We start from the raw sequence: 60,948 nt of genomic DNA on the forward strand, positions 1-60,948 counted from the left end.
AAGTGATCAGTAACTTTGTGGATCAAATTAATGAGTGATATTGTAGTATAACAGTTGGCAGTGTTAAACAGCGTGTTTTGTCATTGACTGGAAAGAAACTGATGTAAGTGGCCAAACTTGATGAACTGAGAAGTGCGATCAGGCATTCACCTCTGGCAAGAGCTCCTCTTACCCAGCCGTCAGCACCTCGGACAGCTCAGCTACAATTACGTGGGTCTCTAAAGAATCCTAACTAAACACGGAGGCATTTTTACATTATCTTTTCTCCGCTTCATTATTTAAACAAGAGCCTCTTGTTCATACAGAAGCCTTTGCTCATTTAAACCTCCCTCTCGGATTATCTGCCTCACTGTCTGCAATTCCCCAGCAAAACGGCCAGCTCCAACCCAAGCTTCAGAAATGCCAATTTTAATTAAAAGTGCAATTTTCAAATCCACCCAAAGCTCAGATGGGATATGGCACACTTGCCACCCTGTGATCTGTCTAGCTTCTTTGTTGATTAAAATGGGTGCTGCTTTAAGTGCTTTGTCAAATCTTCACAAAAACGAGGAGAAACTGACATTTACACCTTTATACCAGCAAGAAAGTGATATATTAGATTCACCCCTATTGCCACAAGAGCTTGCTTTTGGCTTAAGGGCAGCAGGAGGCCAACAGGTCCCTGGTGATAGCTCTGTTTCGATGCTTCAGCCTTTCGGGCTCTCTCTCCAGCATCTGAGAGTGGGGAGGGGAAGAGTTACTATATTATACCATTTTCTCACTGACGTCTCCACCTTTTCTTCCCAGACAGTGCTCCTTGTGCAGGGACTTTGAGCTTTTAGGGTAATGGTTCTCTAACTTTAGTGACTACAAGAAAAATGTTTTTAAAACTCTCTTAGCAGATTCTTTGGATCTTCTAGAGATTCTGATTCAATAGGTTTGGTGTATGGCCCCAGAATCTGAATTTTAATGGAGCACTACATGATTCTGATAAAGGAAGATCATACTCTGAGAAAATTTGTTCTAGCAATTTCCAGAATTTTTACCACAAAGCTCTAAGCTATAGAGTTGGTCAGGGATGAAACCTTGTACAAGGAATGTGGAAATGTGACCCTGTCCAGCTCTGACACTTGCATTCTGTTGTCAGGCAACTCATTTCCTCCCTGTGTTACCATTTCTCTATCTTTAAAAATGAAGGATCATGTGATACACAACAGTTTAATACTCTTAAATGCAAAGATCTTCTGCGAGTCAATAATAAAAAGAGCAACCACTGGATACAAAGATGGATAAGTGATATGAACAAGCATTTCTTGCAGAAGAAAATTAAAATGATGAACAAACATTTGAGGAGACGATTGACCTTAATAATGACCAAGTAAGAGCAAATTAAAGTAACAAAAAGGAGTTTTTTGGTAGTGTTTCTTTGTTTTGATTTTTTTTTCTTCTTTTGCTTATTTGGTTATCGTATTGGGGGAGGAAAAACGCTGTGAATTGATAAAAGCCAGCCTTGGAAAGGGAGTGGATCAAAAACAAAAATTCCCCTACATCATATTTTGGTGAAAGTGTAAATGCTACAACATTTAGAGAAAGTAATCTGTCAGGATTCATTAAAATTTAAAAGTGCATTTTTGCACTCAGGAATTTGGCTTTGAGAATCTATCCTACAGAAAACATATATGAGGACTTATGGATCTAAGCAATGTATATTTATTATATTAAACATTATTGTTAGTGGCAAACATAAAAAATTACCTAAAAGTCTACCAACAAGGGACTGATTAAGTAAATTATGCTATATCCAAACTGAGAAATATTCCGCAGTTACTGATAAAAAATCTATAAGATCTGGAAGGGCTGGTCTTGAATGATGTCCATAATATATTGTAATGTGAAATGTCAAGTTACAGAGTAATGATATAATATGACCCCATTTTTTGAAAAAGAAAAAGAAGAAAGCCCCAGACTGTGTTTGTATATACGTGTACTGGTGTAAATTTGGCATGACATGTGGAAAAAAAATACCAGGCTATTCATATTAATTTCCCCATAGGATGAGATGATAAGGCGTTAGGGAAATCATAATACTTTCTTTATTCACTTCCATATTGTATGACTTGTCCCAAATGAATGTTTTACTCTTATAAGTGAATTATTATAAAGTTGACATTAGACTTAATCAAGAGCCAAAAAGTATTAAGGACTGGACTCAAGGGATCACATAGATCCTTCCTAGCTCCGACCACTTTAGGATGCCCATCTCCTTCCTCCACCCTGCATTAAGATCACCTTATGTCAAGGATTCAGAGTTACCCAGAACCACACCAGATCCTCACAGTGATGGCCATTCTACTGTGTCCACATTAAAGCCCATGTAGGAGAGATCGAGGACCCTGAAGTTGGATTTCGTGACCAGATTGCCCCTCCAAATCCTAGACCACCCTGGGAACTTACAGGTGAAAAGACAAAGCAATGTCCTGTGCCTCCTCATGTTCTCACAGCGTACCACCTGGCTCTTTTCAAACCTGTGAAACTCACACCCAAGCCCAACTGGGATTCTCTGGAAACTGAGCCATGCCATACTTCATTGAGATGGTTTAAGGAGACTCCCAAGGATGCCCGGTCCCAGGAAGCCCTGCTACCATCATTGTAAGGGTTGCCTATGGCTACACACACACACACACACACACACACAGAGCAGAATGTTGGCTCCAGCCCCTGAGAGCCACCTCCAGCCCTTCTATCAGCATGTCAGGCTTCTCATGGATGTAACAAAAGTAGAGACCCAGGGACTGAGGCTACAGTGATGCTTTCTCTTTTTTTAAAAAATTATGTAATATACCACACATGTGGAAAATTTTATGACATAAAATTTGTACAGTTATTTAATAATTCTAAAGCAAACACCTCTGTAACCACCACTCAAATCAAGAAATAGAACATTGCCTGAAACTCCCCACGTAATGCTTTGAATCACGTCCTCATCTTCTCTGTAGAATAAATCACTATTTCACCTGCTATAGTCAATCATTTCCTTGCTTTCTTTTATAGCTTTACCACCTTTGTATGCATCCCCAAATAACGTTTTCATTTTCTCTACATTTTATTTAATATGAACGGACTCCTGCTGCATGTATTCTTTTGTGTCAATATAAGAAAGACTTATCTGTATTGCTATGTGTAGCTATAGTGCATTCATTTTCTCTGCTGTATAGTATGCTGCTGTCTGATTACACTGCAACTAATCTTTCTACTGTTGATGGGTATTTGGGTTTGTTTCTAGTTGGTTACTACAAACCATGCTGCCATGATCATTGTCTGTGTGTCTCCTAAAATCACGTACAAAATGTCTCTAGAAAGAAATGGAATTGCTGAGTCACAGGGCTTGCGTACCTCCTGCTTTGGTTGATACTGCCCAGCTGTTTTCTAAAATGTACCAATTTACACTCCCTCCAGCAGTGACCAAGAATTCTGAGTACTCCACCTCCTTGCCAAAAATTGATGGATACTCCTCCTCTTCTCAGACGCTTTGAACCTGTTGATCTTTTTATCCTAGAGCATTCTCTTGCCCTGTTTTCTTATTATCTTGCTAATTCTAGGTGGTCATTAAGGACTCTTCCTCCTGGCAACCCTCCCTGACCCCTTATATCTGGGTTATGTGCCCCCTACATCTGCTCATAGCCTGCTGCATTGTCCCCTTCATAATATGCATCACACTGTATTGTAATTTCCTCTTCACTTGCCTCTCTTACCCTCTCCCCACATACATACCAGACTGAGGGATCCCTGAAGGCAGGGGTGTATTTTGATCTAATGCAGTGCATGGCACAGAGTAGGTGCTCAATATATGACTAATAAACAAACAAGTTGAATCCATTTCTCCCCTCCACTCATAGCTCCCTTCAACTATTGGGAAGCCAGGGTGCATGTGAAGGCTTTTCAGAGAATTGTTGCCAAAACAATAAATAATAACTCTGTGGAAATTAATTGTCAGACCTGGCTCTTTCATTAGTGGCTCATCAAAGGACTGTGAGCCCCCAGGGGGACTCTTAAAACTAAGTAACTGATCAGCATGGAAGGAAGGGGATCCTCTGTTCAATGCACACCGCACCACTACTAACAAGAACACACAAACAGATACACCTCCTGCGAATTGCTGGGCCTGGCCATTTAACACAGTTATTACCAACTCCCACTTAGTGAATTATGAGCAAGAGCCTTGAGAGAGCTTTCAAAGATCTTCAAATGGATGTTTAAAAGCCTGCGGTTGCTCAGACAGGCTCAGCTAATGGCATTTATTACTTGGAGGATAGGGTATTTACATAAAGCTGGATTTTTATTATAATGGTCAGATGGTTCCTGAGAGGGAGGGGGGAAGAGAGAAAGGAGGGGGAAGAGTCAAACGTTCTACTTCAATTTGATTTGAACAGATGTTGTCAGACCCAGGGAAGGAGTTGAGAAGGGTGACCCGGGGGGCAGGCGGGACCAGGTACAGAGAATGGTACTCGGTTCCCCAAGAACAAGAGAGTCAGCACCATGGACAGCTCATGGCATCTGCAATTAACGTGTCGGTACATACGCTCTCAGTTCTATTTTTTTTATGTTTAACTTTTTTAAATTATTTTTTTCAGTCACAGTTGACATTCAGTATTATTTTATATTACTTTATAGTTTCAGGTATACAGCATAGTAGTTAGACATTTATATAATTTATGTAGTGATCCCCCTTATTAGTCTAGTACCCACCTGGCACTATACATAGTTGTTGCAGTATTATTGATTATATTCTCTGTGCTGTGCTTTACACCCTGTGACAGTTTTGTAACTACCAATTTGTATTTCTTAATCCCTCCCCCTTAATCCCAGCCTCCCAACCACCCTCCCCTCTAGCAACCATCAGCTTGCTTTCTGTATCTATGAATCTGTTTCTGTTTTGTTTGTTCACTTATTTTGTTCTTTAGATTCCACATATTAGTGAGATCATATGATATTTGTCATTCTCAGTCTGACTTATTTCACTTAGCATAATACCCTCTAGGTCCATCCATGTTGTTGCAAGACAGTTCTCATTCTTATTAGGGTCCTTCAATTGATGATACAGAGGAGATCCCTCATTTATCCCGGCTATAGCCCGGAGTGGGGATAATCCAGGGTATCACTGTCTCCTGGTCTCCTCAGTGGTTCTGGAGATAGCCTATGACTCCTTCTCTGCATGACAAGATGAAGATGAATTGAAGTCAGCTGTTGCTGGCTTCAAGGAGTTTGTTTAGTTGTCTATTGCCACATAATAAACAATCCCCAAAACTTAGAGGCATGAAAGTATTATTCATTGGATTCTGATTGGGTGATTCTTCAACTGGCCTTGCCTGGGTAACTCATGCAGCTGTAATCAGCTAGTGGATCCCCTGGGACTGGAGGGCCAGGCAGTGAGTATGAATGTAATGGAGGAGGTGATCTCAGGGATGGGACTGGAAGCTGTGCCTTCTGAGTGGGCAGCAATGAGGAGAACATGTGAGGAAGAAGTAGCAGGAAGGGATCAAATGTATAAACCAACTGGGGGCCGTTTGGGAGCCATGGAGATTGGCAAGTGGTTCTGAATGACCTTAGGAAGGAGAATTATTTCAAATGACTGGGGAGGTGAGTAGGGCATTGGATACCATGGAGGGGACTTGGCTATTATTCTGTAGATTTTCAGGAGATCTAGAGTGATAAATATTATTTAAAATAATACTTACTACATACCAGGCACATTACTGAGAGTTGGAGATGCAGCATTATCTCATTTAATCCTTGCTATTATCACCATTTCATACTTGAAGAAGTTGAGGCTCACCCAGGGTCACATGGCTGGTAAGTGGTGGGGATGTTCTTCAGAACCCAGGTAGTCTGGCTTCAGAATCGGTTATTTTAGTTACTATATTCCATAGTCCTCTGGGAGGTCTTTGAGTTGGGAGTTGGACAGGTAATGAGAAATGAGCAGGATTACATTTTCATTCAGAAAAAAAGGAGGGAGATGTAGAAATACTGGAAAATATTGAATTAAATAAAGCTCTATCTGTCCCCAACACCCAGAATGGCGCCAGACATATAGTAGATACTCAATAAAAGTGCACTGAATTAATTAACTGCTATTGGAAAGCTTCAAGGCTTTCATATCCCCAAATTATTTCACCATTGAATAATCCTTCGCCATGCCTTTTTCTCCTATTGATCCTTAAGGAACAGTAAGGCTCTGTGGAACACAATTGAGAAATTCAGCCTTAGAGGGCATGAAAATTAAACCAAACTTTTCTTGTGTACCTACTATGTTTCAGATACTAGTCTTCATTCATCCACTCACTCATGCCTTCAGGAAACATGAACTAAGAGCTTGCCTTTCATCAGGTCCTCTGCAAAGTACTGAGAACAAAGATAAGAAGACATGGCCCATGCCCTCAGGAGGTGCCCAGTCAGAGGGCATTTTCTCATTTTGCATAGGATTTAATTTTATGTAATTCTTGACAGTCTTGTGAGGTTTTTACCTCACAAGAGAGCTGAGGCTCAGAGAAGTGAAATGACTTTCCTAAGGTCTCAGCAGAGCCGGGGGAAAGCTGCTGGCCTCCTGCATGATGGACTCCCAGCCCCCACTGGGGGAGGCAAGAGAAGCCGTGGGTGGTCTGGAGGATACCAGCCCATCCAGACACTAACGTCCTGGACAATCTGGAGCCAGGGCTACAGTGTCCCTTCAGACAGATAAACTGAGGTTGTCACGGTTTCCTCCTGATGTGGGGACAACATGCTCCTCAGTGGTTTGACCACGCAGGAGAATTCCGAGGTAGAGAAGCAGCAGACCCAGGCTGTGATGAGGGCCTCCGGGGTCATCCAGGGGGTGTGTCCTTCCCACAGAATGCCAGTCCTTAGCCAACACACAAGTTCTCTTGCTGTGGGGGCAGGTGAGGTGGTGGGGAGTTCCTCCCATCATCCAAGGGTCCCACTGCCTACGGTCACATAGCACACACATATACAACTAAGCACACATATGGAGACACATGTACAATCATGTACATAGAGCCTAGACCACACATATGCACACATATGCGTCTCCATAATAGGGCACAAAAATGTGTGCACACACATAGGTTTGCACACACATGCACAATCACATACCTGATAGCCATCCCTCTCTCTGGGGCACTCCATGCTGAAGTCCCTCCCTGGAGGGAGGGAAGAGGAGGGAACTGGAGGGAGATAAGGGAAGATGCCAAGGCAGAGTGGGCCCATAGGTGTTGGTGACTTACTATCCCTAGACATGGCAGCTCTGCCCAGGCTGTCTGCTTTAGAAGGCCTCTCCCTTCAGCTACAGGTTGTCCATTGCACCACTGGTTGTGAGACCCCAGCAGACCTGTCCTCTTGGAGATTCCAGCTCTCATAACAAAGTAATCACTTTGACAGGTAGAGGAACTTAAAAGAGGTCCCCCGAGGACCAGGGTTACTTATGCAACCCTAATTTAACATCCCTGAAATAAGTTGAATTAACGCCACAATTCTAAGAGTCAGAATTGTCACATCACTTATTTCCTTAAATCAAATGTGATCAGTTTCAAATCCCCATCCAGCTGGGAAAGAAAGAAATGCAACCAGTCATAATTGAGCTTCCTCTCCCTCACCTCCTCCTCTGCCAGTTGAGTTGAAGTTACAAGGGTTTACTAAGAGCAAGTCATTTGGAGAGAATCCTCTCATTTTCCACTTCCACTGGTCGCTGTTGAAACGCTCATTGTCCAGCTCACATAGTCCTTGAAGATGGATGGTTCTGAGGCCTGAATGCCACGCATGGACACACACAGGGACCCTTGCTGGGTCTGAAAACCCTGATGCCCTTTGTGCAGACAGACTTTCAGGTGGCCGTCCATATCCAGAGTTCTAGAAGTGGGTATGCAGATTGTCACATACACACACTCCCTGAATGAGACTCTTATAATGATGTCCTGGAAAACAGTCAGTTACAAGGAAGGCAACCATTGAAATATGTCTTCCTTTATCACCCCGATTCTCCAACAAAACAGATTGACTACTGCACGCTTAATTCAAATGAAATGCACGTTCTTGGTGCTATAAAAATGACTTTATCACAGTCAAGAAGAGAACGATTAAAAGAAATGAATATATGGGTGATTGAATACAGGAAGTCCAATGACAGCGGATGGAGGACTCGGATTGCTATCTCCGTTCATTCTCGGCTGGGTTTATGATGTGCCCACGGGCTGCCTCATCACTGAGCAAAGGCAGGATGGCCAAAGAGTAAGGGCTGCTCCAGTCACGCCTGGCAGCCATCACCTGGCACAAAGAATGCTTGGCTAGGCTGGCCGGACCCCCTGCTGTGGTCAACGCTGAGGAAGCACAAAACCTGGGACCTGGAGTCAGCCTGCCTGGATTTGGGTGCCAGCTCTCCCACAGAATAGTTGTGCGGCTTTAGATAAGCTGGTTCACCTCACTATGCCTCACTTTCTCCTTCTGGAAAATAGGGGTGATGATAACAGTGGGGTTTCACTGCGTTGGGTGTGAAGATTAAATGTTGTAATTTACATGAAGTGGAAAGATGGTCCCAGTGGCGGCTGGGACCGGCTGACATGGTACCAGTGTGTCCTCTCATTCAGAGCTGTGCTGCCTTTCTGGGCCCTTGGGAAGGGGTCATCTTAGCTGGGAGGAAACTTTGGCCCTTTGTGTTCTAGAAAGATTCCTCTGGTTTTGGGGGCAAAGGCTGTAAGGATGCCTTTGGCCCTTTTGCACAAGCCATGACTTCCACCTACTGTGCTATGACGTGGTAATACTGTAGCCTCTGCATCCGACTTCTTGGGTTCAGATCTTGGCCCTGCCACTTATTAGCTTTGTGAATTGGGGCACATTATTCCACCTCTCTAAGCCCCCATTTCTTCATCTGTGTTATGGGGCCACCAACAATCCTTACTTCATAGGGTAGAGGTAAGGACTAAATGCGATAACATTGCAGCAGGCGGCACAGCTGTGGGGTGAAGTAGGAGCTCAATAAACACAGGCTGCTATTTGCTATTCGTCTATGATCCTGATGTTATCTCGTGGCACCGCGTCTCACATTCCGACTCTAGATTTTATCTGCTATGTCTTGAAGCGACCATCCATTCGTTCATGTAGTCACACAAGCAGCTGCCATTCAGGGCTGGGCCCAGGATGTAGTGATAAACCTGCAAGGTCTGGTTCCTACACTGCCTCATTCCTTCCTTCCTTCATTTATGCCTTCGCTCAACAAATACCAACCCAGGCAATGCTGCTCCAGATCCTGGGGATACCGCAGAGAACAGAACAAAGACCCTATTCTCAAGGAGCTCAGTTTAGTGGGGCAGACAGACAAGAAACCAATGGACAAGTCCAAATACAACTTCAGGTGAACATTACTCTGAAGAAACAGTGGGCAGGGGGAGGGCACGGAAAGCGATCGGGAAGGTTCTGTGGAATCCAGAACGCCCTGCTTCGTCCTGGCTTCTCAGGTGTGGTCACCTCAGTTACAGTCCCAAGGTGCCCTCAACTCCTCCCCTCCCCCACCGGACTGGCCACTAGTTCTGTAGATTTCCCTTCCTAAATAGCTCGTTAAGTCTTCTCCGCTCTGTCCCTCAGGCCCACCCCTCCCAGGTCACAACATCTTCTCCCTCCTACACAGCAGCAGGGCCTTCTCCCTGGCCCTGTGGCCTCATCTCCCCACCCCTCCAGCCCCCAAAACCAGAGGGATCTTTCTAGAACACAAATGTGATCAAGACCCCCTACCCACCTCCACCCCCAGTCTCCCAGCAGATAGATCCCTGCTGCTCTCAGATAAGGCCCCAGGTCCTTTGCCTGGAAGTCAAGGGCCCCCGGAGACTGAACCCCACCCATCCCAGCTCAGGGCCTTCTGGGCTCCCCTCCTGCAGGAGGCCTTCCGGGATCCCACAGGCTGGGTTTGGGGGTCCTGCTCTGGGTTTGGTTCCCAGAGTGCCTGAGAACACCTCCAGGATCTTACAAATACGGATTCAGTCTTCGCTGAATGAAGGAACCCACGGAGCAGGCGAGCACAGGGCGGGAGTTGGGAGAACCGGGTCCCGGGTCTTGGCGGAGGACTAAACTGAACTCAAAACCCCCTTCCCGCCGCCCCCCAGGGCAGGAAAAGGAGCTGGACGGGGGTCTCGTGGCCCACGACCACAGGCAGCCCAGAGCGCAGCGTTGGCCGGGGCGCCTGAGAGTCGCGAGAACAAAGAGCAGGGACCGAGCGTTGGCCCGGGGGAGCAGGATCCCCGCCACCCCCTGCCCAGGTCCCGGGTCCTCCGCAGCTGCAGAGCGCCTGGCGACTGCGCGGGGAGGGCTCTCGCAGCAGACCTGGGGGCCGATGGAGGGAGGGTCCCGAGAGGGGTTTCCAGTAGAGGAGGGGGGTTTGGGGGCAAGGCCTGGGCAAGCAGTCGGGGGTGCCCGCCCCCCACCGCGCCAGAGGCTGCAATGAATGCGGGTGATGAAGCGGGCGGCCCTCGCGTCCTTCATTTCCAGCTGCGTCGCGCTCGCTCCGCGGTAATCAGCGGACAAGTAACAGTCCCGCTTTGCATTTGCGGGCCGGCGCGGAGCAGAAAATTGTCTATTGCGGAGAAAATGAGAGCACCGGCGGCTGAACAATGGCAGGAAGGGTCGAGGACGCCGCCTGCAGGGCGGTCCTGAGCGTCCCCTCCCTGTCCGCACTTGGAGAGGTGGGGAGCAGAGAGGCAGAGGAGCTAAGGAACCCGTGATCGGAGAAGGGGGCGCAGCCTGGGGTCCCCAAAGGCCCCAGGGTCAGGTCAGCCCGGATCCAACTTCTTGTATTTCCAGACATACAGTGTCCCATCTGGGTACCGGGATTGGGCCATCCTTTCAGACTCCCAGGGTTGAATGAAACCCGGACTCTTCACCACGGTCCACAAGACCCTGTGTGATAGGGCCCTGTCATTGCTGCCGCCCACTCCAGACCACCGTGTCCCTTAACGTGTCCCACACATTCAGTCACCTCTTTTTTATTCCTGGGACCAGCCAATTGCTTTCCTGTCCCTAGGTCTTTGCACCTGGCAATTCCTCAGCCTGGAAAGCTGTTGACCTATTCTTTGCATGACTTGTTCCTTTCATCTCAGCTTAAACATCACCTCCTTTGAGAAGCCCTCCCTGACTATCCTATCAGAAGTGGAATTTCACCCCCAACCCCCCACCCCCTGTTAATCTCTGTATTACCCTGTTCATTTCCTTCTCTTTCAAGGCAGGTATCAAAAATTTGTATTTATTTGTTTGTTTATTTATAGCTTCATGAGAACAGGAACTGCCTATTTCTTGCTCACTACGCCTTTCTCAAGTTCCCAGCTGAGTGCCTGGCATGTCTTAGGTTCTCCTCCTCCCTCTCCCCTATCTCCCTCCTCTTTTTCCTTCCTCCTCCACCTCCTCCCCCCAAATCCAGCCTCAGGTTCTGCAAAGCTGGCCCTGTAGGGCTGCGCTGTCCAATCAAGTGGAAACCAAGGACAAGAAAGCCCTTTGTCCCTGGCCCCTGTGACGGTGACTGGCCTAAGAGCATCTCACTAATCATCACTGCAGAAACGCCCACCTAAACGCAGTTTAGAAGCCACACAGCAAATAAAGATGACTAATAAGTAATAAGAACAAACACGTAGGACTTACTGTGTCTCAGCACCATTCTAGGCACCCTATATATATTTTGTACCTCACAACAACCTTAAAGGAAATGCGTTGTTATTTTCATCCTCTTTTTGCAGAGTGGGAAACTGAAGAACAGACAGGTTAAGTAACTGGCCCGATATTACCCTGTGAGGAGTCACAGAATTGGATTTGAACCCAGGCAGCTGGGTTTCAGCATCAGTCCCCTTAACCACTACTATGCTGTGACTATGATGAGAAAGCTGAATCTCTTTAGGCAAGGTCTTGTTTACCGTCTGTTCTCGTGATTACAAATCATCTAGCTGTCCTTAGCAAGGAAAGGTACATTTAAGGATTGACACATGGGACAAGAAGAGCCCTGAGCTCAGTCAAGAGGACCTGAGTGCTAGCCCTGCTCACATCACCGACTTACATATTCTTGCCATACCTGAGTCTTCAAACACAACAACAACACCAACGTCACAACAACACAACAACACAACAACACAACAGAGCTCACGTTGTGGCAGAAACTGTGCCAGGCATTTTCATGCATCACAATCAGACTTTGAGGTTGGGATCATCACCCTAACTCAGGCGGATGGTGAAACTGACACTCAGGTATGTGATCAGCCTTCTTGGGACAGTGGGCAGAGGGTGTCCCTGGCTGGGGAGGAAGGCCAGAGCAGCTTGCTGAGCAGGGAAGGGGAGGGAGGAGCCGGGCCTAGCTTGGTCTCTTTCCAACTGTGACTAGTTAAAAGGCAATTACGATGCTAATTTGCAGGCCTAATGGCCGCAACTCTGAGTGAGAGGGAGCTGAAAGGTGCTGTCAGCCCAGAGCTGTCAGCCAGGGCCCTGCAGCGACAGTTCCCTTGAGATCCCTGGACCATGGCTGCAGGTCGAGGCAGAGGCACTACTCCTTGTCCCCAAAATGTAACAGCCCCTGGTTCCGGACAAGACTCAGCTCTGCCAGGTCCTTCCTCAATGTCCCTCAGAGTATAGCAGGACTTCAGACCAGCAGTCAGGAGGGGGCTGCAGACGCCAGGGGCAACGAAAACACTCAAGAAAATTTCACATTTTTCCCTCTCTCCCTCCCTGGAACAATAACAAAAATAACAATACTAACAAAAACAAAATGTGTTTTTCTATTGGAGGCCGGCTGCCTGTGGCTCATAAGCCCTATGGTTTTGGACAACGTATTTTACTTCTTGTGCTTCAGTCTCCTCATCTGTAAATTGGGGATGAAAACAATAGTACCCACCTCATAGAGCTGTTATCAAGTTTAAATGTCACAGTGCTCGTATATCCCTTAGCATGATACTGGAGTGGCCAGGTACTGGAATGGCAGTGACACTGGGAAGGGTGTCACACTGAGTAAGATCCACAAGGTCCTGGCCTTGTGGTGGAGAAAGAGACCGTTAAACAGTGATTAGAGAACAGCCTGAGAGGTGCTGTAATGGAGAAGGTGGAGGAGCCTGTAGGCTCATAGTGATGGGGGCGGCATATTCCAGAAGGGGGTGGGGTGGGGTGAGGGTGAGGAGGGGCAAGCAGAGAGGGCTTCCTGGAAGAAGTGACCCAGGAAGGCCAGGAGTGAGAATGAGTTATTCAGACAAAGACTGGGGTGAAGGAGTTGGGGGTGCTTCCGGGGGATTTCTTCCCTATCACTGTCCTATCAGTGAACCCACGGTCCTCATCAGAGCCCTCACCAGTCATCAGATGGCATGAAATTGACCATCTCTCTCAGCAATCACGGCTCAGGGACTGAACTATAGGAGTAGCTTGATGTGACAGTTGTACACAACACAAGCACACGAATAAGGACATTACCCATGACTGTCATTGGGACTGATGCTGTCATACATGGCAAAAGTATCCTCAAGTGGGCGAGAGCGAGAAGGACAGACGTTAGAATCTGGTGCTGCCAAAAAAGACTAAGGAAATTGCCACCTCCCGCGAGCTCCTGTCAAGGGGTCTCCACGACAGGGGAAGACTTTGGAGCCCCAAGGGGGAGTCCTAGACTAGCCGACCCCTGGCACGCCTCCGTGTCTGTTACACATTGGACCCTCCACAGCACCTTCCTTCTGCTCCCCCTAACCCAGTGCTTCTCAAATTTGAGTCTGCAGCAGAATCACTGAAGGGCTCGTTAAAAGGCTCTGCCCTCTCCCCCCAGTTTCTGGTTCAGTAGGTTTGGGGTAAGCGCCCAGAATCTGCATTTCTAACATGTCCCCAGGTTGCTGATGCTGCTGGTCTGAGGACCACACTTTGAGAACCCCGTTCTCTAGCCTCGTCTCCCCCCATTCCATCCCACGCCCTCTACACACCGCACCTTTGCCCCACCCCACGCCTGTTGCACGTGATCGGGATTCACACACACAAAGAAACAGGTGGTTGCGATGCGTGGCAAGAGCCAAGGAAGTCTGACCCACGCACACAGAATGAGACAATGGAATTTTGAACTGAATTGACTAGGAGACATGAACAAAAACTAAAACAAAACTAACGCTAAAAAGAACCCCTCTGCAGCTGCCCTACTGGTTTATGCAGAGGTCTGTGACTTCAGGTCTCAAAATATGAATGTGTGCCTCAAGTCCTCTCTGCTCTAGCCCCCTTTCATGAAGCCTGACTGAACAACCTGCTTTTCTTCCTCACTCCACCTCCAAGCAAACCCAGGAGAGTTAGGCACAGAGGCCAGCAGACAGTGTGAGCTCAAGAGGCACATGTATGATACATGTGCCAGGCGGGGACTCAGCTCCCGCTCCCCGCACAAGAACACAGGATATGGTGAGGCCAAAAAGGAACAACAACTCAGCCATAGATGGGGGAGTCACATACCACAATATTCTCGCTGGCAGCTGGGTTGGAGACACAGAAAGCAGGAGCCACACGATCCGCAATCCGCAGTCCGCTTCTCTGCCAAACAACCAATCCCACAGCCCAAACACGGCAGTTATATCAGTGGCTAATGGCTAACCGGTAACAGCTGATGGCCAGCTAGTCACAGCTGATGGCCGTCAACTACCTGAGCCAGCACCTTTCCACGTGAGCCTGGAAACTGTTCTCTGGGACTCTGTCCCCACAACATGTGCCAATATTCTCCCCACCGTACCCACTGCAGGCATCACTAACCAAGCACAGCTCTCTTTACGCTGGAGCTCAGACTTATTAGCCTCAGAATCTTTCCCATCAGGGCCAGGCAGCCATTTCTAAATAAGCAGAATTGGTACCTGAATTCAAAACTATGTGGTCTGGGCAAGAGCTGAGGTTACCTTCCTCACTTCGTCTCTCCCCATTTAGTTACAAATTGCTTATATTTCATTATCTGCTCCTGTCTCTGAGCTCTTGATTCCATTCTTCTGCCTCTGTGCCATCTCCTGATACCCCCAAAACCTCAGTACTTTATCCTTCAGCTCTGCTGAGTGGCATGTTGCCTTGGAGCTTAGCACAAGGCCTAGCATACCTTAGATACTTAAACCATTGTTTATAGATATCTGAGAGCTTATGAATAAAAAAGTAAGCTCTCCTGGTGTCTTGGTTATTATGGCAGAACAAGCTACTCCACGACTTACAAGCTTAAAGTGAGAATAGTTTTATTCGCTGTGATTCCCTAGCTCAAGGATTTGGTCGGGTTCGGCTGGCTGACTCTTCCGCTTACATGGCATCATATGGCTTTCTCACATGGCTGGCTTCGGGAGGGCCTTTCGACGTGGCTGCCTGGGCTTCTTCAATCATGGTGGTTGGGTTCCAAGAAGGAGCATTTCAAGCGGCAAAGGCAGAAGCTGCTGATCCAAGTTGCACAGTTATACAGTATCACCATTGTCACATTCTACTGGTCAAACAGGTCACAGAACCAGCCCTGATTTAAGAGGAAGGGAAATAAACTAGACCTCTCCAAGAGAGGAGCAGCAAAGAATTTGCAGCCATCTTTAACCCACCAAAGCTGGGGAGTTTAGGCTTATGGCCCCCAGCAGGTGCGCAATAAATACTTCTTAATGAATGAATAAATCAAACCCATTGCCAGGACTGTCTGGGGCTCCCCAAGTTCACACCATGTCCCCCAAATCCCAAGCCTACCCAGCATTCCCCTGTACAAACCCAGACCTACTTCCTGACCCAGCTCCACACTGCAGCTGTGTGGTGATTGAATTCCTACATCAGCCCCCGCCCGACATGCAGGAGGCAAGAAGGAGGTGCAGGCCTGAAGAGTGAGGAGCCCCCACCCCCCAGGTCTATGAATGGTGGTTTTCTACAAAGGAGCCACACCGGGGGGCAGGGAGTCTGGGCTTCCCCCGGCCCATTTCCATCTAACTGATGTGGAGTTGCAGAAAATGCTGATTTTTTCTTTCTTTTTTTTTTTTGAGCACTGGAGACAGAGAGCAATCTGTGTTGCTATGCAACCAGCGCCTGTGCCCAGCTGATAACACCAGAGGAATTAACTATCCTTGTCCTGCTCAGGCTCTGGAGGAGGGGGCTGACGCTGCTTCCCAGCCCCATGGCCTCGGGGTCCCCAGCTGCATCTCTGGCCGAGTTATGGATGGGGGAGTCTGGAGCCAGGCCCCCGCCCCTCTCCTGCGCCACAAAGAGCAACCAAGGGAGAGTCCCTCGCCTCCTGCCCAGGGGGACACCTCGTGGAGTATGAGGACAGGGCCGCCTGATGGTCTCTTGGACTCCTCTATCTCTATCTTCTTTGATCTACTAATGAGCTGAGAATTAAAGACAAACCTGAGCTCGGAGGGAGGCTTTAAGGAGTAAAGGCTGGCAAGGGGCTGGCCCAGACAGAGGACGAGATGGGCAGAATGAGGCCAGCTCCTGGGGCAACAAAGAAACACACATCCAGCCCTGGCCAGCACTGCCAGTACAACAAGCCCCCAAGGCTCCGGGAGAAGCGGCCGGGTGAGGGTAGATGCCCTGGTGGACGGGGGAGAAGGGTGTGTGCAGGGAAGGCAGGACCTTAGCATCTTTGGAACGAAGGCTGCAGACTCCCATATCGAGAGTCTGAAGAGCTATGAGCAGCCCGTCGGGAACTCAGGAGGTGCTCAGGGAGAAACTCAGAGAGACACACTTAATGGGTTCGTCTCCCCACTAGTGTGACTCTTTCAGTGCAAGGAACGTGTCACATAAGGGTTTCAGAGTCAGACCAGGGTTCAAATCCAGCTGTGTGACCTTGGGCCAGTCCCTTCGCCTTCCTGAATATCAGTCTTCTCAGCCCCCCAATATAGAATAATAATATCTCTCCTATGGATTTGTCATAAGGATGAAAGCAATCATGTATTAAGTGGAACCATGTGGTGAACTGCCGTTTCTGTGGCGAAAGCTGGTCGCATATTGCCTCTTGTATTTGGTTCAACCTACAATGTAAAGCCCTGAGCAGTATCCTAGTCATAAAATGCACTCAAGATATAGCAACAGCTATGCATGGCTTTTGTTGTACTGGTGCAGTGTGCATGTTCAGTGAATGGACGAATGAAGAAAACCAGGATGGGGCCGAACAGGGGCTAAGTTGCAGGTGGTTGGTCCATGGGCCCAGAAGACGATGGTATGGGAGGTGATGGGGGCTCCTCCCCTGAGCCAAGACAGCCAATGACCTCGGGAAGCCAAGGTCATAGCCCCTGCCTGTCTGTTCCTCCTCTCCCTTCCTCCTCTATCCCTCCCCCCCATATATCTGCCCTCTGTGTTTATTTCACTCCCTTGCTCCATTTACTGAGCAAAAGTCTTGTTTTCAGGTTCCCATGGTTACCATTTACTTGCACACTAACTCTGTGCCAGGCTCCAATCTGAGCACTTTGCAGGCATTAATTCATTTACTCCTAACAACCATCTAACTTGAACCTTATTTTCAACCCTTTGAGCTAGGGTTTGATCATTTTATTTTATGGAGGTATAGTTTACGTACGATAAAATCTACCCATTTTCGGTGTATGAACTGTACACCGAACTGAAGAGTTTAGACAAATGTATACTTCCACACAGCCACTAGCCAATCAGGACACAACATTTTCATCACCTCAGAAGCCCCTTTGCAGCCAATGCCTCCGCTGAGCCCTCCCCGCAAATCCTCCCCAAGTCCCAGAGGCTACAGACGTGCTTTCTGTCATTACAGATGTTTTGACTTTTCTAGCATTTCACATAAATGGAATCATACAGCCTGCTTCTCTTGCTTATTGTTAATTTCTTTCTTTTAATTGCTGAGTGGTGATTACGGACAGAATTATGTCCTCCCCCCACAAAATATTCATAGGTTTAACCCCCACGGTGACTGTATTCGGAGACAGGGTCTTTAAGGAGGTAATTAAGTTTAAATTAGGTCATAAAGGTGGACCCCTAACCCAGTAAGACTTACATCCTTGTGAGAAGAGGAAGAGACCCACAGGAGAAAGACCACAGGAGGACACGGCAAGAAGGCGTCTGCCTGCAAGACAACGAGAGACCTTATGAGAAGCCAAATCTGCTGATGTCTTGATCTTAGACTTCCAGCCTCCAGAACCGTGAGAAAATTCCTGTTGTTTAAGCCCCTCAGGCTGTGGTGTTTTGTTATGGCAGCCCGAGCTGATAAATACAGTAGTATTCCATCAGGGGAGCACAAGTTGTTCCTCCACTGGCGGGAGCAGTTTTATAGATCATGAAACTGACACTTTGGAGACACACAACAACTTGCCTGAGGTCCCACAGATCAACTAATAGTTAGATCCAAGTCTGTGGGACTGTGGAACCTGTGCTCCAGCTGAGTGGAGCGGAAAAAAAGGAACACAAAACTGGTGCGAGCAGAGGGGAGCTGGTGCCCTGGGAGGCTCCCGGGAAGCCTCCTGGTTTTTCCCTCAGACACCAGGTTGCTCTGACCTTCAGCAGGAGCTCTGGAGGAGTGGCCAGTGCCTCATAGATTGAGGAGGACTGGGGACAGGAGAGGAGATCCATAGAGGGAGACTGTCCAGTGACAGACCCCGGTGAGGACTCAGCAGAGCAGGCAGAGGACTGGCCCTGACTCACTGAGCCTCATTCTGCTTGTCAGCAAAATGGGCATGATAATTTTCTTTGCTGATCTCACTGAGGGGAAAATGGAAAGAGAGTGAGAGGAATCAAGCGCCTCATCCTGCCACACCAATGAGGTTGGAGGGGAGAGCGATTGCCCCCACTTCACAGAGGAGAAACATGAGGCTCAGGGAGAGAAGGGACCCCGGGGTCGGGCCCAGACCTCCAAAAAGCACCCCAGCTGCAGGCTGAGACACTGCCTTGTGGTCTGGGCTCTGAGAAGGGCTTCTGGGCCTTTAATGCCATAGAACAGAGATTCTGTGACCAATGCCTGCCTGCCCTGTAGGCTGTAAACTCCCGGAGGCCGGGATTGTGTCCAGTTTTGCTCATCATCATAGCTCCAGCATCTAGCGGAGTTTCTGACACATTGAGGACACCGACCAATATTTTTCAAACAAATGAATGAATGAATGAATGAATGATAGCCATGCCTTTCAAACAGGTATGTGAGCAGCTTGGCAGGGTACCAGAGAGTGCCAGAGGCCACGGGTGCCCCTTCTTGGAATGTGCATTTTATTCAGGCTATGGGGGAGCCAAGTAACAATTAGCATTATTGTTTTGGTATTTTTTTTATTGTGGTAAAATGAATAGAATAGTATGGTGGTTTCTTTAAAAATTGAACATGGAATAACCGTATGAGTCAGCAATGCCACTTCTGGGTGCATACCCTAAAGAATTGAAAGCAGAAACTCGAACAGATACTGTACATCAATCCTCACAGCAGTATGACTCACAGTAGCCCAAAGGTGAAAATAACCAAATGTCCATCCACAGATGAATGGATACAAAAATGAGGCATATCCAGTACAGTGGAATATTACCCAGCCTTAAAAAGGAAGGAAGTGCTGACACATGCTGCAACATGATAAATCTTGAAGACATTATACTAAGTGAAATAGGAACTATACTGTATGGTTCTACTTATATGAAGTACTTAGAGTAGTCAAATTCATAGAGACAAAAAATAGCATAGTGGTTACTACAGGCTGGGGCAGGAGGGGAACAGGGCGTTGTTTAATGGGTATAAGCTTCTATTTGGGAAGATAAAAAAGTTCTGGAGATGGAGGGTGATGTTTGCATAGTAACGTGAATGCACTTAATGCTCCCAAACTGGACACTTAGAAATGGTTCAAATGGTCAAATTTTATGTTATGCGTGTATTTGTAATTGTGGTAAAATATACGCAGAGGGTGCCAAAAAAATGTATACACATTTTAAGAAAGAAAAAAAAACGGTATTAAAATTGTAATACTCAACATATATGGAAAACAAAAGATGAATACCAGTCATGTGCATACATTTTTTTGGCACCCTCCGGTATAATTCCATAGCATTGAAATCATTCCCGTGGGTGATCAAGGTCACCCCTCTGTCTCAGTGGGGTGGGCCTGATGGTCACGGCCATGCTGGTGAGTCCCATTGGGATCTCCAGGTACCAGTGTCCAGGCTGCAGGTTGGATGGAGAAGACATGGGAGGGAGGAGACGGGGACACGTCAGGGGACGTGTCCAGTTAGGTGATTTTCCCGGTAACCCACCAAATCAGCCAGCCTAATGCTTTATTTCCTTCACCAAATATCTCTTGAGTGTGCACCAGGAACAGATTTACCGGACAGGGCTGGGTGAGGGCTACAGAGGCAAATGGTGCCCGGGGTCTATTCTCCAGAGCATTCAGGCCAAGAGGAAAGGTGAGACACCCACATCTATAAAATGGGACAGGCTGCTCCATGGAGTTGGAAGGGATGAAGCTCGGCAAGCTCTTTACACAGGCCTGGTACACAGCAAGAGTCTAGGACATGCCAGCCTTTGTTCTTGGTTTCGTTTTACTTTGAATTCTCATAGGAGGTAAAGGGTGTCCAAGTCAGTTGGCCATGGTTTATGGGGTTCTGAGAAAGGAGAAGAAGCCATTGAGAGTTTTTGTTTTTGTTTATGTCTTTCTTTCCAATACAGGAGAAAAAGCTCCCTGAGAGAGCAGAGTGGGGTCTCTGCTAGTCCTGCTTTCTCTGCGTTTCCCCACCCCCACTCCAATCAAGAGCCTGGTCTAACATCAACCCCCACCCCCTCCTACACTCGCTGCCCCCACCCCCATGACTCACGCTCCTCAGATCCAATTGTTCTCAGGCTTTCTCAGCCCAAAGCTCTTGATGGATTTGGTAATTGGAGTAATTACGGTAATTTTACCTTAAAGACAGGCAGCTGCAAATTCCCTATTGGGGAGCCCCCTCCCCGGGCCTCCTGCCAGCCAGTATTCAGGGACAATGGCAAGTGGCTCCCATTGCCCTCCTCCAGAATGCAGCGTGGCAGGGGTGGGGATGAGGGCTTCTCAACAGAAGGCATCTCCCACCCTCTCATCAGCCCCCACCCCGACAAGGGCACGATGGGTTGCCAGGAATCGATTTTTTTCCCCCATCACCCCAGCCTAGGTTCCAGGGACTTGCAAAGCACAAAGAGCGACATTCGCTGGTTCCCCGCTTGTTCCCCATCCAGGCCTGAAAACCAAGACAAGGGACCCCCCTCCAGTCTGTGGATAAAGTTCTTTACAGATCCCTTCATGCCCCAATTACGTGTGTCCTGTGCTCTCCAGCTATGAGAGGCAGGCAGGGGGAATGGACCCTTGGCGGTGGTGGGAGACAGTCACCTGCCCACAGCCAGGTACCAGGCTGCACCCTCCCCTTCTCATCCCCAGCCAGAGCCTGGGCTGCCCTGCCCCGCGTCAGCCTGAGGAATAGTCAGCATTACCCCAGTGCCCCTCAGATGCCAAAAAGGAAAGTGCTGGGGTGGATTTCAAGGTTAGAAGGCTTCTCAGAGGATGGACTTCAGTGTAGACCTTAAAGAGTGTATGAGACCCCTTAGGTGGGCCTGGGGCAGTGAGGGACCCCAGCTAGAGGCCAGAGCACTGCCGCAGAGCAGTCTCAGGCAGGGTTTGCCAAGGACACACCTGGGGGCAGTCTCAGGATTCCCAGGCTGGGGGGTCAGGGGGGGTAGGTAGATTTAAACCCTTCTCGTCTTCCCAAACCTCGTAGGATCCATTGGCTGTCCCTGCGCTGTGTGCCGACTGCCCACTTGCCCTCTCACTGCAGCTACACTAGCTTTTCACGGTCTCCTCCATGCCACTCCTTCTCTGCTCAGGGTCTAACTCACACTCTTCCTTCTGCCCCAAACACCCTTCCAGCGATCACTTGTTCATCTTTCAAGTTCAGCTTAATCATGACTCCCCGCAGAAGCCTCTTGGGAAACCCCGGACCTACTTCCTCTGCCCTCTGCGTCTGCGGCTCCCTCTCCTTCGTCTCACTCACCACCATTGTGATTATGTAGGAATTTGAGGGATGAGTTATTTTAATGTCTTCCTTCCTTCACTGTAACTCTGAAAGGAAGGTCTGTATTGACTTAAGGCTCCAACCCCAGTGCCTGGCTCTCAACACAAATTTTTGTTGATTGCCTGTGGAAAATTTTCAACAGGCAGAAGTCAGGTGGGGGTGCATTCTCAGAAGAGGAACAGCATACGCAAAGGCTCTGAGGCCAGAGGGGACAGAATAAGTTCAGCAAATATTGAGGCCAAGGGGGAGGGGGGAGCAAGGAGCCAGGTGAGGGGTGAATGTGGGGTGAATGACAAGGGGCGTGTTCTCCTGCTTGGGACTAAGGGTTGCTGGTTGGCACCTGCCAGAGGGGAGGAGCACTGGTGGGTATGGAACCCCCTCACCCAAGGAGGGTGCCTCCTGGAGACACCGTGCCTTACTGCAAAGGGATGCTTGATTTGGGCAGCTGGGGACTAGGAGGAAGGTTGAGGGAGCAAAGTTCAAAGGAGAGAAGTGGTACCCTAAGTTAGCCTCCTAGGTTTGCAGGAATTACTGAGGACTGGAACTCCGGTGAATTGAATTATGAATAAGCGAAGTAACACTATTTACACCCTATCCATATCCCTAAGGTTTTACCGTGTTCCAGCAAGTTCCAAGGACATGGGGCTACAGGCTGGAAGGGTGGGGGAATTAACACCCTCCAAACAGCCCCCAGCCAATGACTGGTGGAAGTGGTCTTTCAAATTCTCCTGTTGCTCACCCCTTGGGAGTGAATAACTCTGAGAATTGTTCTGTCCTGTCTCTCCGAGTCCTCGGTGGGCCACGACAGACAGGACACCCCTGTGGGGCCTACATATTCCAGTCAGCCTACTGGGTCGCTGCCATTCTGCCCACCTGATCTGGCTACACTAGGCTACACTGGGGCTCCCTGGGGTTGCTGGGATGTGGGGGTGGGCTACTTAGAACCACAAGGTGGTACTACCTAAGTAAGTGGCATGAGAGCATCACTGAACAGCCAGGGACGTTCTTCCCTTTTTCCTCTGGCACTGGGGAAGTGAGGGCAATAGTGGCTGCAGAATTTCAACTGGTCCTGCCTCTCCCTTCCCTCAGTTGGGCAGCATCTGGAGCCAATGCGTGGGATTGGGACCCCCAAGGCCCCGCCCACATTCTCCTGACCAGCCAATCATTGACTCCCGTGTAGGTGGGGAGAATAATGATGAAAGTGGTGGGGAGGGTAGGATGGGAAAGCTCTGGGAGGGGGCCTGACCCATTCCTGAGCCCAGGCTGCCCAGAGAGCCTCTGCCCTAGCCCGTGAGGCTCCAGCAACAATGGCCTTGGCTGAGATCTGCCTGTTCCTCTACCTGCAAACCTCTTCTCCCAGCTCTTCCAATGGCTGGCCCCTTCTTATCATTTTGGTGTCAGTTCAAGTGTCACCTCCTCAGAGAGATCATCTGCAGCAGATACGACGACCACATCTGGCCCACACACAGCCTTTGGCACTCGCTGTTCCTGTCTTTGCTGATGGCCGAGATCTTTCTCTGACACAGGCGGGTGTGTCTGTGGGATGGACCACACACGCCAGGGGGTTAACACCCTGGAGTAGCACTCAGCCAACAAAGGTGGAGTCGGTGGATAATACTCTGTCTTCTTTACTCCTTGGTTGGCACCTGTCAGACACATATCTGCACCATTTCCCAGAAATCCTGCAGCATCGAGCCCCAGCTGCCCACTGTTGTAACCTGTTCATTAGGAAGTACACCCTTCACTGGCTCCAGCCCTTCCCCATCTCTCATCTCCACTTTCGACTGGGTCTTCCTGGGACCACCTCCCACATAAACCACTTGCCCTCCAATTCTTGGCTCAGGATCTGCTTCTGGGGGCCCCCAATCTAAGACCCTTCCCTAGCCACTCGAAAGAAAGATCCACCCATGTTTCCCACACCCTCCCTCGCCTCTCTGTGTGTTTTATTTTCTCAGCAGAATTTTATCGTGACGTGAGATCATTTTGTTTCCAAGTTAGTGTGTCTCTCTCGATAGTCTATGGGTTCCGCAACGGCTGGAATCCTCCCTGTCCTGTTTATTATTCTGGCCCAGCTTAGTCCAGTGCTGGGCTCATACTGGGCTATTGTTGTCATTGTCAGGTGACGGCAGATGCCTTTATTTCATCCTCCCACCCTCTGTGCAAGGTAGAAACAGCAGATTGAACCTCTGGGAGCACAGAGGTTGGGCAAATTACCTGCAGCCCCACAGAGGTGGATGGGAGCCCAGAGTCTGCCACCCAGCCCAAAGTGGTCACCTCTCAATGCTTCCTCTCCCAGGGAAGCACTCACCTGAGTGCCAGGTGAGGCATCTCCTCTGCTCGGGGGTCATGTCTGCCCTTCACCCAAGGCAACACTGTCACTAAAGGGCATCTTTCCAAACCCCACCCACCTCCCTCTCTGAAGCTGGAGGCAGTAAGGGCTTGTCCCGGTCTGCTCCATCACCATTAAAATGGCCAGGGGGCTTAAACAACAGACATTTATTTTCTCACAGTTCTAGGGTCTAGACGTCCAAGATCAAGGTACCAGAAAATTTGGTTTCAGGTGAGGACTCTCTTCTTGACTTGCAGATACTGTAGCTGCCTTCTCCCTGTGTCCTCACATGGCTGTTCCCCTGTGCACACGGAGAGAGAATGTTCTAGTGTCTCATCTTCTTCTTATAAGGACACTAGTCCTATGGGAATAGGGTCCCACCCTATGACCTCTTTTAATCTTAATTACCTCTTTAAGAGCCGCATCTCCAAATATAGTCACCTCAGGGGTTAGGACTTCGACATATGAATTCAAGGGGTGGTGGGCTCGATTCTGTCCATAACAAGGCTTCTTAAAAGAAAGATGATCTCAGCCCAAGCTGGCCCCTCACTGCAAAGAACCCAGAGAAGCTGAGCACCCACTGTGAGCTGTGCTAACCCTGGGGTTAGCAGTGGGGCTGGTGCAGGATCATCCATCACCATGATGCCACAGCGTAGGAAAGATGAGCCCTCAGATAGCATGGAAGATGAATGAGGACGCTGACATGTGATTAAACTGGGAACCTTTGCTGATGGCTGACGGCCCACTCTGAGTGCCAAGTTAGCACAGCCAGGCCTGGGCTCCCGGCACCCACCAGGATACCTATCCCTCCCCCCGCCAAGGATAAAGGATTGTCCCTCCAACCAACCACACAACTCCCTGTCACCCCAGTCCTGTAAATAAGGCACTGAGGTGTACAATGGGACCAGCTCAGGTGCTGGGAACCATAAGGGACATCTTATCATTAGTCACCATTTCAGGCTGCCTGGCTCTTATTAATAATTAATAATAATAATAAGGATAACACTGAATAAGCACTTGCTATAGGTACTTCAGGTACATTTCCTCATTTTCACACATCAAACCAGGGAGGTCAGAGTTAAGTCAGGTAGTGAGGGCAACAGTTTTTAGAGGAAACAGACAGAGGGGAAAGAGAGGGATTCCTTTATTCATTCATTCATCCATCTCTTTTTATTGAGCAACTACTATGTACTGTCATATCCACAAAGATGAACAAAATCTCACAAGGTCTCTGCCTTCATGCGGCTACATCATAATTGGGGAGACATGATAAAAAAATGAATTAAATAAGATAATTTCAGGTAATGATGACCAATTAATTTAACTAATTAAAGTGATGAGAGAAAGAGGAGAGAGGGGGGGAGAGAGAGAGAGAGAGAGAGAGAGAGAGAGAGAGAGAGAGAGAGAGAGAGGAGAAGAAACACCTTCGAATGGGATGGTCAGAGAAGGGCTCTTGAAGGAAGGGACATCTGACATGAGACCTAGAGGTGAAAGGAGCTGACCATGGGAGCAGCTGGAGGGAGAGTGTTCCAGGCAGAGAGACCAGCAAGTGCAAAAGTAGGAATGAACTTGGTATGTCTGAGGAATTGAAAGAAGGCTCCTATGGCTGGCTCTGCAAAGTGAGGGGAAGTGCGGGTGAAATGGTATCAGAAACACTAAATAGGCCTCATCGGTCAGGGTAAGGAGTTGGGACAGTATTTTAAGTGGTATGAGATCCTTCTGGAAGGTCTTCAGTAGAAGGGCTTTTAGTAGCTTTGAATTTTTGTTTTAAAAGGGCCACTGTGGCTGCTGTACAGAAGACAGATAGGAGGGCAGGAAGAGAGAGTACTTCAAGGCATTGAAGCCATTGAGACTTTGCACCATCACTTTCACCATCACCATCACCATCATGATCACCATTATCCATCACCAAAGACATTGCGGTGTTAGTGACTTGGGTTAGGATGGCAGCAGGAACAAAGGAGTGAAGAAGGGAGATTGGGATGTATTTTGGAGGGAGATCCTCCGGAGCTTGTAGGTAGATTGTAGGGAAGAGGAAGGAATTGAGGAACAGAAACGGCAACTCCGGCTTAATAAATTCATTGCTGAATGAATGAATGAATGAGGCTTCACCTGCCCTGAGGAGACAGACCCAGGATAGGGGAAAGGAGGAAGGGGGAGACCTGGGTCCACAGCAGATGAGAGGGGTGGGGACAGGATCCCAGAGAAGCTGTTCCTGCAGTGCCCCCCCCCCCATACCAACTTGTCATGACTCCATCCCTCCCCTTTCTGGGTTCTCCTCCCAGACCCTCTGGGAGGTTGCAGGTTCAAGGTATGGCCAGACCATGTTGAGAAACACAGCAAGATGTTCTCATCACCACACTCCCATGGTAACTCACTGGAAGGACAACATTCACTGAGAGCTCGGCTGGGGAGAAAAAGACTTAAACAAAGTAAAAGTGACATTTAACTTGTGCCTTTAATGTTCAAACAGAATTTAAATATCATATTACAAAATGACAAGGTTGTACAAAGCAACGTTGAAAACATGAGAACTGTGAAGGGAGGTTTCACCTCTTCCCAGTTCTCCCGGGGGCTGTTTCATGGCCATGGTGTTTGCTCTCTGTCCTGAGGTCCAAACCCTTCACCCTTCAAGGGGGTTTCAGAGAAGGCAAGGGGCCTGCCCAAGGCCACAGAGCTCTCTGGCTTTCTCTCGAGGGCTGTCCCACTATACATTGCTTTGAAAGCAATTTTTCCTGGGGTGGTGGGGGGGAACCCTGCCTCTTGATAGAGGTGCTGCATATTTTATTCTCCTTAGGGCTGGAAATCACGAATAAAAATTCGTGGAGCTCCAAGGCCCCAAGTGGTGCTGTCATGCAGCAAACATGGCGTAGGACGGTCATGATGGTCGGGACTACACAGGGTGAGGGCTCCGCAGGAAGGAGACGGCCCCAGCTGCGAGCCTTCTCCGGACCTGAGAGGCATTTCAGAGGAGAAGACGCCTTAGAGGAAGAGCTAGGCCTTCTCCTTAGGCAGCTGCGCTCCCTCGCTGGCGCACCGGCACAGAGCCCAGAGCCTGTAGGGGGCGGAGGTGTGGCATCCAGGGCTGCTCCTTAGAGTCCGGGGCTTAGGTGGGGCTGTTTAATGACCCACTGGCCAAGGGGATTGGCGCGGTACAGATCTAAGAGGTAGGTATCTGGGTCCAGGCGATGCTCACCTGTGGGAGCAGGGGGAAGAGGGATGAGGATGGTGGTTGTGGAAGCCGCTGCTGGCCTGCCCAGGGCCCCTCGCGGGGCCAGCGCACCAACTTCCCCAAACCCCAGCTGTGTGAGCCTTGGCTTCTTTGGGTCACAGCTACTCCTTTCTCTGCAGAATCGACCTCCGCTGATGTCGGGTGCCTGGCGGGGAAAATTATGGCTCCGCCCCCAGGGCAGCCCACAGCCAATGACTGACACAGAGGTAGGAAAGACCATCCTCCCCGCCTCTAAGAGGAACCACCCCGATGCAGTTGGCACTCCAGAGCCCCCTTGTGGTCATGGCCAGACTACACCCGTTTTCCTCCTCTCCTGCCCTTGTAAGGCTCTTCCTGAGGAGTATCCCGATTAGTGCATCATTACTCCCTAAGCTTTGTCTAAGCCTCTGCTCCTTGGTCAGTGGCTCTCCCAGGGTGGACCCTACACCAACACCATCAGTATCTCCTGGGAACTTGTTAGAAATGCAGATTCTCAGGCTCTAGCCACCTGTGTCTTAATAGCCCTCCAGGTGATTCTGACACATCGCTAAGTTTGAGAATCGCTGCTCAAACCAGAGGTCTCGCAGAGCTGGACGAGTGCTTGTGGAATTCCTTAAGGAATCCATGGCCCTTGGTCCACTTCAGCTAGGGTGGCCCAGAGGCATCAATTTCACTGGTGGTACTGACAACCATCACACTAAACAAAAAATTCTGCCCTTTCCACACCTGAGGGCACTCTAGGCCCTACTCAAAACTCCAAGCTGGAATCCTGAGGTGTGGCCACAAGCTGACCCCTAACCTCGCAGCGGCATTCCACCTGGTTTCATGGGAGACAGAGACCTGAGCAGAAGGCTCAACTGCAGGTGGGTACCAATCTTCCCCAGAAGAGCCCAGGAAGCCCTCAAGGTCAGAGAGCTCCAGGGACCTGGGCTCGGACCCTCTCCCCACTGGTAACTTACTGATATTCCCTCCAATTTCGTAGAGGACGGTGTTGGCTGACTTCACGGACCTGCTTCAAGACAGAGAGGAGAAAATTGCTGAGCTCTTCTCAAGGCAGCAAGACCAACAACTGCTTACAGACCCCAGGCCTGGACGGGGTGGTGCTCACTGATTTTGGGTCCCAGGTGGGAGATAAAACATAAGGACCCTCATGAGAGAGCCGGAGCCATGAAGGAGCCCAGTGCCCAGAGGCAGGGAAAAGCCCGCCGGACGGCACTCAGAGAGGGCCAACCATGGGTCCCCCACCACAAAGCCCCTACCTGCTGAGCATCAGAATGGAAGCTGGGTGGGATTAGGGATGACATGTGGGGTCAGGAGTCTGCTGTGAGCGGCAAATTCTGAGTCAAGATGGATTATGGATATTGTATGATAATTATAGTTATCATGTAAGTATCATATAATCATCATACGAGTTCAATTCCACAACCTGTCCCCAGTTTGTCGTGTGGCGCTGGGCAAGCCCCTTCCCCTTTACCATCTATCTGTACAAGGAAGAACTGGACTAGACACTTGCTAAGGACTAACAGTCCAAGAGTCCTTCCTGCCAACTCCACCAAGGAAGCTCCTGAGAGCTCAGCTTGTTTTGTGCATCCTGGAATGATGGTTGCATATCAGCCCCACTGATCCTCTTCCAGCTCTTTGGCCACGCTGCCTCAGGATCTTTGCACATGCACTTTTTTGTGCCTGGAAGCTTTACTTCATGCCCCAGACTATATACCAGGTGTCTTGTCTTACATTCACATTATTTCCTATATTTCTTATAAAACCTAATACAGTTTGTAACTCGATACTGACTCTGTGGTTATTTGATTCATGTCTCTGTCTTCCACAGGGCTATAAGTTTGTAAATCCGGGGCCCCTGTGTACTCTTTGCAGTGTGATTCTAGCCTTCCACATGGTACCTGGTCTATAGCAGGCATTCATTAAGTACCTGTTCATGAAATGAATGCTATTATCATTATTATTTGAAGCCAAGAATCTCTCTAAGAAGGTTGGAGAAGCCAGTTCTGATCCCCTCAGAAAGGGAAAGGCCAACCCACCCGTTAATGGCCTTCAGCTCTGAGGTGCAGACCCCTCCTTGCACCCGCTCCCTGCTCTCTGCAGGGGAAAGGCTCCCGTCTCGGGGAGGTGCCCCTTACCGTGGGAGGAGGCTCTCCTTGTCCTCACTGCCCTCTTGACCCTGGAAACCAGGGCTGAGGCACTCTGTGAACTGCCTGAGGACATGGGCTACTTTGGTGCTGGGGCTCAGGGGCACCTCCAGGGGATCTTTGATAGGCCAGGCCACCTGGATCTTTGCCACTTTGGGAGTCTGCAGAGAGAGAGATCCATAGGCATACACACGCACACCTGGAATTCAAATGTGTGTGCATAAACACTCTTCCATGTGCACTTACACAAATCCCCATGCTAAAAATACAAAATGCACACATTGCAAACACACCACTCGCTTGTGCCCAAATCCTACCTTATGCACTTACATAGGTTTTCCAAAGTGTGCATAACAAACACAGGCATAGAAACATGCATGCACGTGCATTCATCCTCGGACACACCACAGGAGTGCATGCAATGCGCCTACAAACACCTGTACACGGGTTTATATAAATACTCGTCATGTCTGCACACATACACAACGTGGCACTAGTCAATTGCTCTGTGAACTCTAATAAGGAACCCTGTTCAGGGCTCCTCCCAGGAACTCTCAGTATTCAAGGAAGGCCCTTCCCTTCTATTCTCCTCCTCGCCCCAATCACCCCACACCTCACAAAGCAACCCCCACTTTTCCTACCCTTGGTCAGGCACGCAAGGGGCTGCCTAAAAATGGGGCAAGGGAGATAACTTCTAGAAGTCCCCACACCGCACAAGTTTCCTCTTTCCTCAGTCCTGTCAGACACCCGCTCCTCGCTCGATGCGGTGGGGTCGGCGCGCCCCCTGGTGGCCGCCATCGGCAGCGCCGTTTCTGGCCGCTTGGTAGCCAGTACCTGGAGGATGCGAACACACCAGGTGCCCTCTCGCCGCTCCTGGCCCCTTTCTCCGTCCGCCTGGGCGGGAGTGGGGGAGGGGACTCACCGCCTCGGGGCGATCCCCTGCCTTGCCCCTGTCCGCGTGTATTCTTCGCAGCCAGGTCTTGAGGCCTCCATCGCAGAGCTGGGGGCGCCGGCTACTGCTGTCGTTCACTTTTCGCACCTGGGCGACCAAGAAAGAGGCGACCTGGCCAGAGAGTGACAAGTCTTAGCAGGGGCATGGAGCTGCTGGCGTGAGAGGCAGAGCCCACCAGGGTCGCTATGGCCTCTTTCCTATCCCAGCACTCCACACAGGGCCTGGTTGTTGAACTCGGGGCTGAAGCACTGGTGGTGGGAGGAGCGGCACCATTTAGCCTCTAAAGAGGGCCATGGAGTAAGGGACTCTGAGAAAGCCAGGCTTTGAGTTTAGTGGACAGTGGTCTCCCCAGACAGAAGCTGGAAGGTCCTGCACTTGCTCTGAGACAGCTGTTGATGGCACACTCAGGCATGGGTGTCACCAAAACCATGTATGGCTAAGGCTCAGAGAACCCCCAGCCAGCCCTGCATTGGTGAATCCCCACAGGGACCCCCAGACCAACCCATACCCTTCTCTCCAGTCGGAACCCTGCAGGGGAGTCCGGAGAATCCAGACTCCATGGACCTGATAACAAGCAGCATGTGCCCTGGGGTCTGACAGGCCTGGTTCCATTCTGGGCTCCTCTACTTACTGGCGGTGCGATGCCTAATACACATAGCGGGAGACTGAGGGGAATTCTTCCATTTTATTTATCTACATCTGTGTTGCCTGAAACTTTTACAAGAAGATATGTAAGCATTTCTTGAATTTTTGAAACTCCCTACAATAAAAAAGTCTTGTAATGGAAAGTGTTTTAGCAGCCACATTACCTCCGAGAACTGAAAAGGCATAGAGAAGGCAGGACCTATGGGCATTTACGTGTGCCTGTAAGGGGGAGCGGTGGGGTTTTGCCACGGAGGAAGTGACTCCTGAACTAGGACTTGAAGAATGAGTAGACGGCACCAGGCTTCTGTCCTTTATTTAAAAAGTAAGGCAATTCCAGGCAGAATAAACGCATAAGCAAAAACTCAGAGGTGTGAAGTACAGGATGAGTTTGGTGAACCAGCTTGCATTTGGTGTGTTCAAAACACAAAGGAGTGCCTGGGTGTCATGAGGGAGAAACTGGGAAGAGTCAGAGAGCTTCACTTGCTGGTTTCTGGAGTCAAAAGCTATCTTAATGACTTTATGGGTGGAGACAGGGATAGGAAGCTTGAAGGAAGGGAGGGATGGAGGGGGGAGGGAGAAAAGGTAAATGGGTGGGTGGATGAATAGATGGATGTGTGGAGGGGTGCGTGGGTGGGTACGTGGATGGATGTATGGATTGGTGGGTGGGTGGGTGAGTAAATGGAAGGACGAATGGAGACATGGACAGAAGAGGCTTCACATTTCCAAATGAAGTGGCCTGGTCATCAGTGGTGGGCAGGGCTACCTGGTGTCCACGGGAACCTTGAGTGCTGGCGGGAATTTCTCAGTGCTCCTGCTCTGCCCTCGACCGTTAGCAGGCCTCGCATGCACATACCACAGAGGGTGTCTCTTTCCTTAATCTTGTTTCTCGCCCTTGTTTTGGATTGTTACTCAGGGCAGGCTCCTGGGGGCAGGGGTATGTTGGTGACCTGGCTCAGGCCTCTCAGGGGAGTGGGGTTTTTTTTTCAGCAGTATTAAATTTTTGATATGAGAGAACTATTTGTGGGAGCTCAGGGACCACCGCCCTTAATCTGTGGTAGACCAGATGGCAATGGATTGACTGAGCAGTGTGGTAGTATGGACACTTTTTGGACGCTAAAGCAAGGGAAAAAGAGGACACTGGCCGTACATAGGATCCAACAAAGGTCCCAGAAGAGACACAACTAGGGATTTGAAAGGACAGTACCTACAATCATGGATGGCACAGGCAATAGAATAGCTGTACCCAGAGGGGGACAGGGGCCTGTGCCTGCGACCAGATGGATACCACCTCCACTCCTGTTGGCCCACAGCACTCACCGTCCAAAGCAGGTCCTGGTAATGCACCATCATCTGCACCACCTCAGCTGCCCCCTCTGCCAGCTGCTTCTCCTTGCCCTTGGGGAGTTTGGGGGGCTGCCCTCGGTGCAGGAAGAGATTAGGGGCCATCACTGTGGAAACATTCCACAGAGTCATCTTGTTGCTCTGCTCCCGGGCCACCACTTTCCTGAGGAATTCCAGGAGTGCCTGGGGAAGAGCATAGAACCTCCCTCAAATCTTAGCACATCCCTGGGGCTCCCCACTTTCCCCAGAACACCCTGCTGAGCGACTTGGGGGCACTTGGAAGGAGACAGAGGTTTCACTTCCAGCTTTGCCATCAGCCTACCCCATGACCTCTCTGTGTCTGTTTCCTGCTCTACAAAATGTGGCCCAAAACCTTCCCCTTCCCTGCTCCCTCAGAGACTAATGAGACATCCAGGTCAGACTGCAACTCTCAGGCAGAAAAGAGCCATAGCTCTGGGAAGTGGGTCTCTTCCTGGCGAGCCCCAGGACAACTCCTTTTTCTAGATCTGGGGGGTCTGAATCTACCCAAAACGCAAGGGGAAGACTAGAGAAGCAGAGACAATGGCGAGAAAGGGGGGAGGTGATGATAGCTGGCATTTATTAAGTATTCTTTGTGTTCCTGGCCCCTTAGTCAGCACCTTACATGCATTTGTCACCTCATTTAATCCTCCCAACAACTCTATAAAGTAGGTTCTATCATTTGTACCCATTGCACAGAGAAGGAAACTGTGGCTTGGAGAATGTGCCCAAGGCCACATAGCCAGTAAGGATGAAGGGAAGGAGGGGGGATAGAAGGATGAAAAGATGAATGGATGAAAGGTTGGGTGTTGGATGAGGATGGAAGGAAGGAAGGGAGGAAGGGAGGGAGGAAAAAAGAAAGGAAGGGCATATATTGAGCGCCCAAAAGTACCACATCTTTTACTCTATGATTCCCTAAGTGTTAGCTCTTATATTCCCAAAACAATTACACAGATGTTGTTATTATCCTGTTCACTGAAAAGGAAACAGAAATTCAAAAAGGCTGTCTTTTCAACAAAGCTGAGGCACAACGAGGGGAGGTCACTTGAGCCCAGCTCTCTCTGGTTACAAAAATACGTTCTTGGCGCCTCCTATGTCCACATCAGACAAGGATTCCAATAGACTTGGGGCCTCCGCACACCCTCACCCGAGAGGTACACCTTGGGTTTGACCCAAGAACAGCCAGGAGGGTGCTGGGAGCTAAGCAAAGGCGGCACCCAGCCCCAGCCCCGTCCTGAGCACCCACTCGTATATACACAGTGGCAGTTCCCTAAGAGAGTATTTCCCAAACTGGTGCTGCATAGAACACCCTGCTATGCGATGCTTTCCGTAACAAAAGAGGTCCGTGAGCAACTACCTTGGGAAAGGGCTACTTACTCTCGTCCCGCTTGGAGCTGAAGCATGTCAAAGGCACTGAGAAGTCTGTTGGAAAGAATGATCCTCACCCTTGGGTCATTAACTCAGTGTTTACCCACCTCACTGGCACCCTCTTCCCCTGTAACACCTGTTGGCACCACATAGAACTGACGTTCGGCATTGCACAGCCCAGTAAGCACTATCCTCCCAGGACTCATCTGCTTTCTTTAGGGAGAAAGTCTCAGAAAGCCTTGGCCATCACCGTGGGCCATCGCGGCAGCCCTGCCCCTGGCGAGTTGCTGAATGAATGAAGGCCCACATTCGGAGCCTGTCGCTGTGGCGGTGGGCTGAGATGAAAGAGTGGAGGCGGCTTGAGGTCACTGTTACCTTCAGGGCATTTCGGTTGGGTTCCGGCAGCATCAGGATCAGCAGGTGGAGAGCCTGCAGGCGCTGCTTCAGGTGGGGGATGTCTGCGGGAGGAGAGGGAAGACTTAGTCTCAGGTCGCCCAGGGAGGCTCAGGGACTCTCTCCTTCCACCTGGAGGCCCCTTCTTGGGGAGGGCAGATTCCAGAGCTGGAAACCAGGGACAGCCAGGGACACCCTTCTTTACAAGGCCTGGAACTGTTTCCTGGGCCAGTGTCAGCTCAGAGCTCAGACCAGTGCTGGTTGCGAGGCTCACTCTCCATACCGTGTGAATAAAAAGTAACACACACGTGTGCACACACACATGTGCGCGCACACACACATGCCCAGATGTGCAGTCTGAGAGGTGTAGCCCAGACTCAGAAAGGCAGTGGGCCGGCCATCACCCTAAGGAGGGCAGATGGAAAGCTCAACTGGTTTAATGAAACCCTTTGTGTTGTGAGGGTTGAAAAGGAAAAGCTGTCCCACAGCTGGGGTCAGGGCCTCCAGGGAGGAGAGGAGATGGTAGGTATGGAATTCAGAGAAAGAGTTCACCGGAGCCAGACCAGACCCATCAACTGAGAGCTAGTTGGTCCCTGGAAGATGGCTGCGTAGGGGGACACAGGCTGAGCGCCCAGTGTGGCGTTCATTCATTCACTCACTCAACAAATATCATCAAGTAGCTACTAGGTGCCAAGCTCCAATCCAGGGACCTGGGACATAGCAGTGAAGGAAGCAAACAGGTGACATATTTGTGGAGCTTATGTTTCAGGGAAGAAGACAGACAATAAACAAGCAAAAGAATATCTAAGTATCTTCAGATACTGATTCATACTAAGAAGAAAATAAAAGATTATTATGATAGGTGGCGCCTAGTAGGCAGGCATGCCATGCCAGGGAGGGCCTGTATGCGGAGCTGACATTGAGCTGACCTCTGAACAGCAAGAAGCAGCAGCCAAAGGATGAGGGAGGGGCAGATTTCCAGACCAAGAGAGCAGCAAGTGCAGAGGCCTGAAGGAGGAGAGAAATGGGCCTGTGAAAGCCAGATGGAGGGGACGGAGGGAGACCAAGAAGAGGTGGCTCAGAGATAGCAGGGACTGAGCAAAGAGGGGGGCCCTGTGGCCAGATAGGGAGTGAGAGTTTATTCCAAGTGGGTTGTGGAAGGTATGAAGCCAGGAAGAGATATGATCTCATCTGATCTATATGAAAAGCCAACACTAGAGAGGATTTCTCTGGGTCTCAGCCCTCTGGCTTAGGGGTGGAGATCAGACTACCTGAGCCCTGAGGCTTTCTGGAGAATAAGAGAGAGAGAGAGAGAGAGAGAGAGAGAGAGAGAGAGAGAGAGAGAGAGAGAGAGAGAATGTGCCTGGGCTTCCTTCAAGGTTGCGAACAGGATCTCAGGCAGCTGGCTTTATTATTTTGAGAAAAATGGAAGTGACTGTCTTTATTTTCTGTGGATTATGAAGTTCAGGTGTGAACATAAATATGCAGGATATAATTAAAGGGGGAGCTGACGATACACGCCAGTCCGCACACAGACAGATGGACATGCACACACACGTGTGCCCACAGACGCACACTTAGACGAACCTGACAAGCGGGACCCCATGGGTATCGTGAAGGGAAGAGAACTGGTCCATGTGAGGACCACTAAGGGCTGTGATGTGCAGAACCTTACCCTCCTCTTCTCCCCGTCACACTATACACACACACACTCATGCCCAGACTTATAAAACACACAGACATGCGCACATGCTATACACGCACGCACACCTACACACCACACACATGCACACATGTGTGTGGAGCACATGTGCTCATGTACATACATGCACACACACACGTACGTACATCCTGTCCCATCAGCTCCCAGGGAACAGGTAGTTCTGTCTTCCCACCACTTCCCCCTCCAACCCAGGCCACCCAATGCTCTTCTCCCCAAAAGCGAAGGGCTGGGGGCCACTCACTGGGCACCACAGCGAAGGCCGGAAGGTACTCCGCAGTGAGCAGGGGTGTCGGCAGCTCCCGGATGAACCTTTTGAGCAAATCGGATGCATCGTTGTGGCGGACCTCTTCCCAGCTAAACAGGCCAGTGTAGAAATCTCTCTCCAGCTTTTGTTCCAGTCCCTGAAGGAAGGAGGGGCACTAATGAGGAGTTGGCCCAAGGCTCCAGTATAAGATGCTCCACCACTTACTTCTCTGGGCCTCGGTTTTCTCATCTGCAAATTGGGGACAATAATAGCACCTACCTCGTAGTATTGCTATGAGGATTAAGTGGCCTAATGTGTCAGTTGGCACAGGGTTTCGCTCAACAAATGTTGGCTGTCTGACTGCCGGGCCCACACTCTGAACCCTCATGCTGTCTTGTACCACCTCCACCCTTTCAAACCCTCCTGGAAGTCTAAGACCCAAACAGAGACCAAAGACAGAACACTGACAGGCTGGGAACTGGATTCTCTTCTGGCTTAACGCACATGTGAGGGTGCTGGGCGGTGCAGCCTTGAGGAAGTCGGGGAAGCCGAACCATTACCTTGACCCTGGCCTGGGATCCAGGTACCCTGAGAATGCCTTCCGTGTCTAGTCCTCTCTTTTCCAAACAGGACAACAGCTATGAGAGAAAGAACCCAACATTTAAACCAGAAACCACTGAAAGGTGGAATCGAACTAGTGTGTTTGTCTCCCATGAAAACCAGGAAGAGGAAACAGCTAGGAGAATGTCGCCCTCAAAATAAGAATAGCACCTTTCTTGGCCACTTCCATGAGCCAGGCATTGTTCTGAGAGATTTTTTTTCTTAAATATGCATTTTTCTCATTCAATCCTTAGTAAGAAAAGGATACTGTTATTATAACCCCACTTCACAGATACTGAAAGGCAGACTCACTGAAGTTCAAAACTTCACCCCAAGTCTCAGCTGCCACGTGTCAGAGTCAGAATTTGAACCAAGGTCTCGTGGTTCTAAAGTCCACGCTCTTATCCCCCAGGCTAGACATCCCCCAACAGTGATGCCCAGCGCCAGCCTTTCACTGGCTAAATGAGCCCAACCTGGAGACAACTTACAGCTTGAAGGACCAGCGGGACCTGGGTACTGGGGAGCGCTTTACGGTCCGCTTCCAGCAGGGCTTCGAGGGACACGCCGAAAAGGCGAGTTTCTATGGGAAGTCAAAAGAGCAAAAGGGGCATTTCATATCCTGCAATGACAACTGGGCTCCAGTCTGCAAGGTCCCCTGGGCAACTAGAATCATTCCTTTCCCTGCGTGAGTACTGAGCTCTCTGGACAGTAGTTGAGTTTCAGCTGCTCTCAAGCAGAACACATGGCCTCAGCAATAATGAAGACGTTACATGCATCACAGAGCAGAAAATCTCAGCTGGAGAAAGGGGTGTTGAAAGGAAAACACGCTACTGCCCCAGGGAGTGCTGGGTACCATATGTAGCAGTGGGCTGGGGTAGAGGGTCTACTCTGCAGGGATGGGCCACGTTCCCAGGTCTCCTCAACCATCCTGCCTTGCAGTCTTCTCAGGTAAATCCCTTCTTCCAAATCTACTCTGCAATGTCCTTCCTTCTCTCTTCACCTGCCTACCCCTTTCTCTATTAAACCCACACAGCCTTTGCCATGTGAATTTGCAATTCTTCCCATTAAAGAAGCAGAAAATGCTTCCCCACTTCTTGCTAGTCAGCCAGGTGATAGCTTCCGTCAATGGAGCATTTGCCTCCCTGATGCAAGCAGAGGCTTCAAGTGCATTGTATGGTAGGTTAGCCCTCTTGTGCTTCTGCCATTGTCATGAAAACAGGCTTCAGATGGCCTGCTGGTCCCAGGAGGATAAGCGGACCCAGCCCCAGCTCACAACTTGGAACCAACCCCCAAGATTCACACACAAACCTGCCCGCATGAGTAAATAATTATTGATTTAAGTCATGAGTTTTGGGGTTGCCTGCTATCTACATTATTGTGGCAATAGCTGAATCAGATGATAACTGGGAAATGTCCATAAATCTATAATATTAAGTGGGAAAAAAAAGGTATGCACACGGGGCAGGTGGGAGAGAAGGAAGATGATACAGTAAAAGTTAATAGTGCTTATATCTGAATTGTATTTTTCCTTTTTGGATTTTACTCTATTTCCCAACTTGCCTACAACGAGCAGGAATTGTTTTCATGTGCAGAAAAAACTACATATGCTAGAAGGAAATAAAGCAGCTAAGCATGTTTTGGTAGAAGATTCCCCACGCAGCCCTTTGATGAGAAAGCTAGGACGATCGCCACAGGGTTTTTGATGAGCTGGGGACTGCTGACCTGTTGCCTTCCGCTTCCCTGCCTTGCTCCTTTTCAGGTCCAAGCCGAGGACGTCACAGAGTGCAGTGAACTCGATGAGGGCCAAAGCATGGATCTTTTTCATGTCTTCCAAGGACAAGTCTCCTGTCCTGGTCAAGCCAAGTCTGCCTTTGGGGATCCTAAACTTCTAGGGAGGCAAGCAGAGACAATCGCTCAAGCCCTGGAGTCCAAGTGTGTTGCGGCTCCACCTACCCGCCCCCCCACCACGCCGCAGCGTCCCCTCCCCCACCTCCACGAGGCGGTTTGGAGGAGGAAGAACAGAGTGGATGAGAGCAGGGGCTCAGGATTTCATCCCAGGTTCAAGTGCAAGCTCTCCCTCTGACTTACTGGGTCACCTTCTTAGACTCTAATTCCTCACCCGTAATCATAAAATAGTGCCTATCTCATAAGGTTTTTGTGAGGGTAAAATGGGCTAGGAATATAAGTGCTTAGAATGCCAAGCCCTCAGGGAGACTCCAATAAACGTAAGCTGTTTTTCACTGCCTGCATTCCAACATGAGGGGCTGGAGAGAGGGATCACGCCCTCCCCCACGGGCCTCACTGCTTCTATTCTGGTCCTTTGTTGCTCTCTCTCACCCCATCTGTCCCATCCCCGGCTCCAGTGCTCCTCGTCCTCACTCGGAATAATGACAGAATTATTGAAAAATAAATGATGCTCGACCGCGCCACCTAGAGGCAACAGTGGGGGATCTGCAGGCAGTTCCGGGCCTTCCTGCGGCCAAAGGTGAAAAACAGCCAAGAGCCAGGGTCAGATTTGTTGAGTTTTTGCCTGGAGGACTTGGCCAGATTATGCCCCAGTGCCCATTCGAGTGTTCTAAGAAGAGAAAGGAAGCGTGCTGTGCTTGTAGGTAATAACGTTATGGCTATAATACAGCCTAGTGCTTGCTGGATGGGCTACGGAGTCACACTTTCTGGGTTCAAGTTCGGATGTTACCTGTGAGTTTGGGTCAATCATTTTATCTTTATGTGTGTCAATTTTCTTCCCTGTGAAATAGGGCTACTAACAATATCCACTTCACAGGATTTTAGGGGAGATTGAATTTGATAAAGCATATAAAACACAGTGTCTGACACATAGTGAGTACTCAATCATTATAACTATTACTAGTTTTAAAGTTTATTTACACAATGTGGTATCTTTAGCATTATTAATTATTATCATCATTCATAGTTTAATAGGGGAAATCAAATCCTCAAGGCTAGAAGATGAGATAATGTTGAACATTAATTATCCCTGATGCTTTAAAAATAGAAAGTCATTCTTTAAATTTTTATTTGATGTACTACGGGCACATTAAAACATTATCACTGGGAGAAATTAAGTGAAGAGTGGATGGAAACTCTGTACTATTTTTGCAACTTCTTGTGACTCCAAAATTATTTCAAAAGAAAAAATATTATATTCCAGGGAATGAAAGTACTTTCACATTGGATTAGAGATGACTGCAGGGGTGGGGGCAAAGTCCTAAACAGTAGAGAGTGACGGTCAATGGGAGGGCCTGGCCACCAGCCCTCGGGGCAGCATTCTCACCGGCAGGGAACCCTGGCTCCAGGTACAGGTGCTTCTCAGGGGCGGCCCGCCCCTCTGCAGGAGCAGCACAGCTTGTTCCGAGTAGGCAGAGTCCATGTGGAAGACTTCCTCCCTCCCAGCCTGTGCCTGCAGCCCCTCAGGCTTTGCTGCTGCTGGGGAAATGGAACCGAGAGGCAGTCAGGACCGGCTACCTCCCTACTGCCTCCAAGCCCAGAGCTTGCGCCCTTGCTCAAGCCTGGTAAACTCAGTAGCAATCTCCTAAGGTCAGGAGGCTGAGATTATGACCCCAGGAAGCAAGTTCTTAGGCTAAGGACTCAGGTCCTTTGCCCCAAGAAGTTATTTCCCAGGCTCAAGCTCAAAGTCCCAGGATCAAAGCAGTAAGCTTAGGACTCAGGCCCATTGCCCCAGGAAGTGGTTTCCTAGCTAGGGCTTATTGCCCAGGACGTGATTTTCCAGGCTGAGGCCCATGGGCCTGATGGGGAAACCCCACTCAAGGGCCCAACTTGTGGCCTAGGGGTTCCTTCCTACTGCCCTCAAGCAGGGAAGGCAAGGAAGGAGCAGGAAGAGGAAAATGCCCAGAGGTGTTCACCTTCTCTTACCTCACAGAACAAGCCCTTTGTGCAGCCTGGAGGATCCCCAGGGCCCCGGAGAATGAAGGCCACTTACCTGAAGGAGACTTAGGAGTCCCGGAACTGAGCTGGGTCCATTTCATACCCGAGTCCCCATTCTCTGAAGACATTTCCTATGCAAATTACAGATAATCCCCAACTAGTTGTGTGGGAAGCAGATGATACCCACACAACCCTGGGAAACAGAAGACATTCACGACCCATTCTTCACAGCCAGAGAGAGCAGCTAAAGCTCAAACATCTTGCCCAAGATCCCACAGCTGCAAAGGAGGGACATAGGCAGTGGGACCCAGATCCGTCTGCCATCAGTGCCCGTTGTATTAATCATGTGTTACTCCATTTCAAATCTATTCCAAGAAAGGATCGAACGCCCACAACCTGTCAGGTTGCAAGTGCCGGCAGGATGTACACGACAATATAAAGTATGGTAATTGTACTCATAATAGTTATGTATAGAGAGAACCTGAGGTTTCAGGCTTACCCAAGGACACAGTGACAACAGGCAAATATATCCTGCATACACAGCAGGCAGACCTACACACATGGGGACACTGCCATGCAAGCACGTATGCAAGCATACACCAACACAGCCCTGCAGCAGAAGCACTACACCCCGTAAGAAGTGGTGCCACCACAATGGGCCCAGGCAGACAGGGCCTGCACTGACCCTTATGCCACTTACTCACCCCTGAACTGAAGCCTCCAAAGATGTCCCTGACATCTCTGACAGGTGCCTTGTGGCGTCTTCGGGCCGAGCAGTTGTAGATTTCCAGCCGGCGGCACACAGCAGCCACCTGGGTCCGTGTAAGTGTGGACAGGAGCCTCCGGGGATGACTGTCCAAGCCCAGGCCACCAAGGAGGCCTGACAGGCCTGTGTCCTGTAGCCACTGGGATTCGATTTCTCCTTCTGCCAACAGAGGGAGAACACCCAGGTGAGCACACATAGCTACACACTCAGCCGCATGCACTTACCAAAGGCACATGCAGAAACATACACATGGACGCAAGAATATCCACATATCTGACTGTGAGACCCACTAACACCAGCCACACTCTTCAATGGGGAGAAGACCTAACAAAACATCTGAGAATTTGGGGGGCCCAGATGGCACTAACCAGTATCTGGATTTAAATTTATAATACTGCATTCTCTAGAAAACAGCAGGCTGCGGAAGGACGTCTGTACTGATTCTAGAATATAGCAATGAACTCACTCCCCCGCCCAAATCTGGAAGAAACCACCACAGGGTCACATGGGCCCAGCTGGGGACAGCGTGGGCAAGAAGTTGGTGTCCCCTTGGAAAGTCCAGCTCTATTCAAGACTTTATTTGGGTTGGGATTGTCCCCTCAACTGTGCTTTGTAAGAAAACCGCCATTCATCCAAATCGTGGGATCTGCTGAGACTGCAGGTTCCTGGGTCGCACCACCCGAGATTCTGCCCTAGGAGTTCAGGTTCAGGGCCCGGGAATCTGCATGTGGGTCCCCCCCCACCCCCTGCCCCACCACCCTGAGATGATTCTAATACAATAGAGCCTTCAGATCACACTTGAGAAACACTGGCCTGGCAAGGTCCTCCCTTATTATGGGGAAAACAGACGAGAGCTGGGGAGGAAGTTGTACCCATGTGCGAGCACTGGATTGGTGCAATGTATTTAGCTGTGCAAAGTTGGACCAAGTTAGTCAACCAGGTGCTGGTGGTTCAAAAATCGAAACTGCTTTTATGACAGCCTGTGTTGCGCAGATAAGCCAGACACAGAAGTCTTTCTCCAACATCACCTCTGCACTTGGGAACCAAAAAACTCTTCCAGGGCACCTGCAACTTTGTGGGTCCGCCCCTAATTTGCACCAGCTGGTGAACGTACTGAGTCTCCTCTGATACCAGGATCCTTTATCCTTCCTGCTAACCATGGGATCTTATCCAAAAAAACCAGTGATTCCTGAAATGCAGACATTCACGCACCACCTGTATGATTTTATCTGTATCTCAGTAGTCCTGTACATTTACTAAATATTTTTCCCTCATCCATGGGTTACTTAGAATTCCACTCGAATGTTAGCTCCACAAGGAGACAAACTTTGTTTTGTGTTCACTGTTGTATCCCAGGGCCTAAAATAGTGCCTAGTAAAGAATAGGCACTCATAAATATCTGCTGAATGACTTCATCTAAGGAGGCACATAATCTAACTTACATTATTAAAGGAGTGTTTTGACTGATGTATGGAGAACAGACAGCAGAGAGCAAGGGTGGATCAGGGAGACCAGTGAAGAGGATACTGCATAAGTCCAAGTGAGAGATCAAGCCCTTGCATGTTCTGGTTGGTGTCTGGACCTCTCACATGTCTCCCCCGGAATGAGGGCCTCCCTTCCACCCTGCAGCCCCCTCCAGAGCTCCTCACCTTCTGGTAGCCGCCCTTCACTCCCACTGCCATCCTCTGCTTTCCGCTCATCCCTCTGTTGGATCTGCTCCACCTCCATCCAAAAGCCATCCATGGACAAGCTCTCCGCCGAGGACAGCTGGGAATGGGAGCATTTGGCAGGGTGTGCTCGCGGGGGATCCTTCTGGGGAAGCTGACTCATTGGGCCTGAGGAGGGGCCAGAGCTGCAGGAAGCAGGAGGGAGGAGAAAAGTCAGGCAATGCTCTGCTCATGATGGAGTTTATGGTTCTCCTGAAATCTGCCTGGAGCTTCTGAGAGCTGGGCGAGCTTACTGAGCATATTTCTCAGGGGTGACAGACACACAGCTAGTCTCAGCAAGTTGACCAGTTTACCCGTCACCCCCTCAGAATCACTTGGAAACAAATAATGCTGCAGAGAATGGAGAAAGGGCCTATGGCCCTGCTTCTTTCTACCTTCTTGGGCAAGGCAAACAACCTTGGACACACATATGGTAGAGTAAACATTGATAAGAGGGAATTAAACACCAGGATGTACAAGGAAATTATAGTGCAGCTCCTGACCCACCTCGTTGAATTTTTACCCAATATGTCAATTATCTCCTCCCTACCCACACCCCCTTATTTGTGAATATGACTTCCACAGCCCTGGCTTTCCTATCTATAACACGTGACCACCTCGACTCCTCCTCTCCTTCACTCAAATCTGAACAGACTGAAGGCCCAGATCACAGAGGTACTATCCACCAAATGAGCCAATCAGATACTCTCAAGATGTTGACACAAGAGATAGAAGGGGTCGGTGTCAGGTCCATGAATCGGGAAGCCGTGTGAAAATGGTGGGGCTGGAATAGCCAGTCTCCTAAGACAAGCCCCGAGAGGACCCTCTGACGCCATGGAGAGATGGGGGAGGGACCAACCTCAGCTGGATTTTCCAGGTCCCACTTCCAGTGCTCCTGGTTAAGCTGACAGCTATGTGGTTTACCCTCAGAGCCCCAAATCCCTGCATCTCCTCTTCTGCACAAACTACGTGATTCCACTTTGTGCAAATAATCCCAGAATAAGAGCGTGCAGGTCTCCGGGCCCAGATAAATGATATTCTGGTGCTTCAAATGAGCTGGGGGATAAAATCTCTATGCTGCTCCCCTTGAAAAATGGTGATTGGGAGCAGGAGTCCACATAGACCCTGAGACATATCAGCAAAACAGATCATAACCCACCCTGTCACTAGAGAGAGGAAATACGAGTATTTGCCCAATATCCTCTAATAGGAAAAAGGTATATTTTGCAAATTCTACAGACATTTGAGTTCAGTAATGATCCCAGGCAAGATTATAGAACAAATTCCTTATTCCATCTGGAGACAGACAAAAGGCAAAGGAAACAATAAACACAGATGGTCTAAACTGCTTGGTTAAAAGAAAAAGACTCAATTGGCTTTTTATTTTTTTCATTTCATAAAATTTATTGGGGATATTGGTTAATAAAATGATATAGGTTTCAAGTGTACATTTCTATAATACATCATCTATATATTGCATTGTGTGTTCACCACCCAGAGTCAAATCTCCTTTAGTCACCATATATTTGATCCCCTTTACCCTCTCCTACCACGCCCCTTCTGTCCTGACCCTCTGGTAACCACTAAACTGTTGTCTGTGTCTATGAGTTTTTGTTTGTTTGTTTGTCTTATTTATTCATTTGTTGTTCTCAGTTTTATATCCCACACATTAAGTGAAATCGTTCTTGTCTTTTTCCATCTGACTTATTTCCTTTAGCATGATATTCTCAAGATCCATCCATGTTGTTACAAATGGCAATCTTTCATCTTTTCTTATGGCTAAGTAGTATTCTATTATACATATGTGTCACATCTTCTTTATCCAATTTGGCTTTTTAAAAAGTCATCCATTGTTGCTTTAAAAAAAGCACACATACCCTAATCATCAGGGAAAGGCAAATTAAAACCACAATAAGATATCACCTCACACCTGTTAGAATGACTGCTATCAAAAAGACAATATATAACAAGTGTTAGAGAGGATGTGGTGAAAAGGGAACGCTTGCGCACTGTTGGTGAGATTGTAAACTGGTACAGCCATTACGAAAAACATTATGGAGTTTCCTCAATTAAAAATAGAATTACCGTGTGATCCAGCAATCCCACTTCTGGATATATATCTGAAGGAATTGAAATAACTATTTTGAAGAGATATCTGCACCTCTGTGCTCATTGCAGTATTATTCACAATAGCCACGACATAGAAACAACCTAAATGTCCATCATGGATGAATGGATTTAAAAAATGCGGTCTATAGATATACAACAGAATATTTTCAGCCATAAAAAGAAGGAAATTCTGTCATTTGTGAAAATATGGGTGGACCTTGAGGGCATTATGCTAAGTGAATGAGACAGAGAAAGACAAATACTGTATGATGGAATCTAAAAAAGCTGAATTCATAGGAACAGAGAGTAGACTGGTGGTTGCCAGGGGCTGGGAGGTGGGGGAAATGGGGAAATGTCAGCCAAAGGATACTTCTTCCATTTATACAATGAATAAGTTCTGGGGATCTAATGTACAGCATGGTGACTATAGTTAAAATACTGTATTATATACTTGAAAGTTGCTAAGAGAGCAGATCTTAAATGTTCTCACCACACGCGCACACACACACGTGATAACTGTGTGAGGTGATGGATATGTTAACCAACTTTTTATGGCAATCATCTCGCAATACATAAGTTTCTCAAATCATTACACTGTGCACCTTAAACATACACAGTGTTGTACATTATTTATATCTCAGTAGAGCTGGAAAAAAAGTACACATAATGCAAAAGAGCAAAAATCCAAAGGAAAAAAAGATCGACCAAATATTGGATAAACGCTAACAAAAAGGACAAAGATATCAATATCACTTGCAGATTAAGAAACATTCTAAGGGGGGGGGAGAGTAAATCCACAAAGAACTTCCGAGAGGAACCTTTATGCACTTAAAAGCATAACAAAAATATAAGTAGTAATAAAACTGCTAGAAATATGGAAACATGTTGGCCTCATTGTTTGCCATTTTCCCACATGAAACTTGCTTTCTAGTTACGAGTTTGCAAGTTCTCTGGTCTCTCTCAAACCTCCACGTCTTGGCAAACTCTGTCCCTTCTACTAAGGCTGGGCTTCCCCAACTCTGGCCACCGCATCCCTGGTATATGAGATCTGGTCCACGCTTGTTGCTACTAGAGACAGTCTTAAAATGAGACTTTGGTGGGGTACAAAAAGCAAGTCTCAACGCCAGGCACATTGCAGGAGGCCACCAGCTTCGTGGGGCAAGGGGAGGGTAAAAGGACATCACAACGTCACAAGTGAGTGGAACACAGGGATGGTAGACATTGTGGCTGCCTTCCCAACATTCTTTCCACTCACTCCCCGTTGTGAGCAGCCATGACCCCACCCCAGCCTCGTCACAGAAACAGCTTCAGGTGAGTTCGGATTAAGAGCCATTGTGTGAGTGCCCACTACTCGGCACAGCGTTTCTTTTGGGGCGATGAAAATGTGCTAGGGTTGATTGTGAGGACGGTTGCCCAACTCTGTGACTATACTAAAAACTGTTGGATGGCACACTTTAAATGGCTGCATTATATGGCACGTGAATTCTATATCAATAAAGCCAGTATTTAAAAACAAAACAAAAGAACCATGGCGTGCTTTCTTCCAGCCACAGGACTTGTTTCAAAGAAGGAAACGCTCAGGACTTTTGTTGGGAATTCTGGGAAATAAAGAACTCATCCTAGACAGGGACAAAAACAAGTCACCTCCCAGGAGCTGGCGGTCACACAACGGGGATCCATGCCTATCACAGCATACTCACCACTCACAGCAACAAAAAGAAATGGCAAAAACTGGGTCCTTCATGATACCATCGAGCAGCTGAATCCCAAGAGGGTCGCCCGCACAGCACATTTTACTTGAAATATCCTCCTCTGACTATATACCATGGTTTTTAATCCACCCCCTTTCCATTTGTCAGTATCACAAGTAACCCAGCGATAAGCATCCTTGTATTTAGAACCTTGTTGCGCTGTACAAAAGTAATAGTAGAAGAGAGATTGCTAGAAGTGGAGTTACTGAACCAAAGGGTTTGTGAACGTTTGATACTTCTTGCCAAAATGCCTTCCAAAAGGGACTGATCTATTGGGTTTGTTTGTTGTTTTTATAGTCTGCGACATGGCTGTGGATTTTCCTCCTGCTGTCTACCTGGCCTCTGTCTTGTGGGGTCCTGTGCCCTGGAGGCCCTAAGGCAGTATTTTGCCCACAGCTTGAGACCCCATCCGTAGATGTACCCCCAACTTCTGGAGGTAGGATCCGGCACCCGAGGCCAGCGTCCTGGATATATGACCTGTGTAGTCGTACACGGTCCCCTGTTTAGGAGGTCCCCATGCTTGGTTTAGAGCTTTGTTATCACCATCTTGAAATTCTTGATAATTTCTGAACAAGGGCCCCATGTTCATCTGCATGAGGCAGGTCCTGCCAGTATCTTAACAAAGACCCCAGCTTGTGCCTTTTCCCCAAGTGTCCAGCTCACGCACTGAGCTCAGGTCCAAGTTATAAACGCTCCCATCCCGAAACACACTCAAATGTGGTAAAGCAAAGAAACCTCTGACCCGCCAGGGCCCAGAGGAAGAGGCAGGGCACACAGCCTCTCCCTGGGCAACATCTTGGCCGTTTTCACCGAGCAGAAGCTTAACTGGAGAACGATTCCCAGTTAATTATAAAATTGGCTCTTCTGCTCTATTTATGCTTTTAGAGAAAACTGCTAGTCAGCGCACCTCCTGCGAACCTGTTGGTACCCCACGCTGGGGCACAGCTCGGTTTCTTCCGTTGCTTTGTAATTTGCTTGGAAATTACCAGCATCTGTGTGTTTTCGTGACAATTTGAAAACTGCAGCGAGTAAACCAAAACAAAAGTTATTAACGCTGTCACCACTTTGACAGCCCAGCAGTGCTTCAGATGGACTTCTTGAGGAGATCAGACAGGGACGTAGGAAAGAACAGAAATTTATAAAAACCCCAACAATTCTAAAGGTGTCATTGTCCCAAGATCACATTTTGCAGAGTGGCAATGAGTCCCCCAGTTAGGCAGAGAATGGGAGCTCAGCACATCCACAAAATGTGCCCCAAGCTTCACAGACACAGCCTATTTTTTTTGTTTTGTTTTCAATGTTTTATGGATGTATAACGTATGCAGAAAAGGGCACCAATCCTAAGTGTACAGCACGATTAATTGTCTGCAGTTGTATTTTTGTTTTTAGGCATTTACTGAACGCTTACTACCTGCCCACTGAGCAATGGGTAACCAGATGCGTCAGTTTAGAAGTTAAGAACTTTGGCTCTAGTAACAGACGGCCTGCCTTCAAATCCTAGATGTCATGCAGGGAGTCACGCAGGGTCTCTGGTCACGCTCCCCACATAAGAACGCAGGATATGGGGAGGCCAAAAGGAACACCCACAGAACCATAGGTAGGGGAGTCATACCACTATATTCTCGCTGGCGGCTGGGTTGGACACACAGGAAGCAGGAGCCACATCATCCACAACCTGCCATCCACTTCTCTCTGCCAACCAACCCATTTGCTAGCTGCAATCCGCCGTGCTAATTGCAATCCGCGCTTGCAGGCTCAGCCACCATCTTCTTGCTAGCCCCCATTTTCTGCTAGTGTAGCCACGGCAGTTATATCAGTGGCCAATGGCTCACTGTTTACAGCTGACGGCCAACTAGCCACAGCTGATGGCCATCCAATCTCAGTTGATGGCCATTTACTACCTGAGCCAGCACCTTTCCACGTGAGGCTGAGAGCCTGGAAACTGCTTTTTGGGGCTCTGTCCCCACACTAGATCTGTCGTTTATGAATGAAGTAACGTTGGGGAGCCTGTGAACCAGCCTCAGCTTCCTCATCTTCAGATTGAGACGACCTGGGGCCGGGTGGTTAAGGGCGACTTCATTCAGTCAGCGACTGTTGGCTGAGCCCCCACTACAGCTAGTTACTAGCAAGCTAGCACACATAAGGCGCTGGAACCGGAAGTCCTGGATTAATGCTAGCTCAATAAATATATGTTGCTTCTGGTCGCTTCCCACCTGAAATTCAGACAGGAGAAATGACTTGCCCAAGACCGCCCAGATGGCGAGCAGCTGTAGCTCCTGTCCTCCGGCCCCCGTGAGTGGCCAGAGGCTTATGAGCCCAGCCTAGAGACGACACACACCAGAGCGTCAGATGGACAGGGCAGCCTGCTCAGAGCTTTCCCCAATGCAAAGCCATTCTACACACATGCACAGACACACACATGCACGCACTCACACACGCACGCACACGCACACACATGCACGCACGCACGCACACGAGCTTGTTCTCCTTCCAGGTGACTTGTGGGAGGAGGCAGAGTCCCAGACATCCCAGCCCCCGTCTAAGCCTCCTATTCACTCTCTGTGTGATTGCGGATGTGTCCTTTCCTCGCTCTGGGCTTCAGTATCCATAACTGTAAAATGAGAAAAGAGAGGTTGGGATGGGAGCTTTGCAAGGCGATCTTCAGCAAGACCCTTGCTCATGGGGTCACAGCAGAGCCCAGGAATCAGATGACAGTGGGGTAAAAGCAGCAGCCAGAGGGCGGGCAAAGGAACCCACACCAGGCTTTGAGCCTGCTTAAAGAGGCCAAAAGCTCGCATGACCCAGGGACCAAGAATGCGGCACATCAGGCCGTGCCAGTGGAGGTGTGGCCGGGCCTCCTCTCCAGCTCAGCCTGGCTAAGGCTCCCCCTGCAAAGTGGCACTAGGGCTCTCAGGGCAGCCCTTGATTTCTGTCAGAATGCCTGCCCTTGCTGTCACCTCCCTGCCCCTATGAAATACCGACAGGTCGCAAAAAAGGTCAGTGGCTGCATGCGTGGCATTCCTGAGTTGAACAGAGGCTGGGTTCCACCCGTGCCTTGGTATCTTGGGTGAGACGTTTCACCTCTTTGAGCCCCCATTTCCTCTGCAAACTGGGGGCTAATCAGAGCTACTCTCACTAGGAGTATCATTAGAAATGTAATTAAGGTGCCTGGCAAAATATTGGCCTATATGAGGTGCACAGGAAATAGGAGCTGCAGTAATTATAATAATGATAATTATTATTACTCTCCTCGTCGTGACTGTTAGAGGCCACCATAAGTTACGGAGAAGGCTCTAGTCACAAGCACAGGCCATGTGGCCGTAGTGACAACATGACCCCAATGCAGGCCCTTGGAGTAGCTGGCACTGAACATGAGAACCAGCACACATTAACACGGGCCACATGCAAGACGCTGCTGTGAACACGGCAGCAGGGTCCTCAACCTGGCCCTAGTGACATTTCAGGTCCGATTGTTCTTTGTCCTGGGGGCCTGTCCTGTGTGTGCATTGTAGGATGTTTAACAGAACCTCTGCCCCCACCTATTGGACGGCAAAAACATCCCTCCTCGTTGTGAAAACCAAAAAACATCTCCAGACATTGCCAGATGTCCCCTGGGGGGCCAAATCTCCCCGGATGAGAGCACTGCTTTACATGGATTAACATATAATTCTCACAAGTTCCTATTATTATCATCCCATTTACAGATGAGGAGACAGAGGCACACAGAAATTAAGTAACTTGTCCAAGGTGACCAGGCTAGTAAACGGCAGGACTGGACTTTGAACTCAGGAAGTCTGGCTCCATAGCCTATGTTCTCAACCCCCATGCAACTCTCCCCGCGCCACTGGCCAGAGGTACCATGTGTTGGGAGGGAATACCACCAGCCTGGACTTGGCCCCAACTCTACCTCTTATCAGCCAAGCTCCTGCTCCATATCACACGAGCCACAGGCTGCTCTGACTTCTGACAATACCCTTATCTCAGAATTATTGGTGGATAACAATCAATGGTGGCGAGACAGACTGAGGTAATTCCCCAACAGGGCGTGCTGGAGGAGATACAGCTGGTCACTACCGCAGAAATGCCAAGCTTTACTCAGCTGAGGGGGGAGCACAGGGGTAGAAAAGGAGCTGGGGACAAAGAGAAAGGAGGGACAGAGGGGGACAAGGTGGTTGCCAGCGGAGGCCACCATGGGAGGTGTGTGATGTGACACTCTCTTTTGTCTCCTCTTCAAATATCCAGGAAATCAACATTACCAGCCAATGTTTTAGGAGCTGGGTTGTTTTAGAGGTGATGTGATAAAATGCCGACACCAGCCACTGGTTAGGTGTGGCATAAGGACAGTTGCAGGCTGAATGCTCAGAGGAACCTGGTCACATTCAGTTACAGCCCTCCCTGAATTTGAAAAGGGTGCAAGAAGGGAAAAACAAAAGACCTTGGTATCCCTACAGTTTGGTTCCTGGGCTGCAGGAGGAGGCTTTCGGTAGGAACTGAGTTATTTTACAGTGTTTGAAAATGTCTTCCCAACAAAGGGTGCTAAGTGTGCAGCTTGTGTTGTCCCTCTGTCTGTAGGTTAGTACAAAATAAATCAAATTATTGTTTTCAGTTCATTATCCTTCCCTCTGCTGCAGGCCTTTGCCATGTGACTTTGTTGTTCCTCCCACTAGAGGCAGAGGCTACTGTCTTCCCATCCTGCCCCCACCCCACATCCATTGACTTGGACTTTGGGCACCTGACGTGCTTTGGCCAATGGAGTGTTAGCAGACATGTGCCTCTGTGGTGGGGCTGGCCCTCTTGCCTCTCCCATCACCACAGGAAGAGTTACCCCTGGATGGCTGAAGCCTGGGTCCCAGAAGGAACATACGTTGCACAGACCAGAGCAGGAGGGGCAAGTTCAGCCAGACCCCAGCTTGAGATGGAGCCACCCAGCAGAGCCTAGGCCAGAGCAGCTAACCCTCAGCTGACCACCAGACACATGGCATGAATAATGAGTGTTGCTTTGATAAATAATTGCTATTGAGTTTGGGATCATTTGTTACACAGTGATAGCTGACAGAGACAGTGTATTATTGAACAACCTGAATAGCTCGGCCAGAGGAGCAGTGGGCCCACTCTCTCCTGCTTACACTCCTTCCCAAATGCTGGGTATACAGGCTGCATGCACACTCCATGCCCCACCGTATCTCTAACCCCCAGATGAAATGACACATCAGGCTCTGAGTCAACTGAAAGATGGGAATCAGGCTCCTGAGAGCAGAGGTAGAAAGACAATCTCAGGGCATCCATGTGCACATGGGTGTGCCAGGGAACGTGTAGGCCCATACTCTTCCAGGAACACGTACATGGTCGTGAATGCTAAGATAATACATGTGTATTGTTTAAGACACTAAATCTGTGGGCTTACGAAAGAGAGTCTCTCCTCTGCTGCTTTAGGACTTACGAGGAAGTCTGGATTCTCCATGCCTACACAGGTACCCTCATAAAACTTAGTATATGGCTATGATGTGGATGATGTAACATCCTTATGCAGTGCACAACCTGAACACCTGTACACAGCGACACTACCAGCTCTGAAGCAATCCCTATGGGGATAGGGCGGGGGCAGGGCAGGAATGAGATCATCTAAAAGGCAAATCCTACATTTACATTTTTGAGTGTCATCTTAATTGAGCTCCTAAAATCCCTGTACGGCAACAACTTTCTCCTTAAGACAGGACTGGCTCATTCAGGCAGTGTACTTATTCTTTGAATTGTTCAATGACCGTCACCACATTTCTTCCATCCTAATTCCACTAGAGCTGACCTCTGTGTTGTAGAATTTTCAAACGTGACTATTATGTGTTATAAGCAACAAGAATAAAAACGTTTTGAAATATAATCAAGATAATTTAGCTTCCTGAATCAGGTCTGAGGCTGGACCAGGACACAGAGGAAGGCATGGCTGTGGGTGCTCTCTGCAGCTGGTCCAGGTGGGCGAGAGCCAGAGATGTATGAGGAGCTGCATTCTATGTGTGGAGACCAGGCGCACAGATCAGTGGTTCTGAAACCTGACTGTGCCCTGGAATCACCCAGGCTCCTTTTCAGACTCCCAGTGCCCAGGCAATATCCCAGACCAACTGCCGCAAAACCACTGGAAATAGGACCTGGGTATCAGTCTTGTTTGAAGCGGCCCAGCTGATTGCATTGTGCGACCAGGCATTGGGGAACATCGTTACATGGCTGCGGTTCAGAGACTTGCACAGAAGATTTCAAGAGTGGGGTGAGAAAGGACGGGTTGCCTCAGAATTCTCACATGGCACTTCTGGGAGGGGCAGCCTGCATTTCCGAGATGACTGGAGGAGATTAAGGTACAGCCTCTGAGATGGCAAAGATTCTCAACCAGAAGATCAGGAGAGGCCAATCTCCATTTGAAGTAGCAGAGTGGCCACCCCCACTGGATTTTAATACATTTCAAATGGCTTCAAAAGAGATGATAAACCTGGGGCCCTGTCTAAGTGACAGCAACGGGAGGCAGCTGAGTGGTGGTTTTAAGAAGTGGTTGTATTGGAGGCACCCATCTCATCTACAGCTGCTGGGCGGAGGCAGGATGACCCACCGAGGGTAGAGCAGGTGACTGAGGTTTGGAGAAGCAGTGTGGAAGAGTGGCTATGGTAGGCAGAGTACTCCCCCCCTGCCCCACCAAACAAAAGGTGGCCAGGTGCTAACCCCCAGAACCTGTGAATGGGTTATGTCACACAGTAAGGGGGGATTAAGGTTGCAGATGGAATTATGGCTGCTGACCAACGGACTTGAGATGGGGAGATTATCCTGGATTATCTGGGGTGGGCCCAGTGTAATCACCAGGGTCTTTAAATGGGAGAGAGGGAGGCCGAAGAGTGAAACCCAGAAAAATGACAGCAGCATGAGAAGGACTTGCCAGGCCCTGCTGACTTTGGACATGGAAGGGGACCACAGGGGACCAGTCTAGGGAAGGCAGAGTGGCCTGTAGAAGCTGGACAGTGGGTTCTCCCTTAGAGTCTCCAGAAAGGACCACCATCCTGCCAGTACCTTGATTTTAGCCCCGTAAGACCCACAGTGGACTTCTGGCCTCCAGAATGCTAAGACATTACATGTGTATTGTTTAAGACACGAAATTTGTCACAGCAGCAATAGGAGACATTTGACACAGTGGCTGAGGGCCCAGGCCCTGGAGTCCGACTATCTGGGTCTGGGTCTGTCCTCTTGATGTGTGACCATGAGAAAGCATCTTAGTCTCCCCTCCCTGACCCTACAAAAATGGGGGTGATGATGATGATAATAGAATACTCAGGATGATGAGGATGAAATCAAGTAACGCATGCAAAGCATTTGGCCCACGGTAAGGGCTCTAACGAATGCTTGAAAGCAAAACTGTTCTAAACAATGAGCAGCCCACCAACCACCTGAGATGGGCAAACAGCCCCGAGAGACAGAGCAGCAGCCAGAGTGGGATGGGGTTAAGCAGAGAAGGCTTCCTGGAGGAGGCAACGTTAGAACTCAGTCTTAAAGGAACAGTCAGTGAACCTAGGGGGGTGTGGGGGGAATGAGATATACAAAGCTCACAGGAAGGGGCAGGTTATTATGCTGGTAAGTACACAGGAATTTCCCTGGAGCCTGCATTAGGGTTTGATGAGAACGAAGCCAGGAAGAAATAAGGGCTGGTGGGAAACATTTCCTCAAGCAACATAAAATCCAGAAGCCATAACTGAAAACAGCTGAGGTTTGATTACATCCAAATTTAAAACTTCTGTATAACAGAAACACTATCAACAAACTAATAAGACCAGTGATCAATTGAAAAGAAACATTTGCAACAAATGATACAGTGTTAATATCTAGTCTACACAAAGAGTTTCTAGAAATCAATAAGGAACAAATGTCTCCCATCCCCCACCAAAATCCGATAGAAAAGTAAACAACCACGGAAGATAAAATACAAATACTCAACATGAAAAGACGTTGACCCTCACGTATTATTAGGGAAATACAAATTAAAGCAATTTCTCACCCATCAGATTGGCAAACACCAAAAAGATTTCTCACACCCAGGGTAGGGTTAGCAAGTATCAAGAAAGAGACATTCTCACGTTCTAGGAGGATCTGCAGGCCAACCTGGGTGGAGTCAGCAATTCCTGATGGGAGGGAAGCTGCAGGGGTGGAGAATCCCAGAGTTGTGAGTTGTGAAGGGAGCAGTCTAACCCCTCCGGGTAATTAGAGCCTTCTCCCTGTTTTCCATTGTGAGGCAAGAGAGGAAATCGGAAGCCCTGGCAGAAGGGACCTGCCCTTTGTGGGTTGGTTTGTAAGAGAATTTGGTGAGAGAATTTGCTTGCAAGGGCTTTTTCAGCAAGGCGGCTGCCTGTCCTGGGATGGTCGCACCAAGGTGGCAGTTCAGTGCTGGAGATTATGGAAGACTTGATTGTAAGCAACAGCAATCATTAGAGCGACACTTATTTTGCAAATAAAGGAACAGGCTCAGAGAGGTGGTCAGTGGGATATGGGGCTCAAATGCAGATCTTTCTGCCACTCCAAGGAGTCAGGAGGCCTGAATTCACTTATCACATGAAAACAAACCTGTACCGCTGGAGTCAGCTCCCAGCGCTTTTTGTTGGACCCTGATGTCTGGCACGTGTTGTGCATGCCCTATGTACCCACAGGGTGCTAAGCCCTTCCCATGCATTCATTTCCTTTCATCCTCACCACACGCCCATGAGGCAGGAACTACCATTTGTAATCATCTTGCAGACAAGGAAAGAAAGGCTCAGAGAGGTTAAGTAACTTCCCCAGAGTCCCACAGCTGGTAAGTGGTGAAGCTGGGCTTCGAGATGCAGGATGTCCTTCTACCACTGATACATTAAAACTGTGTGGGGGTGATCCATTCGCTGCTTGGAGTCACATACAGGGGTGTTTGTCTAGGGGCTTAAAGGTATATAATACCTGGAGAAATTGATGGACATTAACCCTGATGGCAGAGACCTCAGAGCTACACATGAGCAAAATATGAGTTTAGGCTGACGTAAAAGTGACTTATTCCCAAATATATGGTGATGGAAGGAGAACTGTCTCTGGGTGGTGAACACACAATGGAATTTATAGATGACGTAATACAGAATTGTACACCTGAAATCTATGTAATTTCACTAACAATTGTCACCCCAATAAATTTAAAAAAAAAAAGTGACATTCCACAAACTACCTGTGTGCTGTCAGCCAAGTCACTTAACCCATTGTCAGTGAAAGGAATCTGACGGTTGCGCTAGACATACATTGGGTCTTCCTGCCTCCCTGTTCTGTCAGACACTCAAGTGAAAAGATGTTGAACTGCACTAATAATAAAAGAAAGGTAAGTTAAAATAAGATACAATTAGCAAAGACTAAAAAGAGCCATAACGTCCAGTCAAGAAGCTCAAGAATATAAGGAAACGAAAGCTGGCCCCCACTTCGTGAGTCTGTAATTGGTATACCCTTCCTAGGGAAACACTTGGCGATATGTTTCAAAGTTTTAAATGTATATATCTTTGGACTCAATGTGTCCTATTCTGGGATTTTATCATAAGGATAAGTGCCCAAAGATACGTGTCCAAGACAATGCACTATAGTTTATAAAAGCAACCAAAAAAAGAAAAAAGAAAGAAAAGAAAAGGACCCAACCTATAAGTCTGTCATAGGAGGCTAGTTAACGAAAGTCTAGTTTGGTTATAAAATGAATATCAGGCAGCCGTTAAAGAGAAAAATGCAGATCTCTGTATTTCCATGAAAAGATATTATCACGTGGAAAGAGTCAACCACAAAATGTTACAAGTATAGAAGTGTTATATACATGTGTTAGAGCACATATGTTTTCCATGTGCATATGTGTAAACATATATTTATGAAGCATACAATCTTACAGGATTTACACTGACCTGCTCACAATGACTATTTTTGTGGGGTTGGAGGTAGGAGGAGGAAGTGGACTTCACTTGCCATTTTTTTATAGCAATCGTGAATTAACAGAAGATTAGCTTTCTACTTGGGAGCGAGGTTGGAGGGAATCCCTCCCTACAGAGTCATCTTGCTACAATTGGGTCATTTAAGGAGCCTCCCAAGCCCGGCCTTGCATGATGTTAAGATTCCGTCCACATGGAGAGCAAACTCTGTGTCCCACTCACTTGTTGAAAAGTTCTATTTGAGGGCAATACTGACACGAGTCACCCCTGCTCGGACCCTCCTGATAGGCATTTAGCGCATTATCTTGCAGTGGCCCAGTCCTAGGGCTTCTTCCTGGACCAACCTGTGGACAGCCCAAGGGCTCGGAGCATCTCATTCACCCCCGTGGCCCCATCCCCATCACGGGACTTCACGTAGAGGCAGCGAGCATTTTATTCATTGAGCCAACATTTCGTGAGCACCGACAGTGCACTGGGTGCTAGAGATACACAGGTGAACCAAACAGATATGACTTGGTGTCTGGGAGCTTACGGTCCCACTGGAATGTGTTGAAAAATAAATGACTCACACCTGAGTGACCCGTGAGATGAAGAACTCAGAGGGGAGGGTGACTGACCTAGTGATTTGATGAACCGATACACAAGCACACGGGCCTGCAGCAGATAAACCAGCCCTGTCTCAGGGAGTGGTTTTCACTTTTTTTTTTTTTTTTTTTGGCAATGGAATCTCTTTTCACTAAACAAAAGAGAGAACGATTATATTATTGTAAACTTCTTCATAAGTTCAATTTAAAGCATTTATGGATCATGCCATTTATATAATTTCGATGGACAAAATAAATAGAACACATTGGGGGTATGCGATGCCTTTACTGGTTTTTCAATACTCAAAAATAGAGTAAAGATGACATTCAAATAAAAGATGTACACAACTCCGGAGTTTGAAGAACGACTCTTCTGGAAGTTGTGTCATTTTTGTGTGTTCTGTTTTGGTTAAAGTAACAAAGGGAATGCGGCAAAATTCATCCAGTAAGTATGGAGCACATTCAGTGGGTCAGGTACTCTTACAGTGAATTCAGTGTTAGTAGCCTTGGGAACCAAGAGATTAAGGGAGGGTAGGGGGAGGTCAGGGGAACAGCACTGATAGACAGGTATGTAGGTTGGTAGATGGATAGATAGATGACAGACAGATAAACAGACAGGCATGTCTTTGGCTTATTAAGATCGATTTTCAATAAAGTCATATGTCCTGAGTAAGTCCACCTGGGATGGGACACAGCCCCCCACACACAGGAGCTCCGTGAATTTGCTGTACGAATGAAATGACCTCCCTGAGCCCCCCGCCTCTTCCCTGAGCCTAGAAGTTGTTCCCACATCAGGGAGAGCTGGGGGCTCGGTTGTTTGAGGATCAGGATTTCCTACTCCCCGAATCTGCTCTCCACATACAGGCCACAGTCAGTCCGCAGGTCCTGGGTGGAAATGACTGGGGCCAGATGCAGCTTCTCTGCTGTGGGCGTGTTCTGAGCTAGAACATTTTTGGAGGGCGATTGGCAGGATCTTTCATGATTCTAATTGTTCCTTTTAAACCTGCAATTACCCTTCTAGGAATAAGTTTTACCCGCACAAATCCCCAAAGATGTTCATTGAAGTATTGCTTGGAATTGTTAAATATTGGAATTGTTAAACAATCTAAATGTCCGCTAGTGAGCACATTAACTGGTTCAAATTAACCAAAGGACATCCATAAAGCTGGGTTCTGGGAGACCATGTAAAACGGATGAGTTAGATCTTTATGTGACGTGTAAAGATGTCCATTGTGATAATTAAGGGATCAAAGGGAGCCTGGAAACACACGCGTAACATGATCCTATTTGAAGCACAGGTTTATGTACATCAAAAAATTCTCCCCAGGTATATGCCAAAACTTGAACCGCAGTGAGTTTGGGGGAATAGGCATAGATACTTCTGCACTGTTTGAATTTCTATAATAATCCTATTGTGATAGGCTGAAATCATACATGGGGAGAAATGACTTCTAAAAAATTCTGGTCTGGCTGTCAGAGGCACACTGAGCAGGAAGGGAGGGCTGTCAGTTGTCAGCCCAGGTGACCAACCACACAGTCACAGTGGCCCAGCTAAGACTCCATGGCTTAAGGTCCTGAGTCCTGAACCACAAATAACCCCTGGGGTCCCTAATACTCTCTACCTCCAGAGGAAGGGGAAACAGCACATATTGAGTGTCACTCACACCTCTAAGAATAAGAAAACCAGAGGCCCCTGCGGGAGGCCAGCAGCAGGAGCCCAGGGTAGGTTGTGTCCCAGAAAGGTCTGGGCTTGGGGACCCATGGACCAAGCTTTGAAACACACCTCTACCAGTTGGACCATTTACTCGACGTCTCAGAGCTTCTGTTTCCTCATCTGTAGTGTGGGAGGGGAGTTGTTGTCTCAGAAATGTGACTGACGTAAGAATCGAGAGGACAGACACCCCCAGCACAATTTTCTGACGTATATAAACCTGTACTTGTGAAATAGGATCCTACTACCCGTGTGCTTCTAGGTTTCCTTTGATCCCTTACTAAATGGTATAGACATCTTTACAGTAACATACAGAAACAGTAACAACAAAATCTAACTCATTCATTTTAATAATCTCCCAGAATCCAATTTTATGGATGTCCTTTGGTTAATTTGGACCAGGAGGTCCTCACCTCAGTCGCCTTGCTCCTCAGCCTTGACCCTGAGATACCAGTGGCCCAAACCTCCCCCATCCCCTCCTGTGATTCCTGTACCTGCAGCCCAAGTCAGTCCAGCGCCGGGCACAGCGCCCCGGCTGCCGGACGATGCGGGCCCGTGGGATCCGGGGACACGGTGAGGCCAGGGACACCGGGGCCAGCCTCTCCATCTGGGCTGCGAGGAGAAGGGCAGGCTCTGCCATGGGCTGGCACCCTCGCAGCTCCTGGGTCAGCAGCCGCGCTGCCGCTGCTGCTGTGGGGCTGACTCAATCGGTAGTGTGAGCAGGACGAGGGCTGCTGGGGCTCTGGCACGCCCAGCTCTCAGACACCCCCACACCGGGACAGGTATCCAACCTCCTCCTGGCAGGGCTGGCTCAGCCAGTGCCATCTACAGGCCGATATGCGCGCGCGCGCGCGGACACACACACACACACACACACACACACACACACACACACACACACACACCCTGAGCCCCGGCTCACCTGCCAGCACTGCGAAGGTAAAGTGGAAATGGCACCTTTAAAAACAACAGTCATGGGGCCGCCGGGTGGCTCAGGCGGTTGGAGCTCCGTGTTCCTAATGCTTAAGGCTGCCGGTTGAATTCCCACATGGGCCAGTGGGCTCTCAACCACAAGGTTGCGGGCTTCGACCCCTCGACTCCCGCAAGGGATGATGGACTCCACCCCCTGCAACTAAGATTGAACACAGCACCTTAAGCGGAGCGGAGCTGCCGCTGAGCTCCCGGGTGTCTCAGTTGGTTGGATTGGAGCGCAGTTGCGCCCCCCTGCAACTAACAACGGCAACTGGACCTGGAGCTGAGCTGCGCCCTCCACAACTACGAACGAAAGGATAACAAGTTGACTTGGAAAAAATCCTGGAAGTACACACTGTTGCCCAATAAAGTCCTGTTCCCCTTCCCCAATTAAAAAAAGAAATACAGTCATGGAATGATCGGAATTGCCGTTATTATTAGCTACAGACATCCAATTTTAAAGAAAACTGCATTCATAAAGTACCTGGCCACTGTGGATGGAGAAAAGAATTCATGCACAAAATAGTCACAGGGATGTGAAGTACAATACAGGGAACAGAGTCAATAATGT

General features: G+C 48.8%; 1 protein-coding gene and 1 long non-coding RNA gene across 2 annotated transcripts; one reads left to right on the plus strand and one right to left on the minus strand.

Moving 5' to 3' along the window:
• Window positions 1-27,168: 27,168 nt before the first annotated feature.
• ARHGAP40 (Rho GTPase activating protein 40) lies at window positions 27,169-60,100 on the minus strand. Its single transcript, XM_033095100.1, has 15 exons — window positions 59,900-60,100; window positions 43,250-43,452; window positions 41,539-41,759; window positions 40,890-40,965; window positions 40,224-40,372; window positions 38,654-38,819; window positions 37,420-37,511; window positions 36,892-36,969; window positions 36,329-36,488; window positions 34,347-34,429; window positions 32,562-32,768; window positions 30,570-30,710; window positions 29,639-29,808; window positions 28,460-28,512; window positions 27,169-27,485 (listed from the first exon to the last, which is right to left on the minus strand). The coding sequence occupies exons 1-15, from the start codon at window positions 60,043-60,045 to the stop codon at window positions 27,382-27,384; spliced, it is 2,049 nt and encodes a 682-aa protein (XP_032950991.1). The 5' UTR covers window positions 60,046-60,100; the 3' UTR covers window positions 27,169-27,381.
• LOC117016060 (uncharacterized) lies at window positions 27,513-29,607 on the plus strand. Its single transcript, XR_004421827.1, has 3 exons — window positions 27,513-27,727; window positions 28,232-28,363; window positions 28,483-29,607. It is a non-coding gene; the product is annotated as an uncharacterized LOC117016060 (long non-coding RNA).
• Window positions 60,101-60,948: the final 848 nt, after the last annotated feature.

Source organism: Rhinolophus ferrumequinum, chromosome 23 (assembly GCF_004115265.2).
Source record: "Rhinolophus ferrumequinum isolate MPI-CBG mRhiFer1 chromosome 23, mRhiFer1_v1.p, whole genome shotgun sequence".
NCBI classification, from domain to species: Eukaryota; Metazoa; Chordata; class Mammalia; order Chiroptera; family Rhinolophidae; genus Rhinolophus; species Rhinolophus ferrumequinum.

What these genes read in the sequence shown, in the direction of transcription:
- ARHGAP40 (XM_033095100.1), bottom strand. Translation starts at nt 60,045, where the DNA reads ATGGCAGAGCCTGCCCTTCTCCTCGCAGCCCAGATGGAGAGGCTGGCC. An exon ending in TGGACTGACTTGGGCTGCAG is followed by an intron (nt 43,453 to 59,899) that starts GTACAGGAATCA and finishes TGCTTCCTGCAG; the next exon opens with CTCTGGCCCCTCCTCAGGCC. An exon ending in TGAAGGGCGGCTACCAGAAG is followed by an intron (nt 41,760 to 43,249) that starts GTGAGGAGCTCT and finishes CTCTGTTGGCAG; the next exon opens with AAGGAGAAATCGAATCCCAG.